This window comes from Leiobunum rupestre, chromosome 10 (genome assembly GCF_980474605.1).
Source record: "Leiobunum rupestre chromosome 10, qqLeiRupe1.1.hap1, whole genome shotgun sequence".
In the NCBI taxonomy this organism is placed as follows: Eukaryota; Metazoa; Arthropoda; class Arachnida; order Opiliones; family Sclerosomatidae; genus Leiobunum; species Leiobunum rupestre.
The window spans coordinates 38347352-38414495 of NC_143393.1; the positions used below are offsets into that span (position 1 = coordinate 38347352).

The 67144-nt window shown below is 37.0% G+C and overlaps 2 protein-coding genes across 3 annotated transcripts; one reads left to right on the forward strand and one right to left on the reverse strand.

Annotated features, from left to right (window-relative positions):
* Positions 1-1390: 1390 nt before the first annotated feature.
* Positions 1391-9824, forward strand: DNAlig3 (DNA ligase 3). The gene is made up of 19 exons (XM_090160444.1): positions 1391-2051; positions 2111-2245; positions 2323-2505; positions 2577-2728; positions 2803-2969; positions 3637-3714; positions 3802-3958; positions 4026-4181; positions 4245-4376; positions 4445-4524; positions 4584-4671; positions 4745-4822; positions 5198-5464; positions 5530-5604; positions 5664-5810; positions 6370-6486; positions 7989-8063; positions 8147-8232; positions 9575-9824. Exons 1-19 carry the CDS (start codon positions 1766-1768, stop codon positions 9753-9755), a joined length of 2640 nt encoding a protein of 879 aa, XP_090016570.1. The 5' UTR covers positions 1391-1765; the 3' UTR covers positions 9756-9824.
* Positions 9825-26891: 17067 nt separating this feature from the next.
* Positions 26892-51504, reverse strand: LOC149925605 (prohormone-1-like). Of its 2 annotated transcripts, none has more exons than XM_090160637.1 (3): positions 51431-51484; positions 39894-40052; positions 26892-27463 (listed from the first exon to the last, which is right to left on the reverse strand). In XM_090160637.1, exons 2-3 carry the CDS (start codon positions 40026-40028, stop codon positions 27299-27301), a joined length of 300 nt encoding a protein of 99 aa, XP_090016763.1. In that variant the 5' UTR covers positions 40029-40052; positions 51431-51484; the 3' UTR covers positions 26892-27298. The 2 variants fall into 2 exon arrangements, with proteins under 2 accessions (XP_090016763.1, XP_090016762.1); XM_090160636.1 differs by having other exon boundaries at positions 26895-27463; positions 39894-40055; positions 51431-51504.
* Between the last annotated feature and the right edge of the window lie 15640 nt (positions 51505-67144).

Consider the following 67144-nt stretch of genomic DNA (forward strand, 5'->3'; position numbering starts at 1 on the left):
CATACACTTGCTCCATGTGGCGCAGCGGATACCCCGACGTTTTATCCCGCTCTTCTTCGGGACAACCTGGCTCAACTGGAGGTCATTGAGCATCGCTTCGCCCCGGATTGGCTTCCTTTTCTGCTCCGGGCGTGGAACTTGGCTAGGTAACACAATATCTCCTGGCTCTTTCATTCCTCCAGGGGTCATCTTCCTACCACGTCCACTCCTCCCTGGGAACCTCCCAAGGTGACGGTCATCTCCCGTTGGCTAACTACTCGCAAAGGTGACCTCTGCTCGGACGCGCTACGACAGTTGTTCCTCGCGACGCTCGACATCTACGCCAAAGACGCGACGGTTATTTAGACTGACGGGTCTCTCGCCCCGGACTCGGGAGTCGGGGGTGCCGCCTTCGCCATTCCTTCTCTCGGGGTCGGTGCTCGGTCTCTGGTGGATCTCGGCCATCCCATAAACAGGATAGAGCTGTTGGCCATTCAATTGGCACTTTCATACGCTTCCGCTCATCTTGAAAGTTCAATAGTCCTCTGCTCCGACTCCAAAAGCGCGCTTACGATGTTACATTCGCGTTCAAATGATCCGGTAATCACCGCTATTCATGACTTATGCGACGGGTACTCCTACTCAGTGACTCTTTTGTGGTGTCCGGCTCACGTCGTCGGCGTAGTGGCCAATGAAACGGCGGACGGTCTCGCGGACGTCACCAGTCTTCCGCGTCCCTCCAAGGTGGACTTTTTCCTCCCGGCTACGTTCTCCGAATTGAAATCCGCGTGTAGTAAAGTGGTTACCAGTGCTTGGTGGGACTCCTGGCAGACCTGCGCCACCTCCTACGCGCTCAGGGAAGCGAAGCCTAATCCGGGCTCTCGCGAGATTATGCGGCGGCAGCTCCCCAGGCGGGATGACACTCTTTTGGCGCGTCTTGGCTGCGGACGCCTTCCCACGAAAGCAACTCTCTTCCGCTTTAATTTGAGTAGCTCGGATTCTTGCTTGAAGTGCGGGGCGGTAGATACCGCGGAGCACATTCTCTTCGCCTGTCCATCCCAAGTTGCAGCACGGCGAGGTCTCCTTAGTAGTCTCCATAAGAGCGCTCTTCCCGTCTCTCTGACGGGTGTGTTGAAAGCGGTCCACGCCGGATCTTCAGACGTTATTTCCGCCACTTGCGCTATACTTCGCAACGCTGTTCGGACTTGATAACTTTCTGCGGACTATTATTATCTCGTTTCTTTTTTTTGTTTTGTTATTCGATTTGTCGCGTATTTTAATTTTTTGTTTTGTGTGTTCATTTTATTGCATTGTTCGCTTTTAGTGTTTGTTAATTTTTCCATTTGTTTTATTTTGAATCTGGGGGCCTATTCTGTAAATATTCGGAATCCAATTTTCGATCGAAAACTAGATTTCGAACTTCAAGATCTCGACGAATGGTATTCGGTAAAGATTTCGAATAAGCATAAATCAATGTAAATTGTCGAAGTCGATCTCGACATGGTATAGGGTATCGAGATCGAATTCCCATTCGATTTCTTACAGAATCGCCCCCCTGGTGCGCTTGGTGTGAAGGCTCATTGCTATATACACCAATATTAATTCTCGTTATTTGCCCCCCCTCCTCTCTCCAACAGGCATATACTTAGAAGCGCCTCTCGCGGGGATTTGTGGCGCACTAAAAAGCAGAATTGTTTTTGGTTTTTTCCAGCATGTGCGATTGCGTTGGAATTATTGGTTATTGCATTTTTCATATCGTAATCTCATTAATTATATATGAATAGTTATGTCTACAAATAGATATTGTATTGAATATTCCAAAACTGGAACCGCAGGCTGTAAGAAATGCAAAGAAAAAATTGAGAAGAAAGCCTTAAGGATTGGGAAATTAGTTCCAAATCCATTTGGTGATGATGGAGGAGAAATGAAACAGTGGTTTCATATGTCTTGTATTTTTGAACAACTTGAAAAAGCACGAGCTACCACAAAAAAAATTGAGGATCCAGGTGATTTAGAAGGATGGGAAAACATAGAAGATGATGATAGGAAACTTGTCATGAAACACATAAGAGGTGAACTATAATTAATTTTCAACCATTATTATCCATGTCTAAAATCCTATTTATGTTAGAACTTGAGGAAAAGACGGCAAACAAAAGTTCTAATAAAACACCAAAGTCTAAGTCAACATCAAGTTCAAATAGCAGTTCTAAATCTACAGACACCCCAAAAAAGGAATTTAAACCAAAGAAATCCACTAATGATGGTATGCGTAGACTATACACATTTTCATGTGCAAATGAATTTTTTTTATATCTATTAATTTATTAAATTTTTACACAGATAATCTCCCATCAACATCAAATACTCCCTCCATTAAGAAAAAAACAACCATAACTAAATCTGGTGGTAAAGATGATCTTTTTAGAGAATTTAGAAAAATTTTAGTCAACGTTGCGGAAGTCAGCAGCTATTTAGAGAAGACAAAAATCTTCAAAGAGTTTTTTGAAGGAGGAGCTGATGGAAGTAGGCTATAGTTAATTAATAATAAAGTTTCTGAATTTTTTCTTTGTTTTAATTTAATTTGTTTTATTTAGAGGGTTTTAAAGGTGATTTACACCTTTGGGTTAAGATGTTACTTCCCGGTGTCACGAAACGAATTTATAATTTGCAAAGTAAACAATTGATAAAAATTTTTAGTCAGATGTTTGGAGCAGATCAAGATGCCATGTTAGAAGATTTGGAAAAAGTAAATCATCTGACGTGTTATACTATGATTTGTTACGATGCTTCGTTTGTTTTAATCAATAATATATTACTTAGGGTGACATTGCGGAAACCGTTCGTATTTTTTTTGAACAGTCGACCGAGTGCGTTCCTATAAAGAAGAGTACTTTAACCATCCAAGATATTGATAACATGTTGGAAAAATTATCCCAAAAAACGCATCAAAATGATCAAATGAAAGTGTTGGAAAAAATTGCTGAAAAGTTGGTCTTGTTTCTCATAATAATAAATAGTGTCAGAAGTAAACAATACATCTCTTAGAAAAGTATCCGTATCTCTTTAATTTGTACCCTTGACATTGTTATACAGAGTAATACGCAGGTAAAATATTCAACTGTACTTACGCTTCAGCTGTTTGATGGGAGATTTACTTCCATTAAAAACTACCAAAATCCAGCGAAGGTACATTTTTAATTTTTATAATTTAGATGGATACTTCTCTTGTAAGAGAAGTATTATATACTTCTGCTGCCGAGGGGCTAAAATAAGGATTTTGTAGAACTATTGCTATAAACAAACTAAACCCCCAAAACATAATTTCAATGAGCTAAAAAAGCAATTGGAATTCAGAATTTGTAGCAGACAAATATTTTAACAAAATTATGTAAAGTAACTTAGTTCAGCAAAATTGGCGGTTCAGCAAAATTGGCTGCGTTTGCTGATATGTACAGGAAAGACCCATTGATCGCGTCATCTCCCATGAGGTAATCAGGTATTTTAATTTTTTTCTGATAATTTCATGATAAATAGCAATGCCCAAATCCAATTTTATTACTGTAAATCCGAGTTTTAGAACTACTCGGAACTGCGCACTATTTTAGCCCCTACTGCTATCTTGTTATTAAAATGTAATATTTTTTTCCTATTTAGATGTACTGGAAATGATTTGAAAGTTGTTGTACGATTAATTAAACATGATCTCAGAATCAATGCAGGTCCTAAACACGTGTAAGAATTTTTTTTAAATAAGCTAGTTGGGATATTTTCTAATGGGTGTGTTTTTTTTAAGTAAATTGGTCTTTAATTTTTTTATAGCTTGGAAGCATTGCACCCAAAAGCGTACGAAGCATTTCAAGCTTCGAGAAACTTAGATGATGTTATAAACAGAGTTTTAGAGATGAAGGAATCTGGCTCCGATCAGAAAGACTTTGGAGCCAAAGCCTCTCTTATGACTCCTGTCCTTCCCATGCTTGTAAGACGAGATGATGAAATTGATTAATGCAAACTAATTCTAATATTTGTCTTCAAAAATAAATAAGGCTGAAGCTTGCAAAAGTGTTGATTACGCCTTTTCAAAATGTCCGAACGGGATGTTTGCGGAAATTAAATACGACGGAGAAAGAGTCCAAGTTCACAAACAGGGTGATGAGTTTAAATATTTTAGTCGCAGCCTGAAACCAGTATTGCCTCATAAAGTTAGTTTCAAATACTTTTTAGTTAATTATATTGTCTTTATAACCATTTTAATAAATATTTAGGTGGAACATTTGAAAAATTTCATTCCAAAAGCCTTCGAATTTGGTGAAGACTTGATTTTGGACGCGGAAGTGTTGCTAATTGACACCAAAAACGGAAAACCACTTCCGTTTGGAACTTTAGGCAAACACAAAGTAACAATTGTCATTTTTTTTTAATATTTTTAAAATGTTTATTAAATGTTTAACTTATTTAATATCAGAAAGAAGCGTTTAAAGAAGCTAGCGTTTGCCTGTTTGTTTTTGACTGCCTTCATTACAATGGAGAAAATCTAATGGAAAAGTAAAATTGGATATATAATTTTTGTTGTTTGGAATTTATACTTTTTTTCCGTTATTTAGACCACTAACGCAAAGGAAAAACACTTTAATGAAAGTGATGAAAGAAATCCCAAACCACGTTGTTTTCTCAGAATTGAAAGATATTGATGTATGATTTATGATTAGTTATTATGATTTAATATAAGTTATATAAGTCCTGCATTTCGTGTTTTTATTATCAGGATAAGAAAGAATTAAAAGATCTCATTGAAGATGTTATAAGTCAGGGTCTGGAAGGATTGGTTTTGAAAGATAAAAAGGTATTTTGATATTTATAGTAGGAGGGTGCGAGTACTTTAGTTTTTTGGGCTCATTCACGACTCTAGTCTGGAAAATTAGAATCGCTATTCCAATCCTAAATCAGTTAATTGTTTTTATTTACTAATTTTAACAAAAATTAAAATTATATTACACTTAATTTAATTGCCAACTTTAAAAGTCAACGGAGGAGCTCCATCAAGGAAACTGTCGTCCCTAAACTATCTAGTTCGAGCAATTTCTAGACCGTGGCAAAGGACTCAGGTACTCGTTAGAGTCCTAGAAATATCACTCTAGTGCTCGCAATATTAGAGTACTCTCACAACTATAATTTATAGGTCTTAAAAAAATACGACAGTGAGTATAATTTTTTCTAGAGTAAATACTCTCCTGGAAAACGTCACTGGTTGAAAGTTAAAAAGGATTATTTGGAGCAAGGAGCCATGGCTGATACTGCGGATTTAGTGGTTTTAGGAGCGTATTTTGGAACTGGACAAAAAGGTGGCATGATGTCAATATTCCTAATGGGATGTTGGGATGAAGATCGCGAAAAATGGTGCACCGTTACAAAAGTTCATGGAGGTCATGATGATGAAACGTTGGCTAGATTACAAGATGAATTAGATATGGTGAAGATAAGTAAGGTAAATAAAGATCATTATTGAATTTTAAAACTGGATTTGTTTTAACCGTTTGTTCTTTTGTTAAGGATTTTAGCAAAGTTCCGTCTTGGCTAGATATAAAGAAGCCCTTAGTTCCTGATTTTATCTGCAAAAATCCTAAGGTAATCATTCGTTATCATACTCAAGTATTTTATATCTTAATGAAATTGTGAAATCCCAGAAAGCTCATGTTTGGGAAATAACTGGAGCGGAATTTAGTCAAGCTGAAGCTCACACCGCTGGAGGGATTTCCATTCGATTTCCTAGAGTTACTAAAATCCGATCTGACAAAATGCCCAAAGATGCTACTACATTAAAGGAATTAAAAGTGAGACTCGATTATAATTATAAAGTTTCGTACGTGACCTGGAAAACCTGGAATTTTCAAGGAATTTAAAAATGGTACCTAAAAAGTAAAAAGTCATGGAATTAAAAAATGGCTTCAAAAGGTCAAGGAAAAGTCAGGAAATTCAAAATGGCTCCAAAAAGTCAGGGAATTCAAAAATGTTTCCCAAATGTCAGGGAATTAAAAAATGGCTCCAAAACTGTGGAATTTTAAAATGACCCTAAAAAGTCTGGCAATTCAAAAATGGCTCCAAAAAGTCAGGGAATTTTCAGATGGCCTGAAAAAGTCAGGGAATTTAAAAGTGCCCTGAAAAGTCAGGGAAAATTAAGGGAATTGGAAAATGGCCCCAAAAAGTCACGGAATGCGAAAATGACCCCAAAAAATCGGCGTGATAAATTTTTTAAAGATGAGTTAAACATAAATACTAAATATTTGCAAGATTTTACCAAAAATCATTAATTTTTTTTACAAAAATGGTCAGGGAAATTTGGTACGAACCCTTATTATGTTTATCAGAAAATAGTTTATCTTTTTCTTGTAGGTTTTGTTCAAAAACTCCAAACAAACAACTCAATTCACGGGTATGAAGCCGTCTCCAACTAAGAAAAGATCGCATTTAGATGATGATGAAACTGATACAGAAATATCATCCTCAAAGGTGCTTTTGGATTATTTTTTGGTTGACTGTTATTGTAATTTAACTGATTTTGGGTTTTTCTTACTGATATGACTAATCCACACTGATCAAAGAATATAAAGCCCCAGGAATGGAAGGATTGATATTATTGGCCGCGTGTTTTGGCTGCGATAGAAACTTCCGGCAAAGCAAATCAGAGTAACCGGAAATGGTTACTGCAACCCGGTCTCTCTTTAAAAACGAGAGGCGCAAAAGTTCCACTAGACAGAGCTACATCTTCCATTCCTGGGGCTTTATATTCTTTGCACTGATTTAGATATTATCCTGTTTTTTAAACAATTTTTACAGATAAAAAAAAACGTGCCTAAGCAGCTTGCTTAGAATTTATAAAAGCCCTTTAAAAAAAATACGCTCCTAGCATGTGCTTCCATCTATTGGTATATATAGAAGCTAATTAAAAGAGGGACCCAATTTCAAGACCCATTGTGGCTTGATTAACTTGTTTAGATTTTATTTTTGGCGACTTTCGAAAAGAGTTGGAGCCCTTAGTTAAAGAAAAACAAAAATTATAAAAATTATTAACAAAAGGACTAGTAACATATGTGCATTCTGTATTCTAAAACAAGTTATGAGTGCTACTTTTTCCATACCTAACAAATAAAGTTGGAATAATATTAATGGTGGAGTAGAGCTCTAGTTCAAAGTTATTGCTATAACCAAAAGTAGCATAAGACCCATAAGTGTGTCAGAACGGTATAGTAGTTAATTAATGAGAGTTTGTTGCAAAGGATAAAAGGGTCGGAAAATACGTCATCCAAATCGAGTTACTCCAGCGCCACCGAGTGAGGCGTTTTAGAACGTATGTCTACGGACGAGAAAATTGCGCCAAACTAAAGACTAAATATATAGTTGCTAGTACTATTCCAACTAGTAGGTTATGTAGTCTATAGTGTGACTAGGTCTCACTAGAAATGTTAATTATTTGATGATATTGTTAATAGGCGCGAAGGTACAGCTGTCACACTTTTGGGTCTTATGCTACTTTTGCTATAACAAAAGCGCCATCTATCCGCCTCTTTATGAAAAGTGGCATTCAATAATCAAGTTTGTTATGGTTAATCGGTAAAAAGCAGTAATTTTGACGCGAACCTATAAAACGGTAAAATCGTGAGATCCGTTTATGATCATCAGGGTTCATACAAACCTGGAGAACCTGGAAAACCTGGAAATATCAGTGAAACAGATTCTTTCCAAAAAAATCAGGGAGATATCAGGGAAATTTTAAATATTTAACGAAAACCTGGATATATCAGGGAAATTCGTTTGAGTCTTTAAGCGCCTTAATAATTATATATATATTTTTTTCGATTAAACGAAAACATACGGTGCTTGAGCACTTGGAAATATCAGGGAAATTTCCAGGAGAAAACCTGGAAATATCAGGGAAATTAATTTTCCAAATGTTGTATGAACCCAGTAGTTTTCCTTCTTTCCATTAATTCTCTTAATATTTTATTATGCAGGAAAAGTCGAAAACCCTCGCCAAGGACAGTCCTAGTCATAGAAGTAAAGAAGGCAAAGAAAATTCATGCTTTGGTGTAAAAAAATTCAAATAGAATAATATTTATTTAAAATATATGCACGTCAATTTGTGTAATCAAAATTTTATAAATACTTATAGATGTTTCACGATGTATTTACGAATGTAAATATGTATATTCCAAAATCTGCAAACGATTACCATGTTCTGGTCCGTTACTTCGTGGCGTATCCTTTTAAAAAAAATTCAATTCGATATTATTATGACCGTCACTAGATGGCGACAATTGGTCCGTAATTAAGACATAGATGGCGATACCTAGTCCGCGGGTATTACTAAATTCTATTATTCAAGATTTGGCGTCTAATTCGGGCTATTACCGATCATTGTTTTTTAATGTAGGATATTCCAGACATTTCACAATGCTTCCTACCCTTAATGTACTAAATTGTTTGCCCTTTAAATAGGCTTTTGTGTTAACGTTTTCGCCTTATATCATAACAGTTCTGGTAATGTGACTGATACTTTTCTTTAGTGGACGTTATTCCTATTTCCCTCAAGCGGTGGATTTTGGAAGCTTATAAAGGCTTGGAGGATGGAAATTATGGGGTAGACTGGGTAGGTAGGATTGGCAACGTTAAACCATTGAACTTAATACAATATAGACATCTAGCGGAAATAGTTTGAATAGTTAATATAGAAACACTGCCTGCCGTAAGATGGCGCCACAGGCTGAGGTTAAAGTTTTAGCTCGAGCGACGGTATTGTAGGTGCGACGGGGAGCTCGTATTGGGGGAATACATTTTTCCTAGGAGGATGGAACGCAGTATTATATTCCTAGATTTTTCCATTCCAGGATATGGGTCATTCATATTTCTAGATAAAGACTGGTGAAGCAGGCACTTTCAGCAGGGCTGCCACGCAGTTTCCCTTCCAAGTTTATTTATTTTTTCCTCGAAAATGTATGGCAACCCTGTTTCATTGGCGTTAAAAAACAATGTTGCCATACAATTTTAAGTACAAATATTATGAATTTAAACGAAAACTGTAGCGTGGAAACCCTGTGAAAATAGCGTCTTCTTTACCATTGTCTTCCAAAAACCACCGCTTGAGAGAAATAGGAATAATGTCCGTTACACCACCATGTCATCTTGAACTAATTTATATATGTACGTTACTGCTACCCTGAAAAGGTTGCACAAGGAGCCCATATATTTAGAAACATTAGAAGCTATATTAGTGTATTGCAGTGGCGGCGTAAGGGGGGGGGTCCGCCCCGAGTACCAGGGTAGCCAGGGGTGCCATCGGAGAAGCTCGAAGGGGGGGTGCAAATCAGAACGATTAAACTTGAAGAAGACGGACGTGAAAACTTCTGCACCGTCCTGGGGGGTGTCACAAAACACTGCCGCCGCCCCGGGGACCCAGCCTTCTTAAGCCGCCACTGGTGTATTGTTTTTCAAACATGTCGAAATTTAGGGGCACTATATTAATAAGTCTAAAACGTCACTCACGTCATTTTGATTTTTACTAAAAGAGCCTGAAATGAATCCTTAACACTAATTACTCCAGATTTGATGGTAACCTATTGAACAAACACGAGGTGGAAACATCCGCAACCCATGTTCTGGTTGATGATGGCTTTCCTGCTAAAAGAAAGAAACCTGAAAATGCCCATTCAGTTCCAGTGGATTGGCTTTGGGACTCCATTAAATTAAAAAAAATGCAGGATGTAAAATTGTACCTGGCTTGATTAATTTTTGAGTGAATCACAAAAAAATTATCATTGATCAATTTAAAAAATTAAAGGTTTAATTTTCTATTGGTGTTGTGGTTTCCATGTTGACGTGAAGTCTCAACAAAGTTAGGATAGGGTCCTTATATTTCTAGTGGAATTATAAGCCTAGCATTTTACTTCATTAAAGTTGTAAGTTGTGTAAGTTAGTGACCAACTTGGAGCTGGCCGAGTTGATGAGTTAGTTCACCGGGTAATTTTGCGCGATTCGGGAGGCACTAGATGATCTGGCAGGGAATTAGAGGAGGGGACAAATGAGTTCCGCCTGTAGTTGGTTTTCATAAAAGGAAGGACGAAAGAAGCACCCCGTTTCGTCCAAGACGACGTTGCATATGTGATAGGGAACAAAGCACCATTATCTTTGTGGATAATACAGTTAATGGTCACCAGGCATTGCATATAAAATGAGCGTGGCGCTGAACGCCGAGACTTTATAGCGGGAAAATCCTTGTTCATGGAATTTCGGTGAATGGGTTGGCCGCTATGGCGCGAGTGTCCAAGTTGGCCGTGGAGTGGGTGACTGAGCGCTTAGAGTTGGAGACCGAACCAGTGGCGGCTCTCGAGGGCAGACAGTAACGCCTGAATATTTGAATAATTTCCAAATTTTCCAATAACCTGATCCAACCAAGGATTCTATATTTTAGAAGGATAGGAAGTGATGGCGCTTTTGCGCCGGGAAGAAAACGCGCGACTGCGCAGTAGCTCCTTCCAAAAATTACCCAGCCAAGGTCAAATATTGTTATTCGTGAAAGCGCCAAAGCCCATTTCGCCGGTGAACGATTTGGCCTTGGGGTGAGTAAAAGCGGTAAAAGTGACATCCCTCTTTTTAAAACTCCACGCTCTTCCCGCCAGGCCGTTTATACAGGGGAACCTAGTCACTTCCTATCCTTCTAAAATATAGAATCCTTGATCCAACAAGCCGGAGATGGCGGTTTGGATTCATAATATAACCTTTTTTTTATAATAATTATCAGCTAGGCTAATACCCAAGGCACCACCTTAGGCCTAAATCATCAAGCGACTTTTGAAGCCATTAACTCAGGTGGCCGGGTTACAATGCGTAGGAGGGTGGTGGCAAGCCCTGCATGCCACGCGAAGCCCTGCATGCCACGCGATCGAGCCAACAGATCCCTACACTAACTATTATTGCGCACTCGACATCGCACTCCTTTTTTTGCCGGTTTTCAAACTGATGATATGCATTTAGCGCCATCTACTGGTTTGAGCGATTTGGTGGAACAAACATTTACACGTGAAAAGCGCGAGTTAGCGTGTTTACGTTCTTTTTACAATTTAAGGCATATCAAAATTTCTTATTTTGGAGAAAGTAAGTACCAACATATGCAAATATTTATTACTACATTATTATTATAAATATATTTAAGCTTGTTTTAATAGGCTAAATTATGAGTTCTAAAAGATTACGACGTGCGCGATAAATATAAGCATGGAGATATAAGCAACTAACTCTGCCCAAACACAAACCGTTATTATTTTGTGGATTGGCATCGGAGCGCATGCGCGTACAATTCCAAAAAAAGCTTGTTCCACCATGTTCCAAGCCCACTAAGTTGCCCCCGACTTTTCAGAATTTTGTGCGCCGTTTTAAAATGGATTGAGGAAGATAAGAGTGCTTCTATTATTAATCCAAGATGGCGGCGAACCACCGCCGCCATCTTGTATTTCTCGGCTTCCTATTGGTCAAATCCGATCAGGTCAAAGCTATTTGTACTTAAAAAGTCACGTGGAACACTTTTCTAATTGGAACCAACTTTCTAACACTTACGGTTCTCGAGTTAGTTGTTGGATGACCTTGAAGACATGGTTCAAGTTCATCGACATTTTCGCATTAGGTTTCCCCCTACATCTTGTATACGACTTGAAAATTTCAAAATCGTACCTGAAACAGATTTTGAGATATTCGCCCTGGTTCATTTTTTAGTGGACACCCTGTATCATTGGTCCACTAGGACTTACGCGATTGAAGCTCGGAATATGAATGGATAATTGTATTCCCCCATTACGGGCTCCCCGTTGCACCTACGGTAACGTAGCTCCAGCTAAAACTTTAACCTAAGCCTGGAGCGCCATCTTACGATAGGCAATGTTACTAGATTAACATATAATTTCGTCTGCTAGACGTTCGAAATAAGAAGTAGTAAAGGGTTTTTCTTTGCATTCGTAGTGGAAACTGATTTTAATTAGTGGATGAAGCTGAATGTTTGGTTTTAGTAGCAAAATATTGTAATATCTAATTAAACATTATACTCGATACTTCTCCTAGTACACCGGTGCGCTGCGAGTTGAACACTTCTACAGGCGTTGGTAGGTCAAAAATCTGAAACTACAGTTTCCGTTCTATAGGATTGGTGGTAAATAATAATTGGGTTGACCCCTTTTTACTTACTTATTTTGAATTTAAAGAGGTCGAAAAATAACGAAATCGGTGTTATATTTTCCGTTATTACGTAACAATTTCATAGTTTTTTAAGATTTTTGTGATGTAGGACTACAAACTTTTGAAACTAGGGCAGTCATAACTCATAACGTCAAATAGCAAAGGCTTAGATAAAGTTATTCAAACGGACGATATTGCAAAGAATCTACGCTGGGATCGCTAGTGTCGGATCGTACTATTTTGGAAAAAAACAAACATATGACGTGAGAAAGCTAAAGCCTGATTGGTTAGTTCCAATAGGGAGAAAGGGGAGGCCTCAGATTACAAGAGGTGTACGGCCAAAGGCTGGATTCGAATATCAAAGTATACTTTTTGTTTTAATATCCACTTTTGGTAAAACGCGAGCGTTAACAGTTTGTTGATTTTAAATATTTTCAAATGATTACGAAATTAGTTTCACGTTAAAAATGGTTAAATGAATTGTTAAAAACTGTTCAATTATTAGAAAGAGAGACCGAAAATTGACATTTTATTCGATACCGAAAGTGATTGTAAAATGGACCACCACAAAGGCCTAATCTGATAAACTTTGTTCGTAGATATTCCTGTCATCGTTTGCTATTTTATTAAAATAACCCGGATTTAAAATCTAATCGGTTTTTTTGGGGCCCATAACAATATTAATTTAAAAACATTTTCGCTTCGATGAGATTACCAACAAAATGGCTACCTATTTAGTAGCTACGCGCGAAATGGATTGGATTTTTAATCTCCCATCCCGGTTTCCATGGAGACCATAGGCCCCTCCCTTAGGTTCAAACTAAGTATAAATACATTATTTGTTATATAAAAACCAAAACTATTTTTTTTTCAAATGGTAGTTTTTAGACTTGCTTTGAAATTGGAAAGCAATTTTTCCACCTCAAGAACCACCAAAATAATAAAATACCTCCAAGTGAAAAACTTTTGTCGTCTGAAACCGTGTACTTTAGAATGGTTAATCCACTCTCATAAGAGTTTAGCGGCTTTGTGAGTAGTTTAAATTTTGGTCACAAGTACCGCGGCCTACCGATAGAGTTTTAAATTGTGTATATGAAAGCAGCGTTGCCAGACGTACGATAATTATTGCACAGTGCGATCATTTCATCGGAATTTTTAGGGCGTACTATAATTTTCATGGCTTACGATATCGTACCAATATTTTGATAATTCTGCTTAACGTACAATAATGTACGATAAATTTTAGACTTTTTTGAAAAACCTACGAACAATTTTAATTTTATTATTAATTTATATAACTTCTACTTAAAAATGAATGATATACATTTTCTGCCGAACGTGCTGCGTAGTCCTGAGTGTGAGATTATTACTCCTAGCAGTTACCGCATTTTTTTAATACATTTTTAAACATAGTAAGTTCAGTTAAAAATGATAATAGGCATTTTGTTTATTTCCCTGAAATAAAACTCCTGTAGTGCTTTTCAAAAATCATCTAAATTCAACGCGTGTATGTATGAAATCAAATTTAGCGCCAAAGAGAAATGTGCGATAATTTTCCATTAAAATCGATAATTTTTGGGCTTTATAAGATAATTTCAGATTTTCGATCTGGCAATGCTGTATGAAAGTCGTCTGCTCGTTCAAAATACTCTCTGTGCAACAACTGAAAGTTTCAACCGAGAAACATTGAAATTCAAGAGTCGTCTGCTATTTCTTCACATATTTAGTTGACGGATATTAAGGCAGATGGCGCTTATTTCCCCTACACGTTTTCAAGAGTTTGGATTAACCCGTCTATTTCTCTACCTTAACGAATATTTATAATTTCAATCTCAACTTTTTTCCTTGAAATTTTAACAACCCATCTAGTTAAATGATCTTTTTGAATAAAACCGCCAAATTGGAGGCAATTAAGTAGCGTTTCCCTCCAGACCGCGTTATCTGTACGAAAAAAACGCCAGCCAATTAAGCACCGCTTAGGGTTTCGAACTTCAGGTTGCGGCCGGGCCGTCTCCGTTTTCCGGGCCCTAAACTTCTCCCTGGAGAGCTTGAAACTAAAAATCCGGAAGTCGTCTTGGGAGGAGAGCTGAAGATGGAAAAATCTCCGAGCCTCGGCGTCGTCCAGCCGCCCGTTAAATTGGCTTTTACCAGAAACTGGCTGAGCGGAAATTTATTTGCAGTCCCTTCTGTAACTCCTCGCACTCCCGCTCGTAAAGAATCCTTTCTTCGAGTTCCATTTAGTTTCTTATACCGTATTCCCCGGACGCCTTCTCGCCTCGTACGAGCTGATAGGTAGCTAGCGCCACCTCTCTTCACTTTCTATTATAATAAACAATAATATTTCCAAGCGACAGAGGGCGGAAAATAATAACCAGCGTACTTACATTTTGGACATACACTCGTTGGACTTTCGCTAAGAAAAAGTTCAGGAGCTCGGGCCTTGTTTGTGTCATTAAATTTATTTGAACTGATATTTTTACTAAACAAAATTGACAATTTATTAATTGGGGAGGTGTTAACCCTTGGACAAGTAAACTACTAGAACTGAATCATAAGCAATAATCTCATTCTTTATATTGCATATTGCATTGATAATGGCGAAGCGATTCAACCCAAATGCAAAACACGCGATATGTTTTTTAAAAAGCGATTTCAAAAATTATTTTGCAGGTGAAAATACATTTACATAATGGGTTCTAAAATAAGCGTATAAAAATTTTAAATTCAATATTTGTTGTAAAACGTATATGAAATTACAACATTACTTTCAGCATGTTCCAAAAAGCATTTATTAAACATATTTTATGCTTTGCCATTTTTTATTAGTCCTATTTTTATCAATTAAGTGTTTAATACTTAGGTGTAGATATTTGGAATATTCGACACGGTGGCGCTACAAGCGGTGTTGTTATAAATCTTGATTTGGTTTCGGTAGTTTGCCTCCGAATCCAATTCCAGGCTTTCCAACATTTAGGAAATTGGTTTTCTAAGCCTTGAAATCAACAGGTCCAGGAATCCAAAATAGCTCTGCGCTCAAGAATTACTTTATAACAAAAGTATATAATACCTCTTAGTATATGCTATCTGTTTGTTTATTTACCAAATTAGTTGAGAAACCTCTCTGTAAAATCACAAAATTAATTTTAAAATACTTAAATCAATCTGAGATTGGTTTATAAAATTATTTTAGAAATGATCTCACGGATTTATCATATAAATTAAATTAGTGGTTGGCCTTAGAAATTATCTCATTGTGTTATCATGGAATTTATCTCTATTGCTTTATAACAGAAATTATCTCATGGTGTTATCATGGAATTTATCTCTATGGCTTTATAACAGAAATTATATCATGGTATTATCATGGAATTTATCTCTATTGCTTTATAACAGAAATTATCTCATGGTATTATCATGGAATGTATCTCTATAGCTTTATAACAGAAATTATCTCATGGTGTTATCATGGAATTTATCTCTATGGCTTTATAACAGAAATTATCTCATGGTGTTATCATGGAATTTATCTCTATTGCTTTATAACAGAAATTATCTCATGGTATTATCATGGAATTTATCTCTATTGCTTTATAACAGAAATTATCTCATGGTATTATCATGGAATTTATCTCTATAGCTTTATAACAGAAAGTATCTCATGGTGTTATCATGGAATTTATCTCTATGGCTTTATAACAGAAATTATCTCATGGTGTTATCATGGAATTTATCTCTATTGCTTTATAACAGAAATTATCTCATGGTATTATCATGGAATTTATCTCTATTGCTTTATAACAGAAATTATATCATGGTATTATCATGGAATTTATCTCTATTGCTTTATAACAGAAATTATCTCATGGTATTATCATGGAATTTATCTCTATTGCTTTATAACAGAAATTATCTCATGGTATTATCATGGAATTTATCTCTATTGCTTTACAACAGAAATTATCTTTATGGCTTACAATACAAATGATATCTATGGCTTACAATAGAAATGATTTCTATGGCTCAACAATAGAAATGATCTAGACGGCTTACAATAGAAATGCTCTTTATGGCTTACAATAGAAATGATCTTTATGGCTTACAATAGAAATTATTTCTATGGCTTACAATAGAAATTATCTCTATGGCTTACAATAGAAATTATCTCTATGGCTTACAATATTTAGAAATTATCTCTATGGCTTACAATAGAAATGATCTCTATGGCTTACAATAGAAATGATCTCTATGGCTTACAATAGAAATGATCTTTATGGCTTAAAATAGAAATGATCTTTATGGCTTAAAATAGAAATGATCTTTATGGCTTACAATAGAAATGATCTCTATGGCTTACAATAGAAATGATATCTATGGCTCACAATAGAAATGATCTTTATCGCTTACAATAGAAATGATCTCTATGGCTTACAATAGAAATGATCTCTATGGCTTACAATAGAAATGATCTTAATCGCTTACAATAGAAATGGTTTCTATGGCTTACAATAGAAATGATGTTTATGGCTTAAAATAGTAATGATCATTATGGCTTACAATAGAAATGATCTCTATGGCTCACAATAGAAATGATCTTTATGGCTTACAAAAGAATGATCTTTATGGCTTACAAAAGAAATGATCTCTATGGCTCACGATTGAAATTATTTTTATAGCTTACAATAGAAATGATATCTGTGGCTTACAATAGAAATGATCTCTGTTGCTTACAATAGAAATAATAAGTTATGGCTTAAGAAGAAGCTTCTTCCCCCTAAAAATCAAATCAGCCTCGTATCTCATTGGCTCCCTAAAACTGACGTTTCCGACGCGCTTGAAGCACATGCTTGCGTCGTTTTTCCTTCCCCCTCTCGTGCCTGGCTATAAATAAATACCCCTCTTAAAATTGGAAAGGGGCGCCAAAAGTGTATTTTGTATTACGTTTAAAGGCCTAGGTTTTCTTCTGCCTGTCCCCCTTTAAATTAGGCCAAAATGTTCAGCGGTTGGCCTACCACCAGGGTATTTGTGCTCCACTAAGTTAATTTAAAGGGGGACAGGCACAAAAAAACCTAGGCCTTTAAGGAGGGTGCAAAATTCAATAAGCGCCTGAAATAGACTGGAGATAATATTTTGAGATTCCATATTATTTTTAACGAATTAAGATTAGTTAAGCAGAATCCCAATCTTTATTTTTTTACTACTTAAATCGTGATCTAAAATGGGGCTATACGACGTAAAGATTACAAGAAGGCTTCGTTTTAAAAGGGCCGAAATTAGTCTACTTTGATGGTGATTGGATTTTAGAGGGAACGCTGCAGCCGGCCAATTAGTATAATTTGTTTTCGAATATTCGAGGAACTTTCCGAACTACTCCCGCCATCTATCGGCTAATTTTTTCCGGCGCCTCCGAAAATCAGAGTTTCCTATTGAAAATAGGAAGCCAGAAGTTGAGTAATTGGAGGGAATGCTAAATAGATTCAAAGTGGTCAGTCCGTTCTAAGTAGAAATATCTCGAAATCCAATTTGCGGACGAAACGTAGCTTCATTTCGACGAGTGAGAGTGGCTTCAAATCCGAACAAATCAGGGCGAGTCCGTCACTAGAATTTCCTATTTAAGGCCTTTATTTAATTGCTCCTGATACGAAAGACACTCCAAATTAGAAAGTAATCTCGTAGGAGAACTATTTACCTGTCAATGGGTCCTAGAGCTCAAGAGGGCTTTCAAATAGACAATTGAAAGATTTTGAGGTGGAGGTATATTTTTAATTAAAAAAATGTTGAGAACTTTGCCAAGAATTGATCTATTTATATATAGAGAGAATGTTTGTATTCCGTCGATTTTTACCTTCACTCCCGTTGCAGCTCTAGGATAAGAACCTGGCCCATCCCCTTCAAATTCAATCAACTCCAGGCGGCGCATAATTGGCTCCCTAAATATTACATCCTCTTAACGCGATTGACTTTCGCGTGGGAGACGAATTAAAGGGAGTATAACCTTTTCATGAATTTGGGGCGATACATTATTCCCTCCCTACATTTTTCTAACCACGTGTTATACGTAGTGTGAAATACAATGGTTTTTGAAGAATTATCCCACTAAAAGTATCCTTTCTTTGGTAGTGCTTTAATTTTTCATATCTACTAGAACGCCTTTCGTGAATCTAAAACCACGTACCTCATTATTAAGAAATTATATTTGAATAAATATCGAAACTATAATGAATATAATTAATTTATAGATCGGATATTGTTGTTTATATGTTAAATAAGGGTGCATTTAAAAAATAAACACTAAATATGAAACAATAAAGGTTTGAAGTGAGAAAACCTCTTCCAAACAAGGAGGGTTCATGGTTCTACTCCCTTTAAATAAGAACGCCTCCTTTTCCATTTCCTCCCCCCTTTTGTTGATTCCCCTGGTTCATGATACGTCGCGACTGACGGAATATAAACATTCTCTCTATATATAAATAGATCGATTCTTGCTTTGCTCTAGATATCATTGTATTGTTGACCAAACTCACATTGTCAGTTGCGTCGTGTGAATGGAGAGAACATTTGCACAAAGTGATGCTCATACAAACGCACTTACATGTTAGCCAAGATTTAATTTCAGAGACCGAGGCTTAGGGTCAATTATTTAAATCTGAAAGATTTCCAAACCAAAGAATATAAAGCCCCAGGAATGGAAGGTGTAGCTCCGTCTAGTGGAACTTTTGCACCTCTCATTTTTAAAGAGAGACCGGGTTGCGGTAACCGTTTCCGGTTACTCTGATTTGCATTGCCGGAAGTTTCTAGCGCAGCCAAAACTCGCGGCCAATAATATCAATCCTTCCATTCCTGGGGCGCCATATTCTTTGTCCAAACACTCTTTTGATTGGAAAATCTGAATAATTAAAATGATATACCTTTATAAAAATGTATTGATTATTAAGTATGTATACAGGGTGTCTTTTTGATCTGACTGGGAATATTTCTCAAAAACTACAAGAGTAAGAGTTCGAGTTACGAAATTTTTTGAGTATTATGTCTAGTATGGGAACGCTTAAAATAAAATTTTTCAGAAACATTGGAACATTTTTTGGCGGGAAGGTGATAGACAAAACATTTCACTCACGAGAATGAAGTAAAATAGTTGTTGATTAAACTCAACAAATGTTAGAGCATGGTTTAAGACTGAAAGATTTAACTTTAAATAGTACCCGAAAACCGACCTTTGCGCAAAAGCAACAGAAAATGTTTTATAATAGTAGGTCTCAAGATTTTTACATTTGGATAAATCACATGAGAAAACCTATTTTGACTTTTTTTTAATTTGCGCACAAAACTGACTATTTCCCCTTGTGAACAACTTGTTTTTTATTCATCACCTCGTATGTTCGTGAAAAATTGACCTTTTCCAATGGAATGTTTTTCTTTGTATATTATCGACAACTTGATCCTTGGAATATTTTGTCTAGCACCTTCCCGCCAATAAATAAATTTTTCAAAAACCTGAAAAATATTACAATTTTATGTGAAAATTTGGATTTTAAGCTTTCCCATACTAGACCTAATACCCTAAAAATTTCATATCTCTAGCTCTTGTAGGTTTCGAGAAAAATGCCCAGTCAGATAAAAAAAGACACCCAGCACAGTTGGGGAGAGTGACCATGTTTATATCATTTTTAGCGTAGCTTCCAATTGGCCGCTCAAAAAAGACAGAAATGAGAGAATCGAAAATTCCGTCGCTCAAAAAAGGCAAATGATAGGAGTTAAATTTTGTGTCGCTCAAAACAAATGAGAGAAGCAAACATTTCGTCACTCCAAAAGGGCCAAAATTATAGGAGTTAAAAATTCACCGCGCAAAAAATGCAAATGAGAGAAACGAAAATTTCGCCGCTCAAAAAAGATGAATGAGAGAAACGAAAATTTCATCGCTTAAAATAGACCGAAATTAGAGGAGTTAAAAATTCGCCGCTCAAAAAAGACAACTGAGAGCAGCCAAAAATTCGCCGCTCAAAAAAGACAACTGAGAGCAGCCAAAAATTCGCCGCTCAAAAAAGACAACTGAGAGCAGCCAAAAATTCACTGCTCAAAAGAAACAACTGAGAGCAGCCAAAAATTCGCCGCCCAAAAAAACAACTGAGAGCAGCCAAAAATTCGCCGCCCAAAAAAACAACTGAGAGCAGCCAAAAATTCGCCGCTCAAAAAAGACAACTGAGAGCAGCCAAAAATTCGCCGCTCAAAAAAGACAACTGAGAGCAGCCAAAAATTCGCCGCTCAAAAAAGACAACTGAGAGCAGCCAAAAATTCACTGCTCAAAAGAAACAACTGAGAGCAGCCAAAAATTCGCCACCCAAAAAAAACAACTGAGAGCAGCCAAAAATTCGCCGCTCAAAAAAGACGAATGAGAGAAGCAAATATTTCGTCTTTCAAAAAAAAGGCAGAAATGAGAGAAGAGAAAAATTTCGTCTTTCAAAAAAAGGCAGAAATGAGAGAAGAGAAAAATTTCGTCTTTCAAAAAAAGGCAGAAATGAGAGAAGAGAAAAATTTCGTCTTTCAAAAAAAGGCAGAAATGAGAGAAGAGAAAAATTTCGTCTTTCAAAAAAAGGCAGAAATGAGAGAAGAGAAAAATTTCGTCTTTCAAAAAAAGGCAGAAATGAGAGAAGAGAAAAATTTCGTCTTTCAAAAAAAGGCAGAAATGAGAGAAGAGAAAAATTTCGTCTTTCAAAAAAGGGCAGAAATGAGAGAAGAGAAAAATTTCGTCTTTCAAAAAAAGGCAGAAATGAGAGAAGAGAAAAATTTCGTCTTTCAAAAAAAGGCAGAAATGAGAGAAGAGAAAAATTTCGTCTTTCAAAAAAAGGCAGAAATGAGAGAAGAGAAAAATTTCGTCTTTCAAAAAAAGGCAGAAATGAGAGAAGAGAAAAATTTCGTCTTTCAAAAAAAGGCAGAAATGAGAGAAGCAAATATTTCGTCTTTCAAAAAAAAGGCAGAAATGAGAGAAGAGAAAAATTTCGTCTTTCAAAAAAAGGCAGAAATGAGAGAAGAGAAAAATTTCGTCTTTCAAAAAAAGGCAGAAATGAGAGAAGAGAAAAATTTCGTCTTTCAAAAAAAGGCAGAAATGAGAGAAGAGAAAAATTTCGTCTTTCAAAAAAAGGCAGAAATGAGAGAAGAGAAAAATTTCGTCTTTCAAAAAAAGGCAGAAATGAGAGAAGAGAAAAATTTCGTCTTTCAAAAAAAGGCAGAAATGAGAGAAGAGAAAAATTTCGTCTTTCAAAAAAGGGCAGAAATGAGAGAAGAGAAAAATTTCGTCTTTCAAAAAAAGGCAGAAATGAGAGAAGAGAAAAATTTCGTCTTTCAAAAAAAGGCAGAAATGAGAGAAGAGAAAAATTTCGTCTTTCAAAAAAAGGCAGAAATGAGAGAAGAGAAAAATTTCGTCTTTCAAAAAAAGGCAGAAATGAGAGAAGAGAAAAATTTCGTCTTTCAAAAAAAGGCAGAAATGAGAGAAGAGAAAAATTTCGTCTTTCAAAAAAAGGCAGAAATGAGAGAAGAGAAAAATTTCGTCTTTCAAAAAAGGGCAGAAATGAGAGAAGAGAAAAATTTCGTCTTTCAAAAAAGGGCAGAAATGAGAGAAGAGAAAAATTTCGTCTTTCAAAAAAAGGCAGAAATGAGAGAAGAGAAAAATTTCGTCTTTCAAAAAAAGGCAGAAATGAGAGAAGAGAAAAATTTCGTCTTTCAAAAAAAGGCAGAAATGAGAGAAGAGAAAAATTTCGTCTTTCAAAAAAAGGCAGAAATGAGAGAAGAGAAAAATTTCGTCTTTCAAAAAAAGGCAGAAATGAGAGAAGAGAAAAATTTCGTCTTTCAAAAAAAGGCACAAATGAGAGAAGAGAAAAATTTCGTCTTTCAAAAAAAGGCAGAAATGAGAGAAGAGAAAAATTTCGTCTTTCAAAAAAGGGCAGAAATGAGAGAAGAGAAAAATTTCGTCTTTCAAAAAAAGGCAGAAATGAGAGAAGAGAAAAATTTCGTCTTTCAAAAAAGGGCAGAAATGAGAGAAGAGAAAAATTTCGTCTTTCAAAAAAAGGCAGAAATGAGAGAAGAGAAAAATTTCGTCTTTCAAAAAAAGGCAGAAATGAGAGAAGAGAAAAATTTCGTCTTTCAAAAAAAAGGCAGAAATGAGAGAAGAGAAAAATTTCGTCTTTCAAAAAAAGGCAGAAATGAGAGAAGAGAAAAATTTCGTCTTTCAAAAAAAGGCAGAAATGAGAGAAGAGAAAAATTTCGTCTTTCAAAAAAAGGCAGAAATGAGAGAAGAGAAAAATTTCGTCTTTCAAAAAAAGGCAGAAATGAGAGAAGAGAAAAATTTCGTCTTTCAAAAAAGGGCAGAAATGAGAGAAGAGAAAAATTTCGTCTTTCAAAAAAGGGCAGAAATGAGAGAAGAGAAAAATTTCGTCTTTCAAAAAAAGGCAGAAATGAGAGAAGAGAAAAATTTCGTCTTTCAAAAAAAGGCAGAAATGAGAGAAGAGAAAAATTTCGTCTTTCAAAAAAAAGGCAGAAATGAGAGAAGAGAAAAATTTCGTCTTTCAAAAAAAGGTAGAAATGAGAGAAGAGAAAAATTTCGTCTTTCAAAAAAGGCAGAAATGAGAGAAGAGAAAAATTTCGTCTTTCAAAAAAGGGCAGAAATGAGAGAAGAGAAAAATTTCGTCTTTCAAAAAAAGGCAGAAATGAGAGAAGAGAAAAATTTCGTCTTTCAAAAAAAGGCAGAAATGAGAGAAGAGAAAAATTTCGTCTTTCAAAAAAAGGCAGAAATGAGAGAAGAGAAAAATTTCGTCTTTCAAAAAAAGGCAGAAATGAGAGAAGAGAAAAATTTCGTCTTTCAAAAAAAGGCAGAAATGAGAGAAGAGAAAAATTTCGTCTTTCAAAAAAAGGCAGAAATGAGAGAAGAGAAAAATTTCGTCTTTCAAAAAAAGGCACAAATGAGAGAAGAGAAAAATTTCGTCTTTCAAAAAAGGGCAGAAATGAGAGAAGAGAAAAATTTCGTCTTTCAAAAAAAGGCAGAAATGAGAGAAGAGAAAAATTTCGTCTTTCAAAAAAAGGCAGAAATGAGAGAAGAGAAAAATTTCGTCTTTCAAAAAAAGGCAGAAATGAGAGAAGAGAAAAATTTCGTCTTTCAAAAAAAGGCAGAAATGAGAGAAGAGAAAAATTTCGTCTTTCAAAAAAAGGCAGAAATGAGAGAAGAGAAAAATTTCGTCTTTCAAAAAAAGGCACAAATGAGAGAAGAGAAAAATTTCGTCTTTCAAAAAAAGGCAGAAATGAGAGAAGAGAAAAATTTCGTCTTTCAAAAAAAGGCAGAAATGAGAGAAGAGAAAATTCCGTCGCTCAACAAAGACCGAAATGAGAGGAGTTAAAAATTTTACCAACTCGTGCTTGGGAAAATTTCGGCCGTGATGCCAGCGTATCGTCTCAACAGAGCAATTATCCCCAATTATAAATAAATAAATTATTACCTTTATTAATATATATTTAAATATTTTGTTTTGTAGAAGATATATTTTACGAACTCGAATTAAAAACAGCGCTCTCCACCAAAGTTGGGAAATAAAATATTATTTCGTGTGAATAACCCTTTAAGAGAATATAACCTGCAAAGCAATCTCTATGGAAGACCCCTTCAATTTTTCAAATTTCCCTGTACAGTGGCGCCAAACATTTATAAATCCAAAGGCAAGAGCGGCCAAAGTTGAAAACGTTGATGCTCCACACCAAATACCTGAGGTTACATTCCCTTTAAAGGCCGACTACAGAAATCTTTGGTTTACTCTGTCTTTCACTGGAAGTCGGCTGACTGCAATACACATGTGCCATGCAGTCAGCCTACTTCCAGTGAAAGACAGAGTAAACCGAATATTTTAGTAGTCGGCCTTTAATTTGGTTTTACATTTATGAGTTCTTTTGAATGTACTGCTTCAAAAAATATCGCTCTCTACCCACGTAAAATATCCACTGATGTAATAGACACATGAACCCTTGTAAAGTGAAGAGTCGTAACATACCATTTTCCTTGGTCCAAACTCTTGAGATCTGATCGAGGCTCCTTCAAAATTCATAAATAAAAGAGTATATAATTAACCTCAAGGAGATTGTGTTATTTTTCTATTACAGCCCCGATTCGAGGGTGGGAGGGGCTGGCCCACGGATTCGGCTTTGACGGGATCCTACCGCTTTTAATAGAAAATGTCACCGACACGCTTCGATGGAGACAAGTCGAGCTTTTTCGCGTCCTATCTTCGAATTCCTCTTCTTATGGATTCCCAAACCGGGCCGGCCTAAAAGGACAGCAAAAAATCTTAGACGGTGAAAATACCCGAACCTTCTTTAGATCTCTCTTTTTCTTCCGCGCTGGCCACCAAATATCTGCGGCTGTTGCATATTTTTTCCCTTCTTTAACTTCGCATTTTCACTTCTACGAAATGAAAATTCGAGGTACCGTTTTTAGAAAAAACTTGAATTCCAAGATTCTAATCGCGAACCCAATTCTATTACCATAAGTCTATAATTATAGTTCGTAAGTGGGTCACTTACGAGGAGACTACCCGAGGTGATAATCACCGATTTTGTTGAAACTAGGTAGGTACGTAGACCTTATGGTAACAAAAAATTTCACCAAGGGAAAAGTTGCAATGGGCATTAGTTTTGCCATTGCAACCGAAAATGTTTTTGACAACACAGTATATTTTCCCATTGAAAATGACATGGGAATCTGAGCACTTCTAAATAATAATAATAATAATAATTCTAATTAAAATTATTAAGTTTGATCAAATTCAAACAACTAAATTCTATCGTCGATTTTTTATGAATTTTGATAAAATTCATTTATTACCGTCGATTTGGCGATTAGTTGGTAAATACAACTTTTTATTTTTATATTTCGCTTTTCTCTATTTTTACCGATTCTGATCAAATTTGATCAAATTGACCAAAATTCATCAAAATATCATAATTTCATTTTTTTGGTTTTGAAAATTTTCACAGGGGGGGGGGGACCCTTAGAAGTGCTCAGATTCCCATGTTATTTTCAATGATAAAATAAACGTACTGTGTTGTCAAAAACATTTTCGGCTGCCATACCGAAACTAATGCCCATTGCAACTTTTCCCTTGGTGAAATTTCATGTTACCATAAGGTCTACATACCCACCTAGTTTGAACAAAATCGGTGATTATCACCTCGGGTAGTCTCCTCGTTAGTCGGTATAATTCATTGATTTTTACGTGTGTAATGACGTTATACCCAAAAACAAAACCAATGATAGGAACACGTCAAATAATTTTTAAGTTATATTATTTATACTTTGGGAGATTGGTCATGTTGAGGCGCTTTTTATGCGTTTTTCCCAAGCCAATAATCTTAGAACTATCCAAATTCCTAATAACAAACCCAATTCCATCTTTAAAAATCCTAAAATGACTTTTTATAAAAATCCTGAAAATTCAATGAAATCAGAAACAGCTTCAGTTTTTATATCCGATATTTTTTTTGAATTTTAAGACCTAATTCATTTACATAGCCTGGGTGGTTTTTAGTAGTATACAAATACTACTATACTAAATAATACTATTTTATAGTTTAAAGAGCGACCATACATTCATGATGGCTAATGCCAAGTGCTCTTGCATGTAAATGTCATTTTCTCCCTACGATTATAGGTGGAAAAAAATTACTTGAAGTTAAAATCGCCTCACAGTGACCAAGATAATAATAATAACTAATCAGCTAGGCTAATCACCCGAGGCACCACCTTAGGCTTAAGTCATCAAGCGACTTTTAAAGCCATTAATTCAGGTGGCCGGGTTACAATTCGTAGGAGGGTGGTGGCAAGCCCTTCGTGCCACGCGAACCAACAGCTCCCTACACTTGCTATTAACCTCAACAAATTTTGATGTAAGGGGAAACCGAAGAGCTCGGGGGAAAACCCTCAAACCAGCGGGGAGAGAACTTGAAAAATCAACGCGGAAGGAATTGATCCGAGTTTTCACCCACTATTTGAAATAATTTTAAGTAGTTAATGTGTTTTTTGATATTAATTACTTTTGTCCAACTTTTAAAACGCAATATAGTGTAATTTGAAACATTTTTTGATCCTAAAATACAGCCGCGTAACTCCCTTCCAAAAAAAGCAATTCAAGAAGCCCATTTCGACTGAAAAACCCGCGACTTTTTCCTGATAATTGATATTTAGGGACTGAAATTCTTCGCATTGTTTCTCAGATTGGAATGCCATTTAAAGAAAACTAAACAGAATAAATAAAAGGGCGCCTTTAAAAGTTCACTCGATAAATTTATCTATTCACCCGTAAGGTCAAGTCGTTGACCTTTTTTTAGAAACACAGCCGTAAAAATTCCTTTTTTTCTCAGCAATTTCAAACCCTTTTAGCGTACGTAAGTAACTTATAGCAAACATAAGTATGACATTTCCTAGTCATCCGATGCTAATTTTAATAATGATACTTTTTCATTTCTGAAGGTTTTTATTTTCGAATTTTGGCTCGTATTTATCGTTATTTCAGAAACCTGGCAGTAATGTTACCAACGAAGAGTATGTCATACTTATGGTGCTATATCACTTACGCTTTTAGGAAGAAAGTCTTAACATAGAAAATAGAAATGAAAAGAAAAAATGCTTCTTTATTTATTTATATCAGTCGTCAATACGTTATTTACAGAACAAAATGTTAACACATCGTGCAATTATTGTTTTTAAACTCATTTCTTTAAAATTAAACTTGAAACGCTTAAAAAATAACTTTTCTTTATATTGCCTTTATTTTTAAAATATCATTTTGTAAAACTATTTCGACGAAAAAAGAATTTATTTTTTGAGAATTTTACGTCCGAAAAAATATCTATTCTAAATTATTATTTAATTGATTATTAATATAATTATTAATAAATTTATTATTAATTATTATTAATAAAAAAAAGTGAAATTGTCGTGATTATCTTAATTCGGAGGAAATTTTTTGTATTTCTAGTATCTTAGAAATAAACGATAAAAAGTATTGATTGGATGGTGTTCGTGGAACGTGGGATTTTTACTGAGGAAAATATTTTTTATTTTCTAATTTTCTTATTTCCCGAAACAGGACACGGCGTTGAAGGCGCATTGCTTCCAATATGACCTTTTTCGCTGCAGGTCACGGACGTCCAAATTTTGACGTAACCTGTTGACCATTTTACGAGCGAAGAGGTAGTTCAACAGAGCCGTTTCCGCCGATCCGTCGTCGTCGACCAACTGAAAAAAAAGGACAGTTAAAAATTTACTCGAAATAAATCATTATATCACGCGTTAAACTGTATAATGTATTTATTTAAAGGCCTAGGTTTGCTTCTGCCGGTCCCCCTTTAAGATAAATTGCCTGTAAAGCAAATACCCTGGTGGTGGGCCAACATGTTCAGCGGTTGGCCTACCACCAGGGTATTTGCTTTTCAGGCAAGTTAATTTAACAGGGTTCGTGCAAAATTTCCGGAATAAAATTCCCTGACATTTCCAGGTTTTCCCTAACTAAATCTCCAAATTTCCCTGACCATTTTTGTAGAATAAATTTATGTTTTAAGGTAAAATCTTGAAAAATGTTAATTATGTATTTTTAAGACTTTTTAAAAAATTTATTTTCCGGATTTATTTTTGGGGCCATTTTAAAATTCCCTTACTATTTCAGACCATTTTAAATTTCCCTGACTATTCCCTGACAATTGGGAATCATTTGCAAATTCCCTGACTTTTCCCTGACCTTTTAGAAACATTTTCAAATTCCCTGACTTTTCCAGGTTTTCCAGGTATTCCAGGTCGTGTACTAATCCTGTTTAAGGGGGACAGGTAGAAGCAAACCTAGGCCTTTAAACTTAGAGGAGAGTCTCCAGATGGTGATACTTAGAGTCGCTCCAAATCCCCCATCTAACGCTCCAGCAGCCTCTTGTACCCTAGATTCGAAATAACTGCCTAGCGCGTAGTCAATAGCGTATACCCACTTCCTGCCTGAACCAGTGCCGGATTAAGGACTAGGCCTACTAGGCCTATGGGCCCCCACCAACAGAAGGACCCCACCACTGATGAAATCAATGGATTTTTCACTGATTCGGGTTAAGAGAAAAACATATCAGGCTTGCAGGGTGACCACAGAATATTTTTAATTCCATTAAAGGCATTATAGGAAATTTATCAGTGAAATACAGGAAAATATATAGGAAGAAAATTGGGGGGGGGGGGAAGAAAAAAAGGAAGAAATAGGATAAAATTTATTATACAATAAGAGAAATCGATTGTCAAAATTATTTAAAGGGGGAATAACATTCAAAATAAAGTTGATAACCGATAGAAATAGTCGAAAACTATCGGCAGTGTTGGAAATAAGCATCTGTAAAAACTAGGACGATATGAAGACTTCTAAGGATAAAATATCAACTATTTTAATTTCTTCAGACGTTTGAGTTAAAATCTAGGGTATTTTAGGAATTTTAATGAAATTATAGGAGAAAAAGGAAAGACGTTAAATTATAGGAAAAATTGGAAATATAGGAACTGTGGTCACCCTGGGCTTGTTGCTTTATTATTTGAAAAATCATTATTCTCGTGACATAAGCTCAGCTTCGGGACACACGAGTTTTGCGTTTTTACGCTTACCTTACATGGGCCCCCACCAAAATTTGCCTAGGGCCCCACCTTCAGTAAATCCGGTACTGCCCGGAACTACGAAGAAAAATGAGATCCATAGTTACCATGGTAACCAACTTTGATGACGCTTTGTTCGCGCAATAATGCGTCATCAAAGTTGGCCGTTATAAGACAATGGCAGCGACCGATGGAAGCCAATTTTTCGGAGGTCACGTGTTGGAAGTGGGTAAACGCTTCATTACTAAACCGTCCATCAGAAAGCTCTCAGAATTCGAATCTAGGGTACCCGGAATCCACCTCTACTTGGAATGCTTATCTTCAAATTGCATCGCCAACTAGCGCTCCTACCGAGAAAATCGCGAAGCTTTTCCTTCCAAATACAAAGCACATATGTAAAAACATTAGATATTAAGATATATGGGCTAACGTCGTTTGCTTTATTATATTGCGCACGTAGTTAAGTTTGGGTAGAAATAATTCCAATATCGTCCACGCTGCTCTAACAAATCCGAGTGCGCTATCTAGATTCGTGTCCAGTAGTTTATTTGTCTAAGGTTCAAGTCTTCATAATTTTACGACAAACCACGTATAACTTGTGCCGTGGGTATTAGCCTAGCTGATTATTATTATTGACCATGTACCATTGTAAATTTAATAATAATAATAAACATGTACCAGTGTAAATTTAATAATAATAATAACCATGTACTAGTGTCAATTTAATAATAATAATAACCATGTACTAGTGTCAATTTAATAATAATAATAACCATGTACCAGTGTAAATTTAATAATAATAATAACCATGTACTAGTGTAAATTTAAAGATAATAATATTAATCAGCTAAGCTAATACCCAAGGCACCACACCCTAGGCACAAGTTGTGATCTTAATAGTTAAATAGTAAGGATATTTACTTAAAGGCCTAGGTTTGCTTCTGCCTGTACCCCTTTAAGATAACTTGCCTGAAAAGCAAATACCCTGGTGGTAGGCCAACCGTTGAACATGTTGGCCCACCACCAGGGTATTTGCTTTTCAGGCAAGTTAATTTAAGGGCGACAGGCAGAAGCAAACCTAGGTCATTAACAAAAAATATTTTACACCTCTAAAACATCTTATAAGATATATTTTATCGGCATTATTTATTGTTCGGAAGACAAGGTATGCTATATACTTTTGATTCTACTTAATAGTTGATTTTATAAAAAGTTGGTCTTGCCCAACTTATTAAAATGTTGCTCTTACGTCACAAGACCCAGCTTTAATAGTATAATTCTTCGCACGCGCGCTAGAAAAATCTATATGCCTCTGGCGACTGCAGCGCGCGCTCGCAGACTTGTAAACAGTGTTGGGCACCGCTCCTCTCATTGTGAGCGGATTTGTTATAATGAGCGAAAATGAGCGGTAAAATATCTTTTTGAAAGAACGCAAAACAAAAATGAGATGAGCGCCAATTTTACCGCTGAAAAAAAAAAGTGGAAAGGGAGGAGCGAAAGTTTTACCGCTCAAAAAAGAGCGGAAAGAGAGGAGCGAAAATATTACCGCTCAAAAAAGAGAGGAAAAAGAGGAGCGAAAATTTTACCGCTCAAAAAAGAGCGGGAAAAGAGGAGCGAAAATTTAACCGCTCAAAAACACGTGAGCGTGAGCGGCTCTTTGACGAAAATGCCCAACACTGCTTGTAATTTTAGTAAGAGACTGTGACGTAAGAGCCACAATAAAACAAGAAGGCCACGTTACTTTATAAAAAAAAACTATTGTAGTCCTGGTCGTGGCAGTTTTGGTATAACGCGTGACATGTAGAAGTTCTTGTAATCCATTTACTCGCCAGCGACTTGCATTAATTATTTTTCGGTTTCTTTTCACGGAACAAGTAGATTCTCATTTCTCGGTCGCTAATAATGAGAGTCCAGCTTCCAGTGGCAACCAGGGTACAAAAGAAACCCTGAGGGCGCAAAAGATATGTTTTTGTCCGTCACAAAGAAAAGGACGAACCCGACCGCGGTCATTTGTCAAGAGGTAATCACGGAGAGTCGGTGTCGGCCTCTTGATTGCTTTTTAGGCCAAAGAAAACGGAATCAAAAGAGCGACATCTTTCTTTAGGACGCGGAAACATTTCGTCTGTTTTTGACCTTTTCTTTTTGCTACGTCGTGGCTGTATACGCGACGATTTTCGCCGAAGCTACGCCTTGATTTTTACCGCCTCTCGTTCTTAGTATTTTGAATGTACTGGATTCTATTAGGACTATTAATTAATTAAATTGGTTGAAAAAGCATTATAATTTATTTATAATATTTATATCCGTTAAGAATAGTGAAACATCTGATAAGTAAGATATTAAAAATAAGTATGACCTTTCCTCTATTAAACTTAAATTAAAACTACCCAATGCCCGACTCAATCTTTTTTCGACACTCACATTTTGCACATATCCGAGTTGGACCCGCGCGCTTAAACTGAGTAGTATATTTCGCGTTGTTCATATTTAGACACCAGGGGGCTTTGTGTCGAGAACTACACCTCGATTGCGCAATAGCTCTAAAAATCAGTTCGGTGATAATTTTGGTAATTAACATACTTATTGTTATTATGTTACGTATGGAACTATTCAAATATGTGTTCAAAAACCGGAAAATCTTAGAATCGAAAAGGCCTAGGTTTTCTTCTGCCTATCACCCTTTAAATTTACTTTCCTTCCAAACAAATACCCTGGTGGAAGGCCAACCTGATAGTTACCGGAAAGCCCAAAAGACTACTTTAGAATTCATAATAACCAGCAATGTTTTAAAAATCTTGATATAACTATTGAAATCTTAAAATTAGCGAAAGATACGAGACGGTTGTCTCAAGGGCAATGAATTACCAAATCTGATATCAAAACTTCTTTGAAAGTTTAATTAATTTGGGATACTCTACTATTTGCGACCGAAATTAATATAGGTGGCGTAACGGCGCTATAGCTTCTCCAAGGTAGAGCCTATGATCTAGCGTCTGCTACAGACAAAATAAAAAGTCATAAGAACGTTTTTTCTTAAGGGGGAAGAATACAGTAAAAGCCTCTTTTTCGTTCAAGCTGAACGTTTCTGTTTTAACAATTACACAATTGAATTATATTTTTCTTATTAGGCTGAACCTTCCTCTAATTGCTTAAAATAATTTTGATAATTCTAATATTAATAGTTAACGAGAAATAAAGTCCTAACTAAAGGGTAGTTTGGGTACTTGCCCAACTTGTTTAGCTCCGGGGATCCGAATTAAAACGTAATAACTTAATTACTTTTAAATTTAAAATTGTCAAAATTATTTTAGTCACTAAACAAGAGGCTGTTCTACACTTAAATATTAATTTTATAAGTTAAAATACAAAATTAAAAGAGTTCAGCTTGTATAGCGCGAAAGTAGACAATGGCCACTGTAGTCTTCCCCCTTAAAAAAACTTATCAAAATACAAGTAAACGATTTGTAAAGTCAAATTTACGAATAACGATGAGGGAAAATTAATAGCGTCTGCTTTAGCCGCTACCTATCTATTTTTCAATGGCGAACAAAGGGGGCGTTGCGATAGTTTTCGGTCGCGAATAGAATATCTAAGAAGATACATCGGGAGACACAGATAAAAAAGGCCCCAAATTATTTAGTTCATTATTAAATCATTCGATTTGAAAAACGTCACAGCTTTGAAGTCTCTATATGGTTTAAGTTAAATTATCTTTGGAGCGCATATTTTGCAGTTGGAATAGACGATATTATGAAGTAACGTGGCCTTCTTGTTTTAATGGGAAAGTCTGCCTTCGACTACGCATACATTAACCCTCCCTCCAAAGAGCCTATGAATTCATCCACAGCCTTTAACTGAACTATTTCTTCGTCCCATTTTAACAAGTTGGGCAAGCATAGTCGACTTTATGCTTTTGCTTATTTAGCAAATAATATCTGACGCATGCGTGGTTAGGCTAAAAAGCAGAAAAGTATGGTCCTTTGACGTCATACCTAAGCGTAATCTCGGAGATACGTAGGAGTTCAGTTCAGTTTTGAAGGTTACATCTTTATAAAAAGGGCGACTCGTCGAATTTTAATTGGCTATCATAGGGAAACGTTACTTCTACATCACGAGTGACGCGCCCGATACATCTAAACAAGAAAGCCAATTACTTTATAGAAAGGCCTATTGCTTTTTACTGTTGCGTAACGTAAACGATATCGTGGCGCACGACGCTACAAATTTCTGCATTACGCCTATTTTAAACTCGCTAAGCCTCGCCGCGTGTATCTAAAGAAGTTCGCAATTGATTCCCTAGATGGCGACGCTGTCACGCAGAGACGCGTATTTCGCCTCCCTCCCTTTAGACGTTTTTGCGTATGACACAGCCTATTTCATTTTTAGTCCCCTTTGCACTCCGTTCTGGTACCTTTTTTCGATAGGTATAAATGATAGTGTTATATGTGGGAAAGTACCTGGGGACAAAAAATGATATTTGACACCCCCCCCGCATCTCCGAGGGTGGGAGGAATGCAAAATTGGTTATGCAACGGATAATATAGTCCCCAAAATTTCCCTCAGGACTTTTTGCCTGAATAAATTCAGTCTTTTACGCGAAGGAGGGAGTGGGTTTTATGGTTATCGATATTTTTTGCCGAATAATATAAAAATGATGATTTTCAGTTATTGAGCTTTTTCGAACTTCCCAATTTCCGTATTGGGGTAAATCCAATTTTTCTAGGTTTCCTTCTAAAGCTTTTTTTGTCCAACCATGGATATTTAGAGGATCGGTAAAAAGCCTGGTTTTTAGCCCCCGTAAACCAATCACACTAAGGGGGTCGTCCAAGGTTATTTGAAAAAAACAAGTGTCGCTAAGAGTGGACGATACTGTTCGAAAAAAAAAAGATAAACACGAAGTACATTTTTACGCCAAAAGGTATTTTTTCACGTTTTTATAGATTAAATATGATATACTAAATATCAGTTGATAGTTTTTATTGAATTAAAAAACCTAAATTAAAATTACTAAAATATAAAGCGCAAAAATTACGTAACAATATCAACCGCGTTAGATTGCCATTTTGAAATTTTAAAATCACGTGGTACAAACGACCTTGCAAGACTCCCTCGGAGTCTGATTGATACGCGGTTAGAAATAAAATGCACGGTGGAAGGGTATCGAAAACCTGTCCTCTTAATTTACTGTCCATGGTCTAACCTAAAGCAAATTTCGAGAAATAAATCCCACGATTTTAAATAAAAAATATAACATTTTTCAATATTTTAACCAGGGAGATTCGCTCTAAATATATGCCTTAAAGCTTTGCTTAAAGTAACGAGTGTTAAAATATTTAAAATGCATTTATTTTTAGTTAGATAAAATGACGGTAATAATGATAATCAGCTAAGCTAATACCAAGGCACCACCTTTATCCCAAGTCATCTAGCGACCTTTAATGCCTTTAATTCAGGTGGCCGGGTTACAACGCGTAGGAGGGTGGTGGCAAGCCCTTCATGCAGGGCCGGATTAACCAAAAGGCCGAATAGGCCTGGGCCTAGGGCACCAAGCCTACAAGGGGCACCAAGAGGGTTCGAAAAAAATAAAAGTACAAAACTTTAATCATTTGCTTTTCACAAAATATTTTCCGGAGTAATTTTAGTAAATGCGTCCACCACTATGAACCAAAAACGTTTGATTGTCACATTCTCTGACGGACTGCCGTCTAGCCCCTGACGACATACTTAATCTGGCAGCAAAATGAATTTTACTTCCATTTATCAGTTATAAATTGAGGAAGCGCCTAGCTCGCTTCGTTCGCTATTGAAAGGGGGCACCAAAATTAACTTGGGCCTAGGGCCCCATAAAGTCTTAATCCGGCCCTGCCTTCATGTCACGCGAGCCAACAGCTCCCTACACTAATTACTATTACCGCTAACCTCCACACGTTATTATGGAAAGAGGAAACCGAAGAACTAGAGGGAAGACACCTTTAACCAATGAGGAGAGAACTTACAAACTCACCGCGGGAGAAGCTGTTTTGAGTTTTGACCCAGCGCCTCAAGCTGGCGTCAAACCCGTCTCCTTTGCTGCGAGGCGAAAGTGCTAACCACTCCGCCAAAGGAATGGTAGCTCCGACGCTTAAGATTGCGATATAGCACATAGAAGGTGAATGTCACATGAACTGTGTTAATTTTTTTCGTATTTTGTCTTATATCGTACAGTGGCTAAAATTAATAAACCAACTAGCCTTCTTCAGCGCTTCGTAAGTTATCAGAGCTTTCTCACCAGGTGTCACAATTTCAACGTTTTAACCTAATTATTTCCCCATATTCTGTTACAAACTGCGATATCTACAATAATCGCACCGTCATCTATCGGCTTTAAAAATATCTATTCGTCTGTTAAAATCGTACAAATTGATTTTTTTTTACCTTGGTTATAAAACTACAATTATTTTGAAATAATTTACGTCGACAGATACGTAATGGTTTACGTTGTCATTGGCGAAACAGATTAACAATAAAAAAATTGCATTGGGTGAATAGGAAGTGTCATACTTATTTTTATTATGTTACTTATGGCGTTAGTAATTGTTTTAACCGCTAGGTGGCGGCTATCTTTATCCTCGGGGAAAGCCAAGCTATTAATTAGTTCCATGCGGCTCAGAATTTGGGTGTCTTATCTTATACAGGGTGTTTCAAAAGGTACGTTATGCAGAAATTTTCCGTAGTTGTAGGGGGTGAGTTGAGAAGTATGCCTGTTTTTTCCCATTTTCCTACGATGAGTGAAAAGAGCGCCAGAGAGCTTCAAAGTGTGGCCTACTAGTCTTTGGAAGTAGGCTGCAACAAGCGCAAACCGAGCAGCGGAGAAACGCGAACATTAAGGTTTGGGTTCGTGTGATAGGTGAAAAAGGACTTTGTAAACAAATCGAGGTAACCAGAGTAAACAAGTAAACTTAAACAGTATTTAAAGTCCCTGCTGCTTGGTTTGGCGCTTGTTGCAGCCTACTTCCAGGGGCTAGTAGGCCACACTTTGAAGCTCTCTGGCGCTCTTTTAACTCATCGTAGGAAAATAAGGAAAAACAGGCATACTTCTCAACTCACCCCTACAACTCCTTCAAATTTTTGCATAACCTGTTGAAACACCCTGTAGAGCTGGATTTTGAGCCATATTCTTTTCGGGTTGATGAAAGGAGATAGCAACGTAGTATTTAATAAGAAGCCAATGTCTGCTCGGGCCTAATTTATTGGCTAGAGCCGGTATTAATCGCTCCATTTCTCGACCGGCTTTGTGTCCCGGGCTGGCCTGTGGACAGCCGATACTCATTCGGAATCCCTCCGCTCGCCTCTTTAATTAATTCTTTCTAATCCATCATTTATCTACTTTATTTTTCGGCTGAATCTCCCCTCCTCGTTTGAGATGGTGGAAAGAGGGGGTTCCATTTTTACACCTTTCGGTCCCGTATCCGGGAATTATCGGGCTTCCCGGGGTGCCTATTAAAAGCGCATCAAAGTAAGGCCGGACGCGACTAAGCGGTTAATTCGCCCTGACATCCGATTACCGATAGCTCTAATCAAAAAGTTTTAATACCGTCGCGGCTAACGGCGGCAGTTAGCCTCGCGCCCACGACCCCAAAAAGCAAAGCCAGGTGAACACCAATATGACCTTTTTCGGTATCTCGTTTCGTTAGAACTTGGTAACGGCAAGTTTTACGTTCTCAAGAAGCTGTTCAAATAGACAATCTTATCTTGAGTAAATGAACTCGATGTTCTGGAGGTATTTTCATTACGTTACTCCCCTTCGAAAGGTCGATTTCAAAATTAATTTAGCGCGTGAAAATACTTCGCCATATAGGTCTTTCAATAAAAGTTACATCCCCCTTCCATTCCGCCCGCCGCGTAAAACCGGAACTAGGTGATTTAATTTCTGTTACACGGCTACCAGATTTTATCGGGTAGTTGTACAGCCAACCCTCTTTGAAACAGCCAACTTCAATCCAAGATTTCGCTTTAAACTGCCTCGGCGTTACCGTTCTCTGTGGTCCTTCGTGAAGATATTTAACGTTGGGTAAGTTAAAATTTTAATTAAATGAAATAAATCTAATGTAAATAACTTAATAATGTCTAGTTTTCATTTAAATAGATAAGATATGGAGCCACTAGACGGTAATAAAACCCCAAAACCAGCAAAAGTACAGTTAATGCTCAAATCTCCAAATATATTGAAGGAAAATTCTAAACGAGAAAAACTGATCCCATTAGAACTCAACTTATTACTTTCACAATCCGGAATGCAACAAGTGTTTCCTTTAACCCACGTAGCTTTTTTAGGCATTTTAGAATAATGAAATCCCGACTTATTATCTATATCTATGATCCCGAATTCCAACTTAGGCCTAACGTTTACAGCGTTAAAAATATTTCCTTATTTCAGGCACCAAGCGACCACAAGTGACAAAGATTATACAAAAAGGAATCTGTTAGTCCAGGCGCGGAATGTTAATACTCCTTGGCGAGTGCTGAACAGCTTTCATTGAAAGGCCTATTAGAGTATAAAAGCTGGTAAATAAGCCTACTCGACCTCATATAGTAAACGTTAAAAAAAACCGTAATTTTGAAATCGGTTATTGAAATTTCGAGCTCTACGATACAGCTTTGTTATCGCCACCTAGATGGCAGCACGGTGAATACCCACAATTCCCTAGTGTATTTTTGCGTGAAAAGCAGAGGTTAAATGTTTGCATTAATTAATTTACTTCTGGTGTAACAGATATAATATAATATAATGTAAAAGCCCGAGTTCCTAAACAGTACTGATGAACCCCAAAAGGCCGAAACCGGTCTACTGTTGGAATCACTGGCTGAAATTTTAACTTTTGATATAAACTTATGTTGAAACCTCAAACTTCAAAAGTAACCGAAAACGAAATTTTTAATTTAATTTAATTAATTATTTTAATCCAATCACTACTTATAGTGCGGGGGTGCACAAATGAACGATTTCGACCTTGAAAATGGTGATCTCGACCTTCAAAACCTTTATCTCTAAAATACACTAAAATCTTAGAATAAAAATAATTACAATAATTACGGCGATCTGGACCGTATATTGTCCATTTTTACAATTGGAAACTTGTTGTTACCTAGGAGCAACAAACACAACACCCCACCCAAGGAGAACGCAACCCGTCAAAAGTCGTGCATTTTCTCGCGTACATTTTTCATTGGTTAGAAGTTTTAGCGCCTGCTGCCGTCGGAAGGGGAAAATTCGGAAATTGTCTTCACTTCGCCCGTAAAACTTTCAGCGTAAAGGTTTGTCCAATGAAATTTGTACACAGCCCTGCGTTAGCGTGTTTAAAGGCTAGCTGCGTCCTCCTTGCGTTTATTGCTCCTAGGTGTTACAAACTCAGTGTTTGCCGTCACGGGGGGGACTTAAACCGGATGCCACGGTCTGGGGTACGCCAAAATCTGTTTGGTAAATTTATAATTAAAATGATCTCATTCAAGAATTTGACCCACCGTCGGGGAAAAATAATTTTGATCCGCTGCAGCCATTAGCGTCATCCCTCTTGTCCCTGCAAGGTCTGAATTACCCTGGTTCCTTCAAAAGCGAGGTCATTTTACGGGTTATCAAAAAAGCTTAGTAAGCGTTTCTTTTTTTTAAGTTCGCTGTCGGTATCACTTGCCAATAATTTGTGACTTTTTTTGCCGCGATGCCTCGGGGGATATTCAAATTTCACTCAGCGAAGTGAGACGTTTCTGAATAGAACTTAATACGTTCGCTCCCAAATCTGCCAGTTATTTTTTTTGCGATAGCTTGCTCCATTTTAACAATGATGGAGTAGTTACTGTCCTTGAAACTCTCTTCAGTCGACCCTCCTACCGCCGACAAAGTGTTTAATATGACTTCTCTGTCATTTTATTGGGGTTTTTAGACCCCAATGTTTTCCCCTTTCTTGGAGAGATAAATAATGATTACGTTCGCGAAACTTATACATCAACTTAACTAAACCGCGCGTGGTGTAAAGTGTAAAACCCAAAAATTTATAATTGGAAGTCGGTTGCAATTAATTTTTTAAGTTCACATAGACCCATCTAGCGGCTAACGTGAGAAACTCCGTAAAGCAGACGCTTTATCTTTAACTAATGCATTAAATCGCGTTAATCACGATTAAATTTTTAATCCGATTTTATCACAATTTAATCTTTTAATCTTTTAATCTTGATTTAATCTTTTTAATATTGATTTAATCTTGATTTAAGCTCTTAAATCTTGATTTAATTTTTTTAATCTTGATTTAATCTGTTTAATCATGACCTAATCTTTTAATCAACTTCATCGTGATTAAATCGTTGTAATAACTATCTAATTTTTCGAATATATTTCTTTTTTAATCGCGATTTAATCAGCTTAATCGTGATTTAATCGACTTAATCGTAATTTAATCGGTTTAATCGTCATTTGATCGCCTTAATCGTTATTAAATCGGCTTAATCGTGATTTAATCAGCTTAATCGTGATTTAATCGACTGAATCGTGGTTTTATCGACTTAATCGTGATTTAATCGGCTTAATCGTGATTTAATTGGCTTAATCGTTATTAAATCGGCTTAATCGTTATTTAATCAGCTAAATTACTAACTAGATTTAATCGTGATTTAATTAGCTTTATTACTAACTCGATTTAATCGTGATTTAATTAGCTTTATTACTAACTCGATTTAATCGTGATTTAATCAGCTTAATCACTAACTCGGTTTAATCGACTTAATCGTGATTTAATACAATTAATCATCTTAATCATGATTTAATCGGGTTTAATCGATCAAGGGTGCAAACTTAATTATCGACGTGAACTGCCCCTCGGTTTTAGGGGAAAGAAGCTATGGGTTAGAGCATGAGGGATATTTGAAACAACGCTAATAATCGTCTCGACAGAAATAAATAATTTCTTGATTCACACCTAAATGTTTTTAAAATATTATCAAAATGCGATATTATTTTAGTTCTAAAACCATTACGCCGATGCTCCGAATAATTTTGGTGTCAAAGTGTCTTGAATCAACTTACGTCCAAGTCATCTCCGTAGAGGACGCCGGCTTTCTCGGGCGTTTCATTGGGCAAACTCTTGGCCCGAATCTTGCTGGCCAGACAGAAGACGAACAGCACCACCAAGACGTAAGTGGACATTTTGATGTTTGCCATGGCCGCTCAGATAGCTTGACTTTTCTACTTTAAAAACCAAGAAAGAAAACAAAAGTTAAAAAGTTTCGCCATTTTCTCAACCCACCTCGATTTCATTTGATCCCACCCCACTCCGGACTTCGTATACAATGTAATTTGCTTAAATTCAAAAGGACATTTAGCCTTCACACGATTCGAAACCGAGGATCATTGTGGGTTCGTCCCTAAACGCTCGTTTTGCCCGTTCGCAAACTTGGAAAGATAAAAAAATTTTCTTTTTTTGACGTAATGGGCTTACTAGGGAATCCTTACTTTGAAAAACAACCTTAAGGTCGGAAAACGTATTTTTTTGGGTTGGCTTCCTTTCATTTTTAATGCCCTGTGCCGCCAAGACTATAGGCATACGTAAATGCGGAAAACGTATTTTGTCTCAGCTTCTATCTTTTTTGACGGTTGAGGTCGGAAAAGAGCGCTTTCGAAGAAGCCCGCGTCTGTCCACATTTTGTTCCGTTATTCCCATTTTCTACAGTTTCTTCTTGCGTCAATTTTTTTGTTAAAGAGATATGTAAACTTATACGTTTTATAATCTAATTTTAGGAAAGTTTGATATAGATCTGGTTCATTATGCCAGAAATTTTCTTTTAGGTAGAACTTTTACTTTTGACCGCTTGAAACTTTTTCAACAATTTTTAAGTGAAATTAAAAATAGTCATTCCTTCTTCGTTTCGTTTTAAAAAAGTACTTTACGATTTACATACTGTATTTTCAAAGCTCGCGAGCTCAATTTACATAGATTTCACTTCAATTTTAAAAAGTCGTTGGTTAGTTTTAGCAAAGATAATTTAAACTCGTACCCTAGATTCGAAATCACTCTCTCGCGCGTTGCCGATAGCGTTTACCCACTTCCCGTTGGATCTCAGAAAAAATTCGCTCCATGGTTTGCGCCTTACCGCAACCGATGGAGCCCGATTTTTCTGAGGTCACGTGCCGGAAAAGGGTAAACGCTTCGTAACAAAACCGTCAATGGAATAGCTCTCAGTATTCGAATCTAGGGCACGAGTTAAAATTATCTTTGGTTTTAGTAACATTTCCATATTCTAGGCATTTAGTCGAGTAAAAGTACGGTAGCAGACGACATACCGAGCTCAAGAGTCGAGCGAGGACTAATATATATAACGTTGATCTAAAATCGTCCTTGCAAAAACAGTTTTCCTTCCCACTCTTTCCGTAACGAACATTTTATGGAAAGGTCCATTATCGACGCTTACGATAATTATCGTAGGTCTGGCAACATTGAAATCTCGGTTATAACTCGTGGAGTTTGGTCGATGGAAAGTTTGGATCGGTCGCGAGAAAGTTTAGCTTTAACAAAGAAGGCGTTTATTTACTGTTGACTTTTGTAGGTCCTGGCAGGAAGCTCAAACATTTAATCTCGGGGGTCTCCTTGATTCGAGGCGCTAGAAGGGGTGTCTGCTTTGACTTGTCACATTAAAATTGGGACGGCCGTATCTCCCTATATTGACTTAAACTGTCAACTCGAGATACACGCTTTTAGACCCGAGCTTAATTTTGTCGCCTGTGCCCGTCGTGAAGGGGAGGAGGTGTTATGGGAACTTGACGCCAATTTTGGTTGCGGACAAGTTTTACGCTGGTGAATTATGTATTATGATGGAGTTGTTTAAATTTATTTCGCTAATATACGAGCGACGAAATTTGTATTACGATGTACTGATTATGTAAAGCTACTGCGAACCAGCGAGAAAATAGGCTTCGTTCACACTACAGGAATTTTGTAGAATTGGGCAGAGGCGGTTAATATTTAACCGGGCGCCAACCTGGCCATCGATTTGGGTACATTTGTTCTCATTTCATTCGTCCGAACGGTGGTACAAATGTCCGAATGATCATTTGTCCGAATGCCGGAAAACAGGATCGTATGTCCGAAAACGTATTTCATTTGCCCGAAAAATTTATCACAACTTTTGTTGGTGATTTAGTCGTTCAATTTATGTTAACTTTACTGGCGAATTTCATGTGTTCAAATAATCGTTTGTCCGTTTTTTCGAACATTAGGAATTGGTTGTTTTTTTTTAAAATGTTGTTAATATAAGAAAATAGTAAAATTAACGTGAACCTAACCTAACCTAACCTAACCAAAAATATCCACAACATTCAACGTAATTCCCACTTACTATATCGGCCAAAGGAAAACAAAAAAAAAACAGCAATAAGAAATACTAATTTAGCGACAGAATTCGGACAAGTGACGCTACCGATTCGGACGAATGAAACAAACAAGTTGTCCAATTCGAAAAATTTAAACATTTGTTATTTCGGCGGTTCGGACGAATGAAATTCGTACATTTATTCCACCGTTCGGACGATTGAAATTCGAACCCCTGGCTATCATGTAGGGGGGTGCCAAACACTCCTATCTTTAATGTAGAATTCTTCCTTCAAACAGTGATCATTCTGATTCTTCGTTCAATAGAATTTTAATTTTTCAGTTGTTCAGATTTCCATCTAAAACAATTCCTAGTTTTTCCAAAATTTATCACAATAGCTTATATCTATGATATATACACAAAAGTGGATATAAAACAGAAAGTCTGGGAGGACCCGGTAGCCCTGTTCCATCAAAAATGAGGATCCCCAAGCATGCCCCTAGTTTGTGCCTACCCCCTTTGGCGGAGCATTACAAATGGCGCTTTACTCGCATGTACCTGCGTAAATCGGCTGATATATTATAGTTCTTCTTCAGTTCCTTATCCACCTGATTATATAGTCTTTGGGCTGGATTTGGTGAGTCTGCTCTTTGTGAAAATTCACATGTTTGGCAAGGCTTAGGTAGATAATTGATAAAAACATTTTTGTTTTGTTTGAATGGGGTGTGCGGCTTAAAGTGTTTAACGAATTTAAAAACAATGGAACTTTAAAAGAACTACTAGAAGATATGTGTTCTCAACACGAGTTGTTACATTCGCATTACTCTGAAGAAAGAGGAGGATAGTGGCTTTCTGTACGCATGGAACAATTGGGTATACAATTTAGTACTTAATGAAGAAGGAATTGACCCAGTTATAATTTATGACCCAATATATGCAAATGAACTCTCCAATGTAGTACATTGGATAGCTTGGCAAAAAACTTCAATAAAATCCCTGTAGTTTTGAGGGGAATTAACAACGGAGGTTTATTTATTGCACATGATTCCCTAATGCCATATGTGTCAACAGTTACAAAAATGGTTATCGGATCAGTTTCGCCTCTCATCTGGTAGAAATAATCCAGGGAAAACAATTAAAGAAACTACTTCAATTGTGAAATATGATTAAAATTTAAAGAAACATTTTTAACTATAATTCGAAAAGTCCCAGCGGTGATTGAGAAAAGTTTCAATATAAAATATTATACACGACAGGCTACATGGGACATTATCAACTGAAGTTAGTAATTTAATCGGGGTGCAGTTATCCACTTTTTATTTCTTCAACAGTGTAAAAGCTTCATCACAATTTGTCTCCTTAGCAGCTTCATTTGGCTCACATTTACGTTTAGCACATTTAAGTTTATTAGTTGTAAAACAATTAATTTCGTCCCCCTTTTCTTGAGATACAATTGAACCCAAAATCTCAGTTTGCGATTCTGCATTATTACCTTGGTTATTACTATCATTGATTAAATAACCTTATAAGGTTATTTAATCCATGTTACTATACTAAAATTTGTCTGTACATCCCTATCTACTGGAATTTTAGTTAAGCCTTGGTTTAAATCTTCATTGGTTTGTATAGTACCAATTGAATACAAATCTTTTATAAATAAATTACACTGACTAAATTTACTTTTCGGCTTTAAAGCTAACTCTTCTGGTGTATATTTCTTACGAGCTTGAGCCACGCTGAACTTAACAGAGGCAAAATTTTTGAAAAAGGATTAAATTAACCAACGTGACAACGTCTTCGGGAATTTTACCAAGGAATGTTTCTTGGTTTTACCGCTAGGTTAGCTAGCATCGCCCATCTGAACTATTTCCTCTGACCGTGACGTCATGAGACATAGGCCAAACGTAACCGAGTCGTTCCTGATTGGCTAAATCATTGTATAGGGGAAACAGCTCCTCATTTTTGAAGGAAACCACTGAGAAAGCTAACGAACCCTTTTCCTCCCAGACTTTCTGTTTCATATCCACTTTTGATATACAGAACAAAATCGAACTTACGAAGGACGGACTAATGTTGTCGTTGGTAAATTAATCGGTAGGTTATATACACTTTGAAGTAAGGCCGTACCAACGACGATACTAAACTAACGGTGAAAAGTAGCATAGTCTAGACTAAAATCACAGGCTTTTCACTCAAAGTTCCATTAAGAAAACGCTAGCGGGGGCGCTAGTGCATATCATTAAATTGATGTTCATTAAATAAAAAAACCTATTTTAAATTTTTTGGTATATAGGGAGGCGCCATAAACTCTCGATACGACACTGGCAATTGGGAAAGGTTCGTTTTCACACTACAACACCAAAATTCCCTAGAGCAAAACTCAAGTGAAATAAGAATCTGCAACACCATAAGTAACATAATAACTCATAAGTATACCACTGTATAACATTTCCATAGAAAAAATTTCAAATGAGACGTACAATAAGGGAACCTCAAAATGGAAAGTTCTTATAATCCTTGAACTTTAGAAAAGGTTACCAAGGGAATGAAATCAATCAAGTGATTGTCATGCACGAGCTGAATTATGAACTGCCAAAGCCAGTAAGGCCTTTGAAATCTGCGGGTTTTCTAAATCCACTTCACTAAAGGCCTTTTCACACGAGCCAACTTTTTGATCCAACTAGATGAGTCAACTTGAGTTGAGTAAACTAGTTGGTTCGTGTGAATAAAAGTTCGATGAGTTGATCCACCAAAAAAGTACGCCAGAAAAAAATGGATCACTGATCCATTTTTGCTGACTCAGCATTTTGATTTGAAAAGTTGGCTCGTGTGAAAAGACCTTTACTTTCGTTTCCTCTTGATAAAATTGATGACACGGAGCTGGAAATGACGTAATTTATGTCATATCCCATGAACAAGTTTTCATTAAAAATTAAGTTAAAATTGTTCTTTTCGGATATCAATAAAAAAATTAAGAAAATATTGATTGAATAAAACTAGCGACTGAACAATAATAAATTGTTCAAGTGCACTAAGGACGCTAAGATATACTTTGCAACTAGGTTTGTACTCCCGCAATCAATATTAAATTAATTAATTTTAATTTATTCCAGAATAAAAGAGGAGTAACTTAAGAAATCAAAGTTTTGAGAAATTCGACCTTCGAAGTCTTTAAGAAAATATTGAGTTTGTTTATGGTCCAAATAAGGAGAGACATACTGCGTTAATTTTTAATAGAGAGAATGAGAGACAGGGTTCATACAACATTTGATATGAAATAGGGGCCCAAAAATAGTTTTACACTGAAAGCGGGGCCCCCGGAAAGCACCGTGAATCGCGGGGCCCTAGGCAGTCGCCTTGCCCTAACGCCGGCCCTGGACATATGCTTTAACGTTGTGGTAAGCGTATTTCCATTATTAGGCTACTATTGTTTTTATAGATATATGTGATTTTTAGACTGGCTTGACTTAGAGTTCTCGAATTACTCACTAGATGGCGAAGGGATAAATTCCTTTATCTAATTCTTATTGTCCAATACAAACTATAGGTCTGTATAAAATGACCCCTGTAGTTTGACATGACCACTATTATTAATGTCGACCTCTTCGGCAGCGATTCGCCAGATGGCGTTGCAAAAAAGATCTCGACGTCCTATATTACGACTACGTTATATTTCAAGAGATGGCGCTAGTGGGATTACGAGATTTCTGTCCGCTATGACCGGCCGGCTGCCGATTTTGGCATAGAAATTGGAAATTTCGCTGGCTTATCTTTGTTTGCGAGTTTTATTAGGGCACTGATTTTTATTATTTATCTCTAAGGGTCGTCGGGCGTTTGCTCAAAATTTAAATACAATTTGCATATTCGCCCAATCACTTCTTTCGCCATGGCGTCAAAATTTCCAGGGCATCGTAGATTCTGTTTTTAACTGTATTTCCATTTCTTTTAAATGGGGTGCCGCGATATATGTTTCCGTGATTCGAGTTAAACCTTTTTTCGTGTAACTCGCATTTCTTTCTCCGTATGAGCCTTTCTCATTTTCTTAGTGCCAAAATATGCTAACGTCTTTTTTGCGAAATCTGGCCTCAAACCTAGGATTTCATGATTTTTGACCTTTTGTGAGAAGAGTTAAGTGTTGGGTGCAAATGCCTAGTTGAATACCAATTAATCATTTCCTTATATACGCTATTTCTTCAAAATATGATCGCTAAATTTTAATCTTAATTTTAGTCTTAATTTTAATCTTAATTTTAGTCTTAATTTTAATCTTAATTTTTTTAATTTTAATCTTAATTTTTTAATTTTCATTTTAATCTTAATTTTTTAATTTTAATCCTAATTTTAATTTAGTTTTTTTATTTTAATTTTAATCTTACTTTTCTTACTTTTTCTTAATTTTAATATTAATTTTTCTTACTTTTTCTCAATTTTAATCTTAATTTTTCTTACTTTTTCTCAATTTTAATCTTAATTTTAATCTTTATTTTAATCTTAATTTAATTCCAATTTTCTGTGCAAAAATCGCGACAATTTCACCCCATTTGGTCGAATCCAAAAGAAAAACTAAACCTCTAGACAGTCTAGAATAACAATCCTTAAAAAGTAATATATGTTTAATTTTTTTTATTTTTCCGATTTACGGGGAAATTAACTCTAGTTTAATATCCATTTTAATTCCCCGAGCAAAAAATCTAGTAGCTAAGTTATAATTTATTATTGCACCTATATTGTGCAAATTATTTACTTAAGCGCATTCTCTTACGGTCCACTTCAATTTACCAATAAATGAAGTTACCGTGTTTTTTCATTGGGGTCCCTTTAAGTGTACTCCAGGACTGCGAAAGCTAATTTGTCAAGTTAAGAGGTTGTATTGTTCGGCTTACGATTTGCCAAGTTGGAAAATGAAACTGTTTTAGTGGATTGCTGGCCATGTTTTGACCTTTTCGAGCCATTTGGTTTCTTTTCGAGTGGAGTTATTATTTTCAAAGTTAATGCATTTGAGTTTGAATTATAAGCACAAGATGACGTCAATGAGAGAAATTCTATTATTTGGTACTTTAGAGTTACACGGAAAACGTTTTAAAACTCTTAATAGACTCGGAGGGAATTTACTTGTTTCGCCGTGGGTTTATGACCGATGCTATAGCGCGACCAAACAAGATAAAAAATATCGTGGCCGTGCTTTCAGAAATAAGCTGATGTAACGTGATTTTATACGCGGTCGTATTAGGTCCTAATTTGCATGCTTCTTCGTCAAAGTAAACTGTCGTTAAAACTGCGTTTAATGATCTTATTTGGCTCGCTTTTACGGTCATTTTAAGGACCATACTTCCAAAAGAAATGATAAAATTAGCTTCAAATAGCAATAAATTATGCATAGTTGTTACTTGTTTTAAGAAATTGCTTTAAATTTAAATAATGTAATTAAAGGAAAAGTCCAGGTTGGGTAAAACTTGGGTCTATTTGAAAGATCATGTTTAAATATACTCAAAAATATCAGTCGTAAAATTGTATCTTTTTTTTTGACGATAAATTAATTTTTAAACGAGCGAAATTTACCCGCCAAGCGAGCTGCCATTTTCTTTCGCCTTCCCTCCGCAGACCGCACGCGGAGCAAGCGCGTGCAGGAAACAGAGTGCTGTACAGCGCGAACAGCGCGTGATTAAAGTCCTAAAACGTCACCGCGAAACAAAATGGCAGATCGCTTGGCGAGTAAATTTGGCTCGTTTCAAAATTAACTTCTCGTCATTAAAAAAAGATACAATTTTACGACTGATATTTTTGAGTTTATTTAAACATGATCTTTCAAATAGATCCAAGTTTTACCCAACCTGGACTTTTCTTTTAAGGAGGAACAAATTAGTTATCAGTTAGGCTAATACCCAAGTCATCTAGCGACTTTCAATGCATTTAAATCAAGTGTCCGGGTTACCACGCGTAGAAGGGTTGTCGAAAGCCCTCATGGCACGCGAACCAAGAAACTACTCTAACTATTACCGTTAACCTAGAGCTGGAAGTTTTCATGGCAAGGGGAAATCGAAAAACCCCTTTTAACTAGTGGGGATAAAACTTGCAAACTCTACGCGGAAGAATTTGTTCCACGTTTTCACCCAGCGCGACCTAGGAGCACAACAAACACAGCACCCTACAAAGGAGAACGCAACCCTTCAAAAGTCGTCTTGCGTATTGCATTGGTTAGACGCTTTAGTGCCAGCTGCCGTCGGAAGGGGAAAATTCTGAAATTGTCTTCCCCCTTTCCGTAAAACATTCAGCGCAAAGGCTCGTCCAATGAAATTTGTACACAACACTGCGTTAGCGTGTTTAAAGGCTAGCTGCGTTCTCCTTGTGTTCGTTGCTCCTAGGTGTCACAAACTGGGATCGAACCCGGCTCCTGCGAGGCGAAAGTGCTAACCACTCCGTTTAGTAGTAAACTATTCAAAGACCATTCTGGGAAACGGAAATCCGTAGAAACCTCCTTAACTCTAGCTTTCCAGACAAGTTTGTTTAAGATGGCCGGTTTGATTTTAAGGCTGGGGTCAGGGGGGAATGAACAGCGTAAGTAGCTTCTCTTCTTATCTTGTATTTTCTTTCAACTCTGGCAGAGACGGCTCGAATTTCTAAAATAGTAACCGGATCACCTTTCAACCTAACTAAGGCTTGTTATATTTTGGCTTTGCCCCGACTTTGTTTCGATGTGAAACTATAACTATAACCCGGGGGAAGCCGGTACAAATTGCCGGGGCCTGCGCAGCCTAGGGGCCCATTTTTGAACAAACGAGGTATATTTTCCCCAGGTTTATCTCCGAAAAAGCGTAGCTATCTCCCGAAGTAATGGCCCTCTTAGCGCCCGAGAACTTATATTTTACCAGGGCCCGGATTGCCTCGCTATCACCCAAATGTCGTGCGGCGATGCACATTAGACCTGTGCATAAGTTTCCTACAGTCGTTTGGCTCGAAGCAATCTCGTTAAGGTTATAGGTCGTCTTTTTTGACAGGTAAATCAATGTACCTTTTCTTCGGTAACAGTTTCGGGCGCAATATAACGAGAGACGAGTCGTGTTCGCATTTGAATTGCAAGCTTAAACTTTGGATAAGATTATCCACCAAAAATGGGCATTTGATATCTCTGAAACCGCCGAGCTAAGAGATGTAAATGGTACATCATCACTTGGGACAATTCTCGAATAACTGTTATCTGAGAACCGCTTGAAAGCGCTAATCTGGTTCAAATAGCCCAACACACTCGTTGTGAAACGTATAATATGGCTTGGCTGACTTGTTTTGCTTATCGCTTAGGGCTTCACTTCGTTTGGTAGTCAACTTCAGGATCGGCTTGGCCTATGCGCCAGGGGCTAAAGTCTACTTTTCATTTTAATTGGGGGCCCACAAATCGATTTTAAGGGCCCCCAGAATCGCTTTCTCAGTTTAACCCGTGGGGCCCCAAGCAGGGCCATTTACCTCCTGTAATATTTTTAAAAGTCACTTTTGAACCTACACCTCTTAAGCTCCTGGCACCGCAACTGCTACGATACGAAAGATATGCATTAATTTATAGGGTATCTTGGTAATTATCATCGATTTATGAACCTGAAACCCACTTACGTTAAAAATTAATTTAAAATTGTTCTTTTCGGATATCAATAAAAAAATTAAGAAAATATTGATTGAATAAAACTAGCGACTGAACAATAATAAATTGTTCAAGTGCACTAAGGACGCTAAGATATACTTTGCACATAGGTTTGTACTCCCGCAATCAATATTAAATTAATTAATTTTAATTTATTCCAGAATAAAAGAGGAGTAACTTAAGAAATCAAAGTTTTGAGAAATTCGACCTTCGAAGTCTTTAAGAAAATATTGAGTTTGTTTATGGTCCAAATAAGGAGAGACATACTGCGTTAATTTTTAATAGAGAGAATGAGAGACAGGGTTCATACAACATTTGGAAAATTAAATTCCCTGATATTTCCAGGTTTTCTCCTGGAAATTTCCCTGATATTTCCAGGTGTTAAAGCACCGTATGTTTTCGTTTAATCGAAAAAAATTATATAATTATTGATGCGCTTCCAGACTCAAACGAATTTCCCTGATATATCCAGGTTTTGGTTAAATATTTAAAATTTCCCTGATATATCCCTGATTTTTTTGGAAAGAATCTGTTTCACTGATATTTCCAGGTTTTCCAGGTTCTCCAGGTTTGTATGAACCTTGAGAGATTAAGCATGCGCTAGAAAACGTGTGGGATTGAAGGCAAACCTTAACGACACGTTCGATTTGTAATCGATACTTGGCTGGGACCTAACCTCTCCATGATATGAATTAAATTTTTCTAATTATCGGAAAAGGAATAAATGCTACTAATGTTTAAAAAAAATCCTAAAACTGTGTTCAGCAACTTTCTATGTAAAACCTATAAAGGAAAGTTCATCTATAAAAGAAACTTGAAAACATAATTTTCGTGGTTTCTCGATAAACTAAAAATTAGTTCGTTTCAATCGGTACAAATCATCTTATTAGATTTAATACCAATGGGGTGGGGGGACTGGTCGGAGGTTGGAAGATATCCAAGTGGAGGGTTGGTTGACGAAATATTTACAAAACTTTCGCCAGCCCGATTAAAATTGTCCAACTCTCATTTTCAGTGAAATAAAGCGTTGAAATTTAACTTTTTCGTAAACTTCTTTTGAGGTTGTACCCAGGGCCACCGAGAGCGGCCCCAGGCCCCGGAAAACATGTTACTTTCGGGCCCCAATAGAGCCGTAACTATTGGGGAAAGCTACATTTTAGTGGATAATTATAGTTCATAAGTTCCGAATCGGGCCCCGAGAATGCATGCGGGGCCGGCGAGAGCTAGCCCGGGCCCCGGGAAAATGTAAATTCGGGGCCCCAAGAAAGCCGTTACTACTGGATATAGCTAAACTTTCTCGGATAGTAACCCCGAGATGTATACCTCGTTTGCTCAAACCCGGGCCCCGGTAATTAGTACCGGCTTCCCCCTCTCTTGTCGGGCCTGAATGCACGGGCCCTGGTAATTTGTAACGTATTATTCTTTAAAAGTTAATTATCGAATAAAAATTTTCCTCTTTCTAAGGTATACTACCACCTTTCAAAAAGAACGCCCAATATTTCGCTGTTGTTACAGAATTCCGTCTAATCAAATCGTTCAATTTTGCAAATCCTTTATTTAAGATTTTTACAAATAAAATGGTTACATGGGGGTAATCTAGAACACCAGTATAAAAAGACGCTACTTACCGATTGGTAAGTTGGTCTGCTCAAAGTTGCTCAATGCCAATCAAAGTCTGCACTCTGCAAAGTAAAAGAACTTGGTTCGGCGCGTTGGTCTTTTATAGTTCGTCCTTTCGCGTCTCAACCCGCCCCGCCTCGCTCACCTCCCTCCCCCCCAGTCGCGCTCGGCCACGTGCCACGAATCTAGACCCGCGATTGGTCGTCCATTCGCCCCCTCCCGCCTGCTATCCCCCGGCTTTTTAGACCTCAGAGTTAATTTCGAGGGAGCCCTTGTATTAGCACCTGACTTAAGAAACAATTAACTACTCTGGAATTTATCATTGTTTTCTCGTCTCGCTGCTTTTTTTTTAATTATTAGGCGTGGGTTTTTTTTTGTCCTTTTCAGATAAGCGACCGATATTTTGGTGTTTACCGAGGGGATCTTGTTTTTGAAGTCTTGAAGTGTTTTGGCGTGATTATGAGCTGGCGACAGGTGGTTCAATACTTCGTCGAAGGAAGGCTTAAGGGGATTATGGTATTACTTAATATACACGAACTCGATATTACACGGTGTTTCGAGTTTCGTTGCAGTATTAATACTTGGAAATACTGATTTATTATATTCTGGAGATACAAAGTCATTCGGTTTTATTTTTTTAAATGTTTGGTTTCAAAACTTCTTTTTTTTCCATTGTTACTTTCGCGGAAAATGCTCAAACGTTGTTTTTCTTTTGAACTTTCCCGGAAAATGAATCGCTATGAACTTTGGTGGAAAACGCTCAAAAATTTAATTTACTTTTGGACTTTCCCGGAAAACGACCTAAACGTGATTCTCCCTTTGGACCTACGCGGGAAACATTGAAAAGTGTTATCCTTTTGAACTCTGACGTAAAACGCTCATATCTTGATTATCTCATTGAACTGATGCCAAAAACGCTCAAGTGTGATTCTTCCTTTGAATTTTAGTCGAAAACGCTCAAAAGATATTATCCTTTTGAACTTTCGCCCGAAAACGCTCAAATCATGATTATATCTTTGAACTCTCGGCAAAAACGCTCAAAAGTGATTATCCTTTTGAACTTTCACCCGAAAACGCTCAAATCATGATTATACCTTTGAACTCTCCCCAAAAACGCTCAAAAATGATTATCCTTTTGAACTTTAGCCGAAAACGCTCAAAACCTGATTACACCTTTGAACTCTCGGCAAAAGCACTCAAAAGTGATTCTCCTTTTGAACTTTCGCCCGAAAACGCTAAATCATGATTATATCTTTGAACTCTCCCCAAAAACGCTGAAAAGTGATTCTCCTTTTGAACTTTCGCCCGAAAACGCTCAAATCATGATTATATCTTTGAACTCTCGGCAAAAGCACTCAAAAGTGATTATCCTTTTGAACTTTAGCCGAAAACGCTCAAATCATGATTATATCTTTGAACTCTCCCCAAAAACGCTGAAAAGTGATTATCCTTTTGAACTTTAGCCGAAAACGCTCAAAACCTGATTACACCTTTGAACTCTCGGCAAAAGCACTCAAAAGTGATTCTCCTTTTGAACTTTCGCCCGAAAACGCTCAAATCATGATTATATCTTTGAACTCTCCCCAAAAACGCTGAAAAGTGATTATCCTTTTGAACTTTCGCCCGAAAACGCTCAAATCATGATTATATCTTTGAACTCTCGGCAAAGCACTCAAAAGTGATTATCCTTTTGAACTTTAGCCGAAAACGCTCAAATCATGATTATACCTTTGAACTCTCCCCAAAAACGCTCAAAAGTGATTATCCTTTTGAACTTTCACCGAAAACGCTCAAAACCTGATTACACCTTTGAACTCTCGGCAAAAGCACTCAAAAGTGATTCTCCTTTTGAACTTTCGCCCGAAAACGCTCAAATCATGATTATATCTTTGAACTCTCCCCAAAAACGCTGAAAAGTGATTCTCCTTTTGAACTTTCGCCCGAAAACGCTCAAATCATGATTATATCTTTGAACTCTCCCCAAAAACGCTGAAAAGTGATTCTCCTTTTGAACTTTCGCCTGAAAACGCTCAAATCATGATTATATCTTTGAACTCTCGGCAAAAGCACTCAAAAGTGATTATCCTTTTGAACTTTAGCCGAAAACGCTCAAATCATGATTATATCTTTGAACTCTCCCCAAAAACGCTGAAAAGTGATTATCCTTTTGAACTTTAGCCGAAAACGCTCAAAACCTGATTACACCTTTGAACTCTCGGCAAAAGCACTCAAAAGTGATTCTCCTTTTGAACTTTCGCCCGAAAACGCTCAAATCATGATTATATCTTTGAACTCTCCCCAAAAACGCTGAAAAGTGATTCTCCTTTTGAACTTTCGCCCGAAAACGCTCAAATCATGATTATATCTTTGAACTCTCGGCAAAGCACTCAAAAGTGATTATCCTTTTGAACTTTAGCCGAAAACGCTCAAATCATGATTATACCTTTGAACTCTCCCCAAAAACGCTCAAAAGTGATTATCCTTTTGAACTTTCACCGAAAACGCTCAAAACCTGATTACACCTTTGAACTCTCGGCAAAAGCACTCAAAAGTGATTCTCCTTTTGAACTTTCGCCCGAAAACGCTCAAATCATGATTATATCTTTGAACTCTCCCCAAAAACGCTGAAAAGTGATTCTCCTTTTGAACTTTCGCCCGAAAACGCTCAAATCATGATTATATCTTTGAACTCTCCCCAAAAACGCTGAAAAGTGATTCTCCTTTTGAACTTTCGCCTGAAAACGCTCAAATCATGATTATATCTTTGAACTCTCGGCAAAAACGCTGAAAAGTGATTATCCTTTTGAACTTTCACCGAAAACGCTCAAAACCTGATTACACCTTTGAACTCTCGGCAAAAGCACTCAAAAGTGATTCTCCTTTTGAACTTTCGCCCGAAAACGCTCAAATCATGATTATACCTTTGAACTCTCCCCAAAAACGCTCAAAAATGATTATCCTTTTGATTTTTCGCCCGAAAACGCTCAAATCATGATTATACCTTTGAACTCTCCCCAAAAACGCTCAAAAGTGATTCTCCTTTTGAACTTTCGCCCGAAAACGCTCAAATCATGATTATACCTTTGAACTCTCCCCAAAAACGCTCAAAAGTGATTATCCTTTTGAACTTTAGCCGAAAACGCTCAAAACCTGATTACACCTTTGAACTCTCGGCAAAAGCACTCAAAAGTGATTATCCTTTTGAACTTTAGCCGAAAACGCTCAAATCATGATTATACCTTTGAACTCTCCCCAAAACGCTCAAAAGTGATTCTCCTTTTGAACTTTCGCCCGAAAACGCTCAAATCATGATTATACCTTTGAACTCTCCCCAAAAACGCTCAAAAATGATTATCCTTTTGATTTTTCGCCCGAAAACGCTCAAATCATGATTATACCTTTGAACTCTCCCCAAAAACGCTCAAAAGTGATTCTCCTTTTGAACTTTCGCCCGAAAACGCTCAAATCATGATTATACCTTTGAACTCTCCCCAAAAACGCTCAAAAGTGATTATCCTTTTGAACTTTAGCCGAAAACGCTCAAAACCTGATTACACCTTTGAACTCTCGGCAAAAGCACTCAAAAGTGATTATCCTTTTGAACTTTAGCCGAAAACGCTCAAATCATGATTATACCTTTGAACTCTCCACAAAAACGCTGAAAAGTGATTCTCCTTTTGAACTCTCGCCCAAAACACTCAAAATTGTAAACTTCATGACATTTCAGAATCTGCAAACGCATCGATTTTTTTCCTGTTGCCTCGTGTTAATTCTAATGCTGCGAAATACAACAATAAACTTGAATTATTTAGTGAATGCCTTCCGTATATCTTCATTAGTTTTTGGGAGAAATGGATTCATATAACGGAGTTATAACTTCGGCATGTAACGTAAGCTTTGAAGTTTATTTCTTTTTAATTCGTGGTTTAGTAATTTCGTTAAAATAATACAAATGTTTCAAAGAATTCAAACTTTTAATGAAAGGGAGGGTCGTCTCGAGTTTCAGTGAAAGCCCGAAAAGTGCACATTTTTGCTCCGAGTCTCGAGTAAATAAATAATCTAATTCGGGTAGAGATATTCAACAACGTGTTGGCCGTACAAACGCTTCTGTTGGCCAAAAATTCAATTAAAATCTGACCGAGGCTTATTTTTTAATAAAAATTTAACAATTTATTTTTTAATGTTCGAATCTAATATCTTTTCTATACAGTGAGAGAAGAAAATAACGAGAATATTAATATTAAATACCATTATTAATGATAATTGGGTATTTGTAGTAGTGGAAAAGAATCTCGAACATTTTATTTAGTGTGTGAGCGAAGAGTCACTTATTTTTTAACAATTAAGCAATTCTAATAATGAAAGTTATTTCTACAAATCTTCTATGTCTCGTCGCTTTCGGCGCTTTTCACATTCGATGTATTTCAATATCAGAGTCGAGGCAAAACATTTTCGAGAATAGTTATTATTTTCAGAATCGAGCTAAGCCATTTTCCAGATTAATTATTTTTTTCAGAATCGAGGCCAACCGTTTTCGAGATTAGTTATTATTTTCAGAATCGAGTTAGGGAATTTTCGAGAATTGTTATTTTTTCAGAATCGAGGCAAACCATTTTCGAGTATAGTTAATTTTTCAGAATCGAGGCCAACCATTTTCGAGATTAGTTATTATTTTCAGAATCGAGTTAAGCCATTTTCGAAATTAGTTATTTTTTCAGAATCGAGGCAAACCATTTTCGAGTATAGTTAATTTTTCAGAATCGAGGCCAACCATTTTCGAGATTAGTTATTATTTTCAGAATCGAGTTAAGCCATTTTCGAAATTAGTTATTTTTTCAGAATCGAGGCCAACCATTTTCGAAATTAGTTATTTTTTCAGAATCGAGTTAAGCCATTTTCGAAATTAGTTATTTTTTCAGAATCGAGCTAAGCCATTTGTAACTGGGTAAGAAAAGTAGCAATAAAGCTAATAAATATAATATTTAAAGCTATTATTTTACTTATGGCTATAGCCTACTGCCACGTCTACTGTATTGTGTGTACCACAATGTCTGTGTCATCTCGTTACTGATCTTAGCCACGTTAGACATGTTCCATAATTTGTTCAATCCATTTCAAATAATAAAATTAATAAATACCAGTTTTCAGTACCTGTTTTAAGGATTTTCGTTCGGTTTCGAGTCCAAGTCGGAGATGAATGAAAGTGTCAGTGTCGAAAAAAAGATTAACTTAGAATAGTTGCAATAAAACCATAGCAAATGTCATACGTATTCTTAATATGTTACTTATGATAGTATGAATAACTGTCAACCTTGGAAACTCTTAACGTAAACCAATCTTTGAATATTCCCGTCTCACTTATTTATTGGGTTCGGTGTTATACCGAGTAGTTTATTCACTTTTTCTTCTCATTTCATCGGGGCACCGGAAATCACTTTTTATTTACTCATTCAGCCCGTATTTCCGGTTTGTGACGGGTCAGTATTTTTTCCTGCCCATTGAACATCCTTTGCCTTAATTAATCCGTGATTGAAGTTCGTATCTGCTTTATGTATTTCTTTTCAGCTCTATGGACTCTATTCGTCGAAGTAATTATAGGATAAAGATAAAAGATAATTAAAGATAAAAGATAATTAAAGATAAAAGTTTTGGTATCGTAATCACTATAGAGTAATATCGGCGTGACGTATACCGACGTCACCGATATTTTTCCCAATAGATAAAAAACTGCCCTCAAAATGACGGCGATAGCCCAAAGTTTACAGAACGATACTACTCTATGGCCTAATACGGAATTTATTTTAAAATATTTTTTATGAAACTGTTACATACTTTTAACCTAAATAATCAGCTAGGCTAATACCCAAAGCACCACCTTAGGCCTAAGTCATCAAGCGACTTTTAAAGCCATTAATTCAGGTGGCCAGGTTACAATGCGTAGGAGGGTGGTGGCAAGCCCTTCATGCTACGCCAGCCAACAGCTCCCTACACTCACTATTACCATTAACCTCGACAAGTTTATATGGTCTTTAAAATCACCGATTTTCGCATTAAGTTTGAAGATATTGTAAATTGATTTATTCTTGACCCAATAAGTTTAAAAAAAAACCTTTATCAAGGGAAGTATAACCTTTCTTAGCTTATGATAAATGTAACATCATTTTTTATCAATACAGACATGATATAATCTACACTAATTTCCATACCCTAAATGACAAATATCCAAACCCTCTCAATTATAGTACCATCATAAACAATAAAATTAAAAGATGTATTTTAAAATTAAGAATATTTATTTCTAGAAAATTTATCAAAATATTATAAATGATAAAAACAATTAATAAATTGTAATTTAAAATAATTGATAACTTAAGCTCTGGTATAAAATTATCATATAGTTCCTAAGACCATTTTGAGGGTTAGGGGTAGTAGTTATTTCTGTGTTTTTTATCCCTTTGATGACATCGTTACCCAGAAATAAAAAAAATGTCAAAATATCCTATTTCCTTGTTCGTAGTAATAATAGAAGTAATAGGATATATTTGAAATTTCATCCTAGAATGTTTTTAACTGTTACATTTCTTTCTAAACTTTATAATGGGGTTACTTGATAGCGTGAAGCTAAAGTTATTACTATTAAATAAACCTATAATAGCTCCTACCTTTAGTACAATGTTGCGGGGTAACCTGGGATACGTACTTGCGCTTGCTAAAGAAATCGATTTCGGAAATGCGCGGACGTATCGGCACAGCCATAGACAGAAATCGCGTAAGACTTCCAAAAATAAGCCGGCTGTTAAAGTCTTCCGAAAAATGTACAAATTGGATAGTTGAAGGAACCAGGACGCGGGAGCTACCCTATTATTTTATGGGTAATCATTTTGTAGCTAACAAGGCTATTCACTAGATGTCGCTCGCATCAAGAACTTGATGGGAAGCATAGGCGAGTTAATAGCTTTAACGCGTGGCGATGTCTGTACTTGAGCGCCATCTAGACTCAATCGCTTATTTCAGAAGAATTTTTAGATAGGCTATAAATGCTTTACAAACGACGTAACGAACGCGGAATTTTTAACGACGCCGGCGCTGCCACCCGGCCGATTGCGTCCCCCTAAATAAACCCTTTTTAATGGCACATCAAAATTGGATTTGTGCCGCAAAAAGGTGTATTACACTGTAAAGAAGAGGCCTGATATAATTGACACGCGCAAGTTTGTTTGCTTGATTTTAAATAGGTAGATTTAAAACTAGAGATATGTTTAATAGACCATTCTATAAAATCCGAGCAAAAACTTTAAAACTATTGCTGTAGGACTGGCAACTTTAATTACTCTTTGGTTTTAAGAATATGGCTAATGTTCAGTCCTTAATCGGGCTAGACATTTATTTAGTTATTTTATATCAACCAGATGAAAGATAATAATGAGCCGCTCTGTTCATGAAAAATCGGGCCGAAAGTAAATAATTACATAAGTAGTATTTTATAGAATGGTCTATTAGTTTGGCTTACATCGAAACACTGCATCAAAATAAACCTTCATTAAAGGGGAACGGTCAAGCTTTAACCAGTTAGATAGCCCTGTAGCCCATTAAAAAAAATATTGAGTGGTTAATTTTTAATAAAATAAATCGGGAAATCGAAAAGCGCGCGTCCGCCGCGACACCCGGTGAGACAGAAAAACAACGTAAAAGCGCGCGCTGCTGAAGACGCAAAAAATTTGTTTCGCACGCGCGGCGCGTTCCAGTACGAGGGGTAAGACACTTATGATTTTTGTGTACACCGGGAGTTCGAACTCTGCAGAGTTCTCGAGAGTTCACGGGAGTTCACGAGAGTTCAGGAGAGTTCGTGAGAGTTCAAGGGTGAATTCCAGAGAGTTCATGGTGAGGTCGGGAGAGTTCGAGAGAGTTCGAGAGAGTTCGCGGGAGTTCAGGGGAGTTCATAAGAGTTCTAATAGCAAATTTACACCTGAGTTCTTGAGTGTCTTTAAGTAGAGAAATTACCCCCATACCAAAATAGGTATTCCTTCAGTAAAGTTCGAAAAACGAGGTGCACTCGTTAAAGAGTGGAATCAGACAAAAAGTTATGTTTGAATTTTGCGGCGGAGTTGGTAACGAACTGCGTAAGGGCGATTTTAAAGTCTTCCATGTCAAAAATGCTACACTATAATAATAAATAGTCAAAGCTTTTTTATCTACTGTCAACTAACTTTCGTTAAGTAATGCAATTCTATTACGTTTCTCGTTGAAGTCGACAGTAGTAATTAAGGTTGTTAGCTTCCGTGGTTCTGAATTTTGAGCGTGAAAATGCTTAAAATAAGTGAAAAGTCTTAATTGGACTTTCCTGCCTTTGTCTGTACTAATTTTATCCAAAAGAAATGTTCGCTAAGGCCTTATATAAGGTAGATTTGATAAATACAATTTTGGTATAATATAAAAATAAAATATTTTTGCCAATAGATTGCGCCTAATCTTCCAATTATTTTTCGACTCTGAAAATATATTTTTGGGGTTTGTCCGCGGGGTCAATCTCTGATCTCTGACTTATTTCTAACTCTGGTGAAAGGACATACCTTCGGAGGAATTGCGTCTGCTTAAAATATATAGATTCTGAGAGCTTTCGGCTTCTTAGGCGAAATCAAAAGATAGAAAAAAGAGAGATTTTGGAAAATCCTCTGGATTGGGCGGCGGAGACTTTCAATCCGACTCTCGTTATCGGATCTCAACAGTCTCCCCTTCTTCACCAAACGACACTTTTTTTCCTGTGAGACTCAGTTTTTACGGGTTTCTTTGGTCAATCTAAAAACCCGGAGATTTTCTCCTGGTCTATGCTTTCCTCTCTTCCGCAGTTGTTGACGGCTTCTAAAGTGCTTCCTATACACCCTCAACTAATAAAGATAAAGTAACAAAGGCTGAATTGAGAGGACATTAAATGAAGTTGAAAAGTTAAACAAGAGCAAGGTCTCGATTTCAAAAACTAATAACGTTTAGTTTCCCCCGTTCAAAGTTGTTGGTCTCGATATCCAAATATAATAAAGTTTTGTTTTCCTCATCCAAAGTTGTTGGTCTAGATTTCCAAATATAATAGAGTTTTGTTTCCCTCATCCAAAGTTGCTGGTCTCAATTTTCAAATATAGTAAAGTTTAGTTTTCCCCATCCAAAGTTGTTGGTCTCGATATCCAAATATAATAAAGTTTTGTTTCCCCCATCCAAAGTTGTTGGTCTCAATTTTCAAATATAATAAAGTTTAGTTTTCCCCATCCAAAGTTGTTGGTCTCGATATCCAAATATAATAAAGTTTTGTTTTCCTCATCCAAAGTTGTTGGTCTAGATTTCCAAATATAATAAAGTTTTGTTTCCCTCATCCAAAGTTGCTGGTCTCAATTTTCAAATATAGTAAAGTTTAGTTTTCCCCATCCAAAGTTGTTGGTCTCGATATCCAAATATAATAAAGTTTTGTTTCCCCCATCCAAAGTTGTTGGTCTCAATTTTCAAATATAATAAAGTTTAGTTTTCCCCATCCAAAGTTGTTGGTCTCGATATCCAAATATAATAAAGTTTTGTTTTCCTCATCCAAAGTTGTTGGTCTAGATTTCCAAATATAATAAAGTTTTGTTTCCCTCATCCAAAGTTGTTGGTCTCAATTTTCAAATATAGTAAAGTTTAGTTTTCCACATCCAAAGTTGTTGGTCTCGATATCCAAATATAATAAAGTTTTGTTTCCCCCATCCAAAGTTGTTGGTCTCAATTTTCAAATATAATAAAGTTTAGTTTTCCCCATCCAAAGTTGTTGGTCTCGATATCCAAATATAATAAAGTTTTGTTTCCCCCATCCAAAGTTGTTGGTCTCAATTTTCAAATATAATAAAGTTTAGTTTTCCCCATCCAAAGTTGTTGGTCTCGATATCCAAATATAATAAAGTTTTGTTTTCCTCATCCAAAGTTGTTGGTCTAGATTTCCAAATATAATAAAGTTTTGTTTCCCTCATCCAAAGTTGTTGGTCTCAATTTTCAAATATAGTAAAGTTTAGTTTTCCACATCCAAAGTTGTTGGTCTCGATATCCAAATATAATAAAGTTTTGTTTCCCCCATCCAAAGTTGTTGGTCTCAATTTTCAAATATAATAAAGTTTAGTTTTCCCCATCCAAAGTTGTTGGTCTCGATATCCAAATATAATAAAGTTTTGTTTCCCCCATCCAAAGTTGTTGGTCTCAATTTTCAAATATAATAAAGTTTAGTTTTCCCCATCCAAAGTTGTTGGTCTCGATATCCAAATATAATAAAGTTTTGTTTTCCTCATCCAAAGTTGTTGGTCTAGATTTCCAAATATAATAAAGTTTTGTTTCCCTCATCCAAAGTTGTTGGTCTCAATTTTCAAATATAGTAAAGTTTAGTTTTCCACATCCAAAGTTGTTGGTCTCGATATCCAAATATAATAAAGTTTTGTTTCCCCCATCCAAAGTTGTTGGTCTCAATTTTCAAATATAATAAAGTTTAGTTTTCCCCATCCAAAGTTGTTGGTCTCGATATCCAAATATAATAAAGTTTTGTTTTCCTCATCCAAAGTTGTTGGTCTAGATTTCCAAATATAATAAAGTTTTGTTTCCCTCATCCAAAGTTGTTGGTCTCAATTTTCAAATATAGTAAAGTTTAGTTTTCCCCATCCAAAGTTGTTGGTCTCGATATCCAAATATAATAAAGTTTAGTTTTCCCCATCCAAAGTGGTTGTTCCTCATTTCGAAACTCATGAATCAACTAACTCCCATAGTCCGTACCCAAAAAAACGTATATTACAGCAAAACCCATGAGGTAATATTCTATTTGAAGTTCCCGTTACTTGGACGTTGCTTAATTCCTCGCAATTCTGGTGGCGGTAAATTTTAGGCTTGCCCAACTCGTTTATATCCGTTTTATAACCCTCCGCGCGAGTTTAGCGCCATCTAGATTTTGTTGATCAAACAACAAAGTGTCGGGAGCGCGATGCGGAAAGCGAACTAACCCCGGCACATAGACCGAGTTTACCGTATATTTTCTCCACAAGCCTTCGAGAGAGTTGACCGTGCAGGCTTCTTTTCTATAAGGCCCTCTCGTCCTCTTTGGTATGGAGGGTTTTTCTTATCCTACTTCCCCCCAACCCCGGGGCGTTTGTGGGTGGCCTCTGGACCCTCTCTACAAACCATCAAGTGTCACTTGGGCGAGGTCACTTTGCTGGTGATCAACTTCGCTCCAAAGCCTCTCTTTCTCAGGACTTTCCTCGATTTTTGTTGTGAGATGATGGCTCATAAAAACCTCGAGATTTCTTGATCTACAGTCTTTTGCCAAGTTCCAGAGGAAGTCACGCGCTGAGTTCTGGTAAGATGTTTAGTCATCTGAGCTCAATTGAGATTTAAATTATCGCTTCTCAAGAGACCGTGAAACGAAAGGAGCGTCTTTTTATCGCCTCAAGTGAGCGCAAAAAGAGAGGAGTGCCTATTCCTCTTCTCAAGTGATCGTAAAAAGAGAGGAGCACCTAATCCCCTTCTCAAGTGAGTGCAAAGAGTAAGGAGTGCCTATTCCTCTCCTCAAGTTATCGTAAATAGAGAGGAGCGCCTATTTATCTACCCAAGTGAGCGCAAAAAGAGAGGACCGCCTATTTATCTTCTCAAGTGAGCGCAAAAAAGAGAGGAGCACCTATTCGTCTTCTCAAGTGAGCGCAAAAAAAGAGAGGAGTGCCTATTCCTCCTCTCAAGTGATCGTAAAAAGAGAGGAGTGCCTATTCCTCTTCTCAAGAGATCGTAAAAAGAGAGGAGCGCCTATTCTTCTTCTCAAGAGATCGTAAAAAGAGAGGAGCGCCTATTCCTCTTCTCAAGAGATCGTAAAAAGAGAGGAGCACCTATTCCTCTTCTCAAGTGATCGTAAAAAGAGAGGAGTGCCTATTCCTCTTCCCAAGTGATCGTAAAAAGAGAGGAGTGCCTATTCCTTTTCTCAAGTGATCGTAAAAAGAGAGGAGCACCTAATCCCCTTCTCAAGTGAGTGCAAAGAGTAAGGAGCGCCTATTCCTCTCCTCAACTTATCGTAAATAGAGAGGAGCGCCTATTTATCTACCCAAGTGAGCGCAAAAAGAGAGGAGCGCCTATTTATCTTCTCAAGTGAGCGCAAAAAAGAGAGGAGCACCTATTCCTCTTCTCAAGTGAGTGCAAAGAGTAAGGAGCGCCTATTCCTCTCCTCAAGTTATCGTAAATAGAGAGGAGCGCCTATTTATCTACCCAAGTGAGCGCAAAAAGAGAGGACCGCCTATTTATCTTCTCAAGTGAGCGCAAAAAAGAGAGGAGCACCTATTCGTCTTCTCAAGTGAGCGCAAAAAAAGAGAGGAGTGCCTATTCCTCCTCTCAAGTGATCGTAAAAAGAGAGGAGTGCCTATTCCTCTTCTCAAGAGATCGTAAAAAGAGAGGAGCGCCTATTCTTCTTCTCAAGAGATCGTAAAAAGAGAGGAGCGCCTATTCCTCTTCTCAAGAGATCGTAAAAAGAGAGGAGCACCTATTCCTCTTCTCAAGTGATCGTAAAAAGAGAGGAGTGCCTATTCCTCTTCCCAAGTGATCGTAAAAAGAGAGGAGTGCCTATTCCTTTTCTCAAGTGATCGTAAAAAGAGAGGAGCACCTAATCCCCTTCTCAAGTGAGTGCAAAGAGTAAGGAGCGCCTATTCCTCTCCTCAACTTATCGTAAATAGAGAGGAGCGCCTATTTATCTACCCAAGTGAGCGCAAAAAGAGAGGAGCGCCTATTTATCTTCTCAAGTGAGCGCAAAAAAGAGAGGAGCACCTATTCCTCTTCTCAAGTGAGCGCAAAAAAGAGAGGAGCGCCTATTCCTCTTCTCAAGTGATCGTAAAAAGAGAGGAGCGCCTATTCCTCTTCTCAACTGAGTGCAAAAAGAGAGGACCGCCTAATCCCCCTCTCAAGTGAGTGCAAAGAGTAAGGAGCGCCTATTCCTCTCCTCAAGTGATCGTAAATAGAGAGGAGCGCCTATTTATCTTCTCAAGAGAGCGTGAAACGAAAGGAGCGTCTTTTTATCGCCTCAAATGAGCGCAAAAAGAGAGGAGCGCCTATTCCTCTTCTCAAGAGATCGTAAAAAGAGAGGAGCACCTATTCCTCTTCTCAAGTGATCGTTAAAAGATAGGAGTGCCTATTCCTCTTCTCAAGAGATCGTAAAAAGAGAGGAGCGCCTATTCCTCTTCTCAAGAGATCGTAAAAAGAGAGGAGCGCCTATTCCTCTTCTCAAGAGATCGTTAAAAGAGAGGAGCACCTATTCCTCTTCTCAAGTGAGCGCAAAAAAAGAGAGGAGCGCCTATTCCTCTTCTCAAGTGATCGTAAAAAGAGAGGAGCGCCTATTCCTCTTCTCAACTGAGTGCAAAAAGAGAGGAGCGCCTAATCCCCCTCTCAAGTGAGTGCAAAGAGTAAGGAGCGCCTATTCCTCTCCTCAAGTGATCGTAAATAGAGAGGAGCGCCTATTTATCTTCTCAAATGAGAAAAAAAGAGAGGAGCACCTATTCCTCTTCCCAAGTGAGCGCAAAAAGAGAGGAGCGCCTATTTATCTTCTCAAGTGAGCGCAAAAAAGAGATGAGCACCTATTCCTCTTCTCAAGTGAGCGCAAAAAAAGAGAGGAGCACCTATTCTTCTTCTCAAGTGAGCGCAAAAAAAGAGAGGAGCACCTATTCTTCTTCTCAAGTGAGCGCAAAAAAGAGAGGAGCACCTATTCCTCTTCTCAAGTGAGCGCAAAAAGAGAGGAGCGCCTATTTATCTTCTCAAGTGAGCGCAAAAAAGATAGGAGCACCTATTCTTCTTCTCAAGTGAGCGCAAAAAAGAGATGAGCACCTATTCCTCTTCTCAAGTGAGCGCAAAAAAGAGAGGAGCACCTATTCTTCTTCTCAAGTGAGCGCAAAAAAGAGATGAGCACCTATTCCTCTTCTCAAGTGAGCGCAAAAAAAGAGAGGAGCACCTATTCTTCTTATCAAGTGAGCGCAAAAAAGAGAGGAGCGCCTATTCCTCTTCTCAAGTGACCGCAAAAAAAGATAGGAGTACTTATTCTTATTCTCAAGTGAGCGCAAAAAAGAGAGGAGCACCTATTCCTCTTCTCAAGTGAGCGCAAAAAAGATAGGAGCACCTATTCCTCTTCTCAAGTGAGCGCAAAAAAAGATAGGAGCACCTATTCTTCTTCTCAAGTGAGCGCAAAAAAGAGAGGAGCGCCTATTCCTCTTCTCAAGTGAGCGCAAAAAAAGATAGGAGCACCTATTCCTCTTCTCAAGTGAGCGCAAAAAAGATAGGAGCACCTATTCTTCTTCTCAAGTGAGCGCAAAAAAGAGAGGAGCACCTATTCCTCTTCTCAAGTGAGCGCAAAAAAGATAGGAGCACCTATTCCTCTTCTCAAGTGAGCGCAAAAAAAGATAGGAGCACCTATTCCTCTTCTCAAGTGAGCGCAAAAAAAGATAGGAGCACCTATTCTTCTTCTCAAGTGAGCGCAAAAAAGATAGGAGCACTTATTCTTATTCTCAAGTGAGCGCAAAAAAGAGAGGAGCACCTATTCCTCTTCTCAAGTGAGCGCAAAAAAGATAGGAGCACCTATTCTTCTTCTCAAGTGAGCGCAAAAAAGAGAGGAGCGCCTATTCCTCTTCTCAAGTGAGCGCAAAAAAAGATAGGAGCACCTATTCCTCTTCTCAAGTGAGCGCAAAAAAGATAGGAGCACTTATTCTTATTCTCAAGTGAGCGCAAAAAAGAGAGGAGCACCTATTCCTCTTCTCAAGTGAGCGCAAAAAAAGATAGGAGCACTTATTCTTATTCTCAAGTGAGCGCAAAAAAGAGAGGAGCACCTATTCCTCTTCTCAAGTGAGCGCAAAAAAAGATAGGAGCACTTATTCTTATTCTCAAGTGAGCGCAAAAAAGAGAGGAGCACCTATTCCTCTTCTCAAGTGAGCGCAAAAAAAGATAGGAGCACTTATTCTTATTCTCAAGTGAGCGCAAAAAAGAGAGGAGCACCTATTCCTCTTCTCAAGTGAGCGCAAAAAAAGATAGGAGCACCTATTCCTCTTCTCAAGTGAGCGCAAAAAAAGATAGGAGCACCTATTCTTCTTCTCAAGTGAGCGCAAAAAAGATAGGAGCACTTATTCTTATTCTCAAGTGAGCGCAAAAAAGAGAGGAGCACCTATTCCTCTTCTCAAGTGAGCGCAAAAAAAGATAGGAGCACCTATTCTTCTTCTCAAGTGAGCGCAAAAAAGAGAGGAGCGCCTATTCCTCTTCTCAAGTGAGCGCAAAAAAAGATAGGAGCACCTATTCTTATTCTCAAGTGAGCGCAAAAAAGAGAGGAGCACCTATTCCTTTTCTCAAGTGAGCGCAAAAAAAGAGAGGAGCGCATATTTATCTTCTCAAGTGAGCGCAAAAAAAGAGAGGAGCACCTATTCCTCTTCTCAAGTGAGAGCAAAAAAAAAGAGAGGAGCACCTATTCCTCTTCTCAAGTGATCGTAAAAAGAGAGGAATGCCTATTTCACCATTAAAATTAGCGAGAGCATGAGCGGATACCAAGTAAGCGACGGAAAGTAGTGAACGGTTTTTTCGGAAAATGCCCATCGTTATCCGCAGTATTATAAGCTTTCAAACACTATTTTCAATCCAGCTGGCGTTCGCAATTTTTCTAACGTTCCTTCGATTTAAACTAAACTTGTGGCTAATCCACATTTTGTCGGCGTGGCGTTTTATTT

Excerpts from the sequence above, each read along its gene's own strand:
- DNAlig3 (XM_090160444.1), top strand. The coding sequence starts at position 1,766 with ATGTCTACAAATAGATATTGTATTGAATATTCCAAAACTGGAACCGCA. Across the intron at positions 5,605-5,663 it reads TTATCTGCAAAAATCCTAAG|AAAGCTCATGTTTGGGAAAT; the intron begins GTAATCATTCGT and ends GTGAAATCCCAG. Across the intron at positions 8,233-9,574 it reads CTGGTCCGTTACTTCGTGGC|ATTTGATGGTAACCTATTGA; the intron begins GTATCCTTTTAA and ends TAATTACTCCAG.
- LOC149925605 (XM_090160637.1), bottom strand. The coding sequence starts at position 40,028 with ATGGCAAACATCAAAATGTCCACTTACGTCTTGGTGGTGCTGTTCGTC. Across the intron at positions 27,464-39,893 it reads TCTACGGAGATGACTTGGAC|TTGGTCGACGACGACGGATC; the intron begins GTAAGTTGATTC and ends CTTTTTTTTCAG.